Source organism: Ornithodoros turicata, chromosome 9 (genome assembly GCF_037126465.1).
Source record: "Ornithodoros turicata isolate Travis chromosome 9, ASM3712646v1, whole genome shotgun sequence".
Taxonomy (NCBI): Eukaryota; Metazoa; Arthropoda; class Arachnida; order Ixodida; family Argasidae; genus Ornithodoros; species Ornithodoros turicata.
In genome coordinates, this window is record NC_088209.1 from 3,682,363 (window position 1) to 3,743,310 (window position 60,948).

The 60,948-nt window shown below is 46.0% G+C and overlaps 2 protein-coding genes and 3 long non-coding RNA genes across 5 annotated transcripts; all 5 read left to right on the forward strand.

Annotated features, from left to right (window-relative positions):
• Positions 1–36,166: 36,166 nt before the first annotated feature.
• LOC135368053 (uncharacterized) lies at positions 36,167–36,645 on the forward strand. Its single transcript, XR_010414648.1, has 3 exons — positions 36,167–36,243; positions 36,364–36,489; positions 36,607–36,645. It is a non-coding gene; the product is annotated as an uncharacterized LOC135368053 (long non-coding RNA).
• Positions 36,646–36,897: 252 nt separating this feature from the next.
• On the forward strand, positions 36,898–38,951 carry LOC135369142 (uncharacterized). Its single transcript, XM_064602802.1, has 8 exons — positions 36,898–36,972; positions 37,094–37,219; positions 37,340–37,462; positions 37,585–37,709; positions 38,079–38,204; positions 38,327–38,452; positions 38,575–38,700; positions 38,822–38,951. The coding sequence occupies exons 1-8, from the start codon at positions 36,898–36,900 to the stop codon at positions 38,949–38,951; spliced, it is 957 nt and encodes a 318-aa protein (XP_064458872.1).
• Positions 38,952–39,071: 120 nt separating this feature from the next.
• LOC135369206 (uncharacterized) lies at positions 39,072–39,680 on the forward strand. The gene is made up of 3 exons (XR_010414972.1): positions 39,072–39,194; positions 39,316–39,441; positions 39,559–39,680. It is a non-coding gene; the product is annotated as an uncharacterized LOC135369206 (long non-coding RNA).
• Positions 39,681–40,359: 679 nt separating this feature from the next.
• On the forward strand, positions 40,360–41,705 carry LOC135369143 (uncharacterized). Its single transcript, XM_064602804.1, has 5 exons — positions 40,360–40,436; positions 40,556–40,681; positions 40,801–40,926; positions 41,296–41,421; positions 41,543–41,705. The coding sequence occupies exons 1-5, from the start codon at positions 40,360–40,362 to the stop codon at positions 41,703–41,705; spliced, it is 618 nt and encodes a 205-aa protein (XP_064458874.1).
• A 603-nt stretch (positions 41,706–42,308) lies between these two features.
• On the forward strand, positions 42,309–42,897 carry LOC135369207 (uncharacterized). Its single transcript, XR_010414973.1, has 3 exons — positions 42,309–42,407; positions 42,529–42,654; positions 42,776–42,897. It is a non-coding gene; the product is annotated as an uncharacterized LOC135369207 (long non-coding RNA).
• The last annotated feature ends 18,051 nt before the right edge of the window (positions 42,898–60,948 follow it).

Here is a 60,948-nt window from a genome sequence, read left to right on the forward strand (position 1 = left end):
ACGCATCACGTAGGGGACGGTATTTCATAAGTGTGAAGAACGCTCACGAAACAATTCCAAGAGCCATGTATAATATCCAAATGACAAACATACTGCGCTAAGCAGTAAGCAGCCGGAAGCAGGGACTGTCACCTTTAGATTTGAAATCACGTTAACAGTAAATGGGTAAGAGCAGGGGGGCCGACAATGGCAGGAGTAGAGACCAAACAAGTGGGATCGAGGTTCCTCCTGGTTTTCCTTCTATATTGTTCGATCCTCTTTCATGTGTTGTAGAGCTATGAATTCCACTTTGTGCTAAAAAGGGAAGAATAAGCTTCTGTTAAACATAAGAGTCCTGCTCGATCACGAAATCCAACATGGTGAGAAATCCCAGGTGATACGTAGCGGGTGTCAAACACCCTCTCTTGGATCATTGGAGTCTGTATGTTACTGTTTTCCGTCCAGTAAAGAGACCTTGTCATTGTTCTGCGTGAATCGCGATGGTGCATTCTGTATTTATGCTTAAAATAACATGGGGACAGTACGGAATTAAATGTACTGCATGCGACACGGTTGTATGGTGAGCTAGAAGGCTAGCTCACCATAACGGTTGTCTGAAATCTGTGAGCGCGTGTCGGGCTGGTGTAGCGAACCGAGGTCGTCAGTTAGTACGGCCTTCGCCTCACTTCCGTGACTAGTAGGGCACCCTAGCGGTGACAACGCTGTGACAACGCCACCAGACGGGAGAGATGGTCTGGTAATGTCCTCCTGAACAGAGCGCACGAGGAAAAGCTTGCAGACGACGCGACATTATCAGACAATCTCTCCCGTCTGGTGGCGTTGTCACAGCGTTGTCACCGCTAGGGTGCCCTACTAATCACGGAAGTGAGGCGAAGGCGGTACTAACTGCCGACCTCGCTTCGCTACAGCAGCCTGACACGCGCTCGCAGATTTCAGATCCAACAGTGTCGCATACAGTACGTAAAATAAATGTTCGACTTCATATTTATTTATTTATTTGCAGCACGGCAAAATGTACTCTTCGATAAAGTCGGTATCAAACACCAAAACACACTAAGTAATTTGACGTCTTCCGTTAGTCGTAAACTGTAATACCACATAGCGGTCGATCTGTGGCGCATTACTATTTGCCACGTGAAGGCTCCTTAATCTGGAAAATAAACGTGAAAGACAAAAGAAGACGTTTCAGTGGGTCTTCTCGAGCATTTTGTCGTTTGAGTATGGTTAGCATAGTTTGATATAAAAGGGATATAGTTTGATATATACAAAGGGAAGATATTGAATTCGCCGCCTAACGAATTGTACTACTCCCATAAAGATTCCCTAAATTAATGAGCCCCACCCACCCGCAAAAATGAAAAGATAAAAATAGAAAACATCCCCCCTCCCGGTCAAGGAATTGTATGTGCACATACGTAGCTGTATCCCCCGGAAGTGAAATGAAATTGCGAGAAATTTTATCATCTTTTCCTAACAAAATATTCCGTTGAACAGGATATTAACGTTAGGGCGATCATTCATAAGCACATATATGCCTGATATCGTCAGCTAGGGTTACACAGTACACGCTGACTTATTTTCGACACAGCTGCCAGGCAGTTTCCGCTATCTACAAAATATGATATATCAGTCGAGCACACGTAAATGTAAAAGACAAAATAATAAGATATGAGCAACTGATTGCAGAGAAGATAACTAAAACTAGACCGTTCGTTAGAAAAATTAGAAAATAGCTATAAGGACATGCCAGGGGGACCTTTCAAAGAGCGGTCGACGTTCCGACAGTGATACTGTCTGCATATCTTACTTATGGTTCTGCAGATTTAGATTTATTAACAGTTCAGCAGTATTATCATCAGAGTGTTTTCCCCACTGATCTCTATAGTATATAGGCTGGATCGCGCATAGGGTGCTCCACAGCGTGATCACCGGCCGCCATATTGGTGGGCACAAAGCATTCTGTCGTCTGCATTTAGTTCAAGCGGGGTTGCCCGTATCTTTAAAATGTACTTTAAACTAAAGCGCATGCCATGCCAATTTAAACCGCAATAAATACTCCAAATCAAATCGCTTCCAATTGTTTCCTATGGGAGCAGCCGGCGCCAGTGGGCCCTCCAACATGGCGGCCCGAATGCACGCCTCTCCCCACGAGCCCCTCTCCCATGCGGGATCCAGCCTTTATACATAGAGATCAGTGGTTTTCCCTATGATATCGATAATGATGATATTGATTGATCCTTGTTCAATAAACAGCTTAACATTCCTCTTAACAATATTTACAACTGTGAAGAAGGTGCAGGTGCCCATACCATTTGCCGCACGCGAGTCGTTTAGATGTCTTTGCGCTGCTCGCAATACGGTTGTGTGAAATTAGCGTCCCGCTGTTTATCCTATCATAAAGGTCCAGGTGTTGCAAGACCATTCCTTTTGAGTAGTAAACATGTGCACCATATGATCTACCGTTACGTACAACATTGATACAACATTTAGGAGGGCAACCAAGGAAGCATGGGCTGCGGATCCAATGATCGGCGATTTCAGACAACCGTATCGCGAGCAGTATATATTGCATGGCCTTATTCGGAACTTCAAGGTCTTGTATGTAAATAGAAGTAGACCTTATTTCTTTGTGACAACAAATAATTTACCAGCAGCCTCCGAAATAATTGAAACCTTAAGTGTTTACGTTTCACGTTTTGTTTTCACCGGTTTCTTTTTGTTTCTTCTTTTGACGATAGCAAATCTGTGACGGATGCCCTCGGTGACGAGTGCCCTCATTGGCCCGCACATCGCAGTTCACGTAATTTAGCTGACGGCGGAACCAGAAGACGGGCGACCCCGATGCCCCTAGCTTGATCCAAGTGTACGAACTCTGCCCTGATTCAAAAGGGATAAGGCGAGCCTGATCCTGATCCTAAAACCGCTAGATCCCTGGCACTCATGCTCGGGTGGCAACTGTCACGTGATCCAGCTGGGGAGCCGACCTAGCAATTTCCGAGCACTGGGCCGTGTTGCCATAACATGGCCACCCAAATTCGCCATAAATAGGACAGTCGAAACATTATTTCCCTGTATTTCTTCTAAGCGCCGCTAGGGTGGCTCTCTTCCCGATTCGGCGGTCGAAGTCGCGTTCCAGTTAAGTCTGCTTCGAGCTGTGCTTCCTGCAACTCATCAGAGAGGGTCACGTGATCCTAGCCGTCACGTGGGTCCCTGGGTGCTGCTCATTCGGTGTTCGAAATGGTCTGTAACGTGATGTATGCGGTCCGCTGACTTCTACCGCTTCTTTTGTTCCCGTGCTTAATAATTCTCCTTAGAGATCTAGCATCTAGAGAGCTAGATGTAACAGATATGACTGATATAAAAACGAGAGCTGATGCACGGAATATATATTGAGGAAGCCTGAGCTTGGGTGGGTAGAAATGACACGACACTCGGTGTCTACAAATGAGATCGCGTTCAAGAAGTGATCTGAACAGAGAGATATTTCGAAAATTATATTCGCATGCACGTTGCTCACTGTAGAAGCACTATTTTCGGAAGCTCATGGAGGTCCGCGTCATGAGGCACGGAAAAAGAACATGGTGGGAATGGTATGTCCTGTGGCTGGAACATGTAGCGGGAAGGCGGAAAACACGCAAATCTCAAGCGCCTTCTGAGGAGTTTGACAGTTCAGACGATATGTTGGTTTCATGCATTCATACTGCTTGCATGCTTTTTCTAGGGATTGCTTCAGACGGTTAATAGAGCGTTTTCTGAACGTCTGAACTGTGTTAACAGAAAGCATGAAATAAAAGTAAAGGAGGAGGTCCTTTTTGTAACCTTTTTCGGGACCTGTGCCGTGGGCGCTTTGTTACTATTTGTTTTCCACTATGATGACCTACACAGTGCCTGGACTCCAGTCACTCATATGGAAGACATCTCTCTATTCGGATCGGATCACTTCTTGAACGCGATCGACATCAATAATACCTTTCCTTGGCAAACTTCATTTCTGAGTCAGTTGCAGGAAGTACATTGGATTTCCGCACACCCAAGAACAGCTCACCCTTCCTCCTCTCCCTGACAAACGGGGAAGCGTGTCCTTTCAAGTATCCCGCTTTCGGTGGTTCTAGGCGTTCGGATGAAAAGAGCATTTGGGGGATATGGGACACTGCCACCCGCGGGCCCAGATCAACCGAAAGCCCAGAGCCTCCAAACATTTTTTCGGATGAAACGAGCTTTTGGCTGATTTGGGATGTCGGTGGAAATGGGCATTTGGGGGATATGAGGCCTAACCATGGATCACTGTCTTATCTTCCGACGTAGATAAAGTAGCACAAGTGACCGTACCATACAGATTTATGCACCAATATGTGGCCTATCAGGCCTTTCATCACCCCCATCGCTCCGTTTTTTTATTGTATTATTTTGTGAAACCAGAATAGGGCTTCCGCAAACGGCGGGCCACAGCCGAGAGTTGGAACGATAGCGCTGATCTCACGCATATCATAATCGAAATACTTGCACCTGATGTCCAGAAATAAGATAAGAGGGAGATACGAAACGTAAGGAATAGAAGCCTACATGTGACCAGTTTTGGAGGCTGTGTTTGTGCAACAGATTTTCCGCACTTCCGTTGCAGAGAGACATTAAAGGCCTGTTCCGACATACGGCGCTTTGCTCCACAGCGCTACACCACAGCACTGCAAAACAGCGCTGTATTTCCACTGTGGGGTTGGCACTTGTAGCGCTTGTCCCAGCGCTGTACTTTGTGATCTCACGTGATCGATAAAAAAAGGCAGCCGCGTTCTCATTAGTTCAGGAAGCCTATCGCTGGGAGACAGCGATGGGAAAGTTCACCGAAGCTCAACGTCGCCAAGTGCTGTTTTCCATCGAGTCGCAGTCGGGAGAGGAGGGAAAAACAGCGCTGTTTTCCAGTGCACTGGAGCAAAGCGCTATATGTCGGAACGGGCCTTAACAGGCGGCCTTGTTCGCTCCTGAGGATTTAGATTGCGGACATGAGTATATATGCGTATTACGATCACAGTTCGATCACGCATTTAAATTACAATCGTGGCTCAGAGGGTAACAGTCAACCCCCCCCCCCCAGAACAGTAAAAACTAACAAAATGATACAGAACTATATCGGTTATACATATTGGACGTCTTTCTGGACAATAGAAAAAAAAAGTGGAGCCCGCCGACTCACTGCCTTTACAAATCTGACGGCCGCCATCACGTCCACGTCCATCTGCGCTTTGGACCCCAAATGGAATCTCCGAAATAGCATTCCATCCAGAAATCTGTATTCAAAAACTTCGGACGTGAAGGTCGCGACACTAAAGAAGAAATGCACAGCCCTTCCCTATTAACCAAATAAACTACAGGCGGTTCTGTATTCATTATAGATTGCGTCTATGAGAGTATGCAGATCAAGCACCTTTTAAGTTTTTGTCACATAATTCTGTTCGTTTTGTTCTTTATTGTAATCCTCGTGTTTCGTCCCACAAATGAATATAATGTGATTTATATCCTATCAGAAATGTTTCTCTTGCAGTTTTGAGGATGGTTGAGAGGATATCTCAGGTCCTTCTGAGAATCGAAGCCCACAGAATCGTATATTGCTCACACGTTTTTTTCAGGACATTTAATGTGTCAATGTACACTTGTGCAGTACAGTTTCAATACAACAACAACGACTAATAAATCGTGACTATGACCTGGGGTGATTCACCACTGAAGAGCACAATTTCAATACGAATTCAATACAGTGTATAACACGAATTGAATATACCAACTGAATAAGTCAAATTTATGAGCAATATAAGCGCTGCCTATCAAGCAAGCACGATCCTAGCTATTGTCGTACCCCTGAGGCTGCGACAATAGCTAGGATCACACTTTCAAAGTCTAAGCAAATTTTGTGCATTTATGTAATTCAAAAAATCGCATTACTCAATCTGCTAAGCAAACAGGAGATACAGTTATGAATCCATTGAAGTCACTGAAAGTCCGGAGCAGAGCGGAAATTTATTTATTGATTGATTTATAGCGATTTAGGACTCAAGTTGTGATAGAACACATATTCATCTTGAGAGGCAAGTAACGAGTACAGGAGTGGGATTACGGCTGTCTTGATGCAGGGGCAATGAGTATTTTTATAGAGGAACAGAATGGTGAGAAAATGAAATTTGATGGAACCGAGCCCATTTATTTATTTTCCTTTCCTTTATAACCTTTCCTATCTGCCAGCCTTTTTTTTTTTCGTCATAAACTCCCCCCCCCCTCCCATTTATTTCTGCATGCAAGCTACAACAAAGCGACTAAATTCATAATGCCCCTCGGCTGGTCAAATTAAAAGCGCAACGAACGCCACTAAACCGTCTGCTCGCGTGTGTATTCACACCAAGGCTTCCAAACCATGCCACTAGGAAACTTCTGGCCCGCTTATCTGTGGCAAGTGGTGGGCGTAACCTGTTATCTTTGGACACAAGACGGGAATATTTAGACAACGTTGTAGCCCACAGCTATCGTTTCAGGCCCTGACTGTAACCACTTTTGCATCATGCTCACAAAAGGACCTTTAATGATCATCCAATACAGAGCACATAGAAGATTTCATGCTAACGCATTCTCAACGTGCAATGGTAATTAAGCGGTCCCCTATTTTTTTTCCAACTCTCCATTGACTAGAGGAACAAGACGTAGACTTGTTCACAACTTAAGCTGTATAGAAGCATTGCGAAAGATCACAAACGCGTTAAATAAGCTACGGCACCCCTAGTCTTCACGCAGGCTTCGAGGCACCCTGCTATTACTTTCAATTCCGTTATCATTGGGGAGGGCCCGGGCCTTCAATGATGTTACTGGGCAAGCTGTCGCCATCTTTTCTGCATGTTTCCGCATGCAGGGTCAAGACCTATAATATTTTTATTTATTTTTTTCACATAACAAACATTGTTTATTAGAGTGACTAAATAAGATACGCCACTTAGCGTCCCTATTCTATGTTGTAACAAAAAGGAATGTTTACCGTAAAATCATAAATTACAGTTAAGATACAAATTCGATCATTGTATCAGGGTCATTGAACATTTTGTCGTTCCGGAAAGTCGCCGGACCGAATTTCGTCTCACATCTGTAGAGCGATACAAAAATAATGTAACCGTTGTGGTTTATCAAAAAGAAACGCGGGATGCGTAATACATTTTGTGTAGATATATTTTGAAGTAACAGACAACTGACGCCACGCGCATTTCATAGTTCCTTGAAATTCATGACGACGCAGCGACGATGTGACGCTAAACCGGCAGAAAAACTGCCGTGAGCGATAAACTTCATTTTTTATGAGCAATAAATGAGCAAGGGGGTTTTGTTTTTAAATATTATAATGATTTCCACCTAACATAAAAAGCCGTTATAGACGAATGGTCTCTGCATTCACCTGTAACGATTGTCCATACCACCACTCCCACGACTTGTGCGTTGGAACCTAAGTAGAACCTCGGAGATAGTCTTAACCATCTCCAATCACAGTCATCATTTGGACCTAGGGAACGGGCAACAAGGGCAAAAGCGCACAATGACAGGAAAGAAATAAGCAGAAGACACTTCACTACTCCTAATGGACTGCGTCTACGGGAACACGTCGCGAGTTCCTGAAAGACATAAAGCCTGCCCGCACAATGTCATCAATGTCATAGTGTTTCGTCACTAGTTCGCTATAATGTAGAGAAGAATATGTACACGTAACAACAACTTTATTTTGAGAGGAAGAGTGGGGTGTGTACACACATGTAAATTACCCCTCTCTCCCAAGAATGTCCGGAAAAAAAGGGAAAATCCACACAAAGTGCAGAGCAGGCTTCACCTCACGCGGGTACTTTGGAACCTAAATGGAACCTCGAAGATGGCGCTAATCATTCACAAATTTCATATCATAATCATCCTTGGTGCTTAAAGAAGATGCATTTAGAGAACAAATGCACAGCGACATCAAACTACCGGCATTTTGTACTTCTTATGCATTGCGTCTATGGGAGTGTGCAGGTGAAGCACGCTTTAAGTTTTTGTCACAGAAAGTTGGGAACGGTGAGCGGCCTCTTGCTGATGCGGGCAAGCTCACCACGTCCGCCTTTGGGGGCAGTAGAGTGAACATTCCATAAGAATGTGCTGGGCGGTCGCCACGACACCGCAGGTGGAACAGAGGCCCGTGTCACAGCATCGGATCATACACTTGAATTGCGGGGTGAAAGAAATATTGAGCCGGAGTCTACGCAGGAGGGAGGTAAAACGGCGTAGGAGACGGGCAGGGAAAGAGAACGACAGATTTTGGTCTACCGAATGCATTAGAGATCGAGCCGTGATGTCCCGGCGCCATTGCTGCGGAGCCAGGGGTTGAAACCATGCAGTTAGTAAGGGCCTTCTGTCGCCTCTCGAGAGCACAATGGGAACGGCTGTCGGGGACTCGTGGGCAGCCGTTGCTGTTCTCTCAGCATTCTCATTGCCTCCTAGATCGCAGTGACATAGAATCCACTGCAGGGATATATGATGACCTTCATCATGCAGATGCCGAACTTGGTGGAGAATGTCTACCACGATGGGGGCTAGATACCCACGAAGCCCCATGGTTGCTACACATTGCAGAGCAGCCCGCGAATCGGTGTATACCACCCAGGCACGCGGAGGAAGTTGGAAGAAGAAAGGAATCTGCTGTAGAAACAGCAGAATGGCATACAGCTCCACCGATGTAGATGACGTACGATGTGACAGACGATATCCACGTGCGACTGCGTTTGATGGGACAACGAAAGCACACGACGAACCATTCCGTGTGGAAGGTCTATCAGTGAAGACGGCAGTGTGGTCACGATATTTAAGGTGCATCATGTCCGCTGCCAACTGCTGAAGAACTAAAGGTGGCACTTGATCCTTTGGAACCTTGAGGCCAGGGACAGATAGGGAGAGTGATGGGAGCGAAAGCGACCACGGATGGGTCGTGGGAACTGTTGGGTGGGTTATGAACGGAGGAAGCTTGGGCCTCACTTTCATTAGGCACTTCAAGACAGCACTTTGGCTTCGCCGATAAATTTTTGCTAGAAGGGTATGATGACGGTGGTGCGTTCTGAGGCGCGGGTAATAGCGAACGGTTTCCATCTGCGGTAGGATTTCTATCGGTAGCTCACGGGCTTCGGCTATCACCATTCGAGTTTCCGCGGCTCTCGGCACACCAAGACATACCCTCAGGCTTCGCGCAAGTATACACCAAAGTCGTTGTTCTTCAGTCTGGGAGACGCCATGCAGGACAGGGAGGCTGTACACAAGTGTGCCACGAACTAAAGCGTGACGGAGGGCCAGAAGGGACTTCTCATCCATTCCTCACTTCGCTCCGGCAAAGTGACGGATGACAGATATCCACCGGTGGGTCTTGGTGTCTAAGTGGTCGACATGCTTCTTCCAGGACAGGCTGGAGTCCAGGAAGACGCCCAGAAATCTGTGGTGCTTAACTTGTCTGAGCGGCTGATTACCAACGCAAAGCTGACACTGGCGCATATCCTTCTTAGTAAAGGCTAGCGCAGCTGTTTTTTCAGCCGAGATATCCATGCCCACTTCAGTGAGATACCACCAAATCCTATCCAGCGAAAGCTGAAGACGACGGCGTATGGCTGGCCTTGATTTCCCAATTATTCAAATACAAATGTCATCGGCATAAATGAAAATTTTAACTGTTCGGCCAACGCAGGACTGTAGGCCTGCCATTACCAGATTGAAGAGAAATGGGCTTAAGACACTCCCGGCATCAGCCCGTCAGAAGTCACGCCCGAAAACGAATTGGAACTGTCCAATAAAATAAATGGGATGCTCGTCGTGCCCTCCGTTAAAAAGAAGCTTAAAGTCCGGGATAAAGTGAGGGCCCTACTGCACAGAAAAGGTTTTCAAGAGAGCTCTGAAGGGAATTGGTCGCATTAGATTTTCACCGTCTCCCGCCTGAGAGACACCTCCCCTCCCACCGTGCACCTGGAAGATTACCTGGGTAAGGAAGTGGACGAATCTTTCTACCCGGAGGAGGTACTCGTCGTAACCCGCGACGCCAACCAGCCTTGGCCAGTAACGAAAGTGCTGAGAAAGAAGAAAGTGAACGGTCGGCGCTTCTCCTTGGTTCGCTGGTTCACAAGAGCAGCATTCAGGGACGTACCCCCTCTGAAACCCGGCTTGACCTGATAGCAGAGGACTACGCAAGGAAGCTAAGTTTACAGGGTGGTGCGTGAGTACGTGAGGAGGAACAGATCTGGGCAGGAAGAGGAGGACATATCTGAGGCGAACAATTCCCTTTTCGCACCCCGACCTGATAACAACACCGATAACACGCCCGGGAGCATTCGCGTGAGATAAAGAATAAGACGTGATGTATAACTGTGGGAACGAGCATGAGACTTATCGGGAGATTGCCGGATGAAATTGGCAGGTTGGCGCCTGTGATAGCCTTCTGGACGACAAATTGACTAAATGCGAGTTCTAAAGGGCGAAACGCATTGGACGTTTTCTCAGCGTCAAAACGTCGCGCGTACGCCATGGCCTTGCACACGCGGCGAAGAAACGGCAGCGAGGCGACCACCCGAAACGCATGGGACGTGTACGGAGCGAGTGACGCGCGCCACTGTTGCTATATTCGTCGACTACAAATATCTGTTAGAACGTGCAGATGCTCTTCTTTCCTGTGGTTCCTGCGTTCCTTCATTCCAGATACCATTAAAATGTTCACGTAAATTTAGTGTGATGGATAATGCCCCCCAAAATTATGCGAGCTGCTCATACGCCACCTTGTCTGCCGCACGACGGCCATGGTTCTGTCTACTTCTCGGAAAACGCGCCCAGACGCGCGCGATTATCTGTAGTCGACAGATTCCGGCGTACGCCCTCCGCGCGCGTTGAAACACTGGTTTTTACGAGGTCACACGCACGCCGAGCGCGCGCGCGTACTGAAAACGTCGGAAAAACGCTTCATGCGTTTAGCCCTTAAGAGTGCAGCAAGGACAGCAGCTACGGTCCGCAGACGATACAGAGACTACGTAATTTTATGATGATACCGTCACCATCAAGTTGGTATGGTTGGTATGGTTGGGCGACGATTTGGCAAAATGTCTGAAGTATATAGATTGGGCTGGTTGCTGTAAATCCACAAGCGACCAAAAAACAAACACGAAACAACAACAGAGCGACTTGTGTGTGATCTTGTCTCCTGTTTGTTCTTTGGTCCCTTGAAAATGAACGATTTGACCAAACGCTACTTCGCAGGCCCTAGCAAGGGAAACAGGTATGGGCCGCGGACTCATAGCTATTAAGCATGGATATACAGACTACGTAATTAAGTGATGACATCTTCGATATCACGTTTATATCCAGAGTTATTACTAAATGAAATGGAAGATATGGACAATTTGGCGTCTGCGAGTGCTGTGGCGATGCAAGTGGTGACGTCTGCGAGTGGCAATTATTTGATCAAACGCGACTTCTTTGGACCAGAGATTTTCGAGCAGAACTAAATACCAGATATGGAGATAACGCTAAACAAGTGCTACCCGCCCTCGAGTACATTATTTATTTCTCGCTTAAGATGAAGCAATGCTTAGATCAGGGCAATCAGGGCTCTCACACACGCGGGCCGCATGTGCATGGCTTGCAGTCACCTATTCTGTGTCCCGAGGGCTCTTGGCCACTAAATAGAATAAAGCTGCCCCCCCCCCCCCCCCACACACACACACACCAATAATGAAGAATTCGGAATGAAACCAGGTTTTCAGGCATGTTTTTACCCTTGATCGATGTAGTGCTGCTTCTGTCGACGTTAGGAAGTACATTCACATTCGAGCCGTTCCTGTGACTCATGAACCTCAACAAGTAGTTATAGCGATCTGGTCTGAACGAGCATTTTGATAAACTACACTGTAAGTAATATGATAATTGAGAAGAAATAGTGGAGACAAGTGCAGAGAATGACATCATCTTACTTATTACACTAAGTTTATGGGCTCACAGCATAGCAGCAGCCTCTCCGGATATCATGCGCGAAAAACTATATACGGAGCGTAGAGAGGCGCAGAGAAAAAAAAAAGAAGAAAAATAGATGGAGTAGTTATGTACAAGGGCCATTGTGTGAACATTTTTAATTATCTCTCTTTTCCTGATTTTTTTTTCTTTTTCACGTTGAAAATGCAAGCAAAATCAACAATACAGTGTGTAAACCGACAATTTCAGTGCTCCTGAGCGTTGGGATAATCGTTCGTGAAGAACTATGTACGAAGAACTTGCAACGCCTTTCAAATTTTCAATGTCTCATTTGGAAAAGAAGCTAATTTGTTTCTGTTGGTGTGTCAAGTCAAGTTCTTAATTGACGAATTGTAGATGCGAATGCCTAACAACTATACCGCTCAGCTGTTTACGCTAAGGTACTTTGCTATAATTGCAGTCCTTTCCAGGGTCATTACCCCCACCCCCAAGGAGGTGTACACTCCCCCTGAATTTTTCCAACTACTCCCCTGTAATTCATGAGATTTCCCGATACAGCTTGGCCACCAATGCATATACCCATAGATATGTATCCATATAGATATACCACCCTATGGTTCGCTCCACTCGAAATCACGCAGACATCTTATCACGCCGGGTACCGCAGCTTGGCTTCTATGCGCATTGATGATAGTGCCAGCCGCAACAACAATGACAAAGAAGAAATTGTCGTTCCTCTTCGCTGCTGATACGAGTTGCGCAACGGACTAAAAGCTGATACCTTCTGTTTGAATTCAGCATGAGAGAGCCGCGACGATATGGCAAGGAAAAAACTTGCCAAGATACGGGGCACAAAAGTGAATTTGCACGGCAAATCGCCGGCTGTCAGAACATTTACACGGCAACAGACACCTACGAGCACTGGTGCTAAAGTCTGAGGACATCATAGATGAAAATACATATCCGTTACGAAGCCGTTTGAATTTCACTGTTCATGGTAATCAACCAATTTTTCTCGAAGTGCAGCACGCGTAAAGAAGTCCATGATTCGCTTACACGTCGACGTGCAACAAATGACCCACAGTGCCCTTCTCAAACATTGCATCACTTGCCAACTTCTTTGAGAAAAGTAAAAAGTAACCTTTCTGCAACCCCGATGATGGCAGGGGCAACCAAGGAATACACCACAAAGAGTCACTGGTGTATTCTGCATAGCGAAGCCATTATCAACGACTTATACTAGGCCCTTGTACTGGGATTTTAACAGTGATGACAGCAAAATTTGGAAAAGGCGCCGGCAGAGCCCTCTAAAACGGGCAAAACCCTTTGTATCATAGTGCCAAAGGCATATTCGAGACGGCTTATGCTATTGCCCTTCCCACTGGGATTGTAACGGAGGCAACCGCAAAATCCCTAAAAGACCGCAGCAGAGCCCTTTAGAACGGACGAAACCTCTTTAATCATGGTTCCAAACAGATACTATCAACGGCTTATGATGCTCTTCTACAGGGATCGCAACAGAAGCGACCACAAAATTCGGAAAAGGCAGCAGCATAGTCCTTTAAAAACGTACGAAACCCCTTGTATCATGGTACCAAAGGCATATTCATGACGGCTTATACTATGCATTTCCACCGGAATTGCGCAAGAGAGGACCGCAAAATTTGGATACGGCGGCAGCAAGGCCTTTTAAAACGGGCGATACTCCCTGTATCATGGAGTGAAAGAAAGAAAGTTATCAGTGGCTTGGTGCAATGCTATTCTGCTGGAGTTATAACACAGGCGATCGCCAAATTCGGAAAACGTGGCAGCAGAGCCCTCTTAAACGAGCAAAACCCCTTGTGTCATGCTGCCAAAGACATATTATCAACAACTTATACTATGTCATTCTACCGAGTTCATAACACAGGCGACCGCAAATATCGGAAAAGGATCCAGCATAGCCCTTCAGAACGGGCGAGACCCCTTGTATCATGCTGCCGATGACATGTCATCAATGGCTTGTGCTGTACCCTTCTACTGGGATTGTAAAAGAGACTACCGCGAAATACGGAAAATGCGGCAGGAGAGCCCTATATAACGGTCTATACCCATTGTATCATAGTTCCAAAGTCATATAAGAATACGCAAACGCTTATGCTATTGCCATTCTACTGGAATTATAACTGATGCGGCCGCACACTCCATAAAAGGCTACGGCAGAGCCCTTTAAAACGGACAAAAACCCCTTTAATCATGGTGGTAGACATTTTACACACATATAAAGACGTCGCGGCTTATGTTATGCTCCTCTCCTGTGATTGCATCGGAAACCACCGCAAAATTTGGAAAAGGCGGCAGCAAGGCCCTTTACAATGACTCAAATGATATGTATCATGGTCCCAAAAAGATACTATGAACGGCTTGTACTGGGATTGTAACAGAGGCTACCGCAACGTTCGGCAGCAGATCGAGCCCTTTAAAACGTGAGAAGCCCCTTTAATCCTGGTGCCAGGGCGTACATGGAGAAGTCGCGTCTGAAGAAACTGCTTCCAAAACGACACTCGCAAAGCAAAAAGCGTCCTAAGCTGTTTTGTAGTATGTATATGTGAAAGTAAGATCACGGGGTTTGAACTCCGTATCTTGTTCCCCTGTTGCACCCTGAGAGGGCGCGTTTTACAAAATCGCTTCCAAAATGCCACTCGAAATGGCCAAATGGCCTATTTCATCAACTTCGGGGGTTAATATATTTTGATTTAACAATAATATTAAAGATGTCCAATGATGATTTTCTAACGTGTATATCTGAAACTAAGATCATGGGGTTTGAACCCCGTACCTTGTTCCCCTGTTGCACCATGACAGGTCGAGTTTGACAAAATCGCTTCCAAAACGGCACTCGAAATGGCCACATGGCCAATTTCATCAACTTCGGGACTTAATATCATTTGATATAACAATAATATTAAAGATGTCCTACGCTGATTCTGTAGTATGTATATGTGAAAGTTAGATCACGGGGTTTGAACGCCGAATCTTGTTCTCCTGTTGCACCCTGAGAGGTCGCGTTTGACAAAATCGCTTCCAAACCGGCACTCGAAATGGCCAAATGGCCAATTTAGTCAACTTCGGGGCTTAATATCATGTGATATAAAAATAGTATTTAATATGTCCTAAGTTAATTTTGTAGTATGTATATGTGAAGGTCAGATCACGGGGTTTGAACCCCGTACTTTGTTCCCCTGTTGCACGCTGAGAGGTCGCGTTTGACAAAACGGCATCCAAAACGCTTCCAAAACGGCATCGAAATGGCCAAGTGGTCAATTTCATCACTTTCGGGGCTGAATATCATTGGATATAACAATAATATTACAGATGTCCTAAGCTGATTTTGTAGTATGTATACGTGAAAGTAGGATCACGGGTTTGAACCTTTTAGGTTGAAAGTATGTATGGCTTCCAAACCGAATGGCTTTCGTAATTTTCGCTTCAGTTGTTGTTCGTAATATTTTTATGTATATGTTATGTATATGCATATTGATATAACAATGTATATTCCAATGTATATTGGAAAAGGCGACAGCAGGGCCCTTTACAATGACTCAAATGATATGTATCATGGTGCCAAAAAGATACTATGAACGGCTTGTACTGGGATTGTAACAGAGGCTACCGCAACGTTCGCCTACCAGAATTGCGCAATTGGCGAATTGCAAGAACAGTTCTTAATTGACGAATTAAGTCAATTCCGGTAGACCAAATCCAAAATACACAAGCGACCAAAGAACAAACACGAAACAACAATCTTTCAACAACAATAGCAGCATTCAGGGACACCCCCTCTGAAACCCGGCTTGACCTGATAGCAGAGGACTACGCAAGGAAGCTAAGCTTACAGGGTGGTGCGTGAGTATATCATTGATTTACTTGATGGCCAGGTGGCCATCAAGTAAATCAATTGACCGCGATGAAGTGGTCAATTTCATCACTTTCGGGGCTTAATATCATTGGATATAACAATTATATTAAATATGTCCTAAGCTGATTTTGTAGTGTGTATATGTGAAAGTAGGATCAATGGGTTTGAACCCCGTATCTTGTTCCCCTGTTGCACCCTGAGAGGTCGGGTTTGACAAAATGGCTTCCACCCGGCACTCGAAATGGCCAAATGTCTAATTTCGTCAACTTCGGGGCTTAATATTATAAGATATAAAAATAATATTAAAGATGTCCTAAACTTTTTTGTAATATGTATATGTGAAAGTAAGATCACGGTGTTTAAACCCCGTACGTTGTTCTCCTGTTGCACCCTGAAAGGTCGCGTTTGACAAAATCACTTCCAAAACGGCACTCGAAATGTACAGTTTCATCAAGTTGTATAGTTTAATATAAAGGCGATATAAAATACAAAACGGTATCATTTGTATATTACTCACTCAAAATAAAGTTGTGTGTTCCGTCAGCCACTTTGAGTTCTGGATAAAATGACCGTTCTCGTTTCGAACTCCTTCAGACCGGCCGTACAGTCTCAGCGAATGCGTACTACGATAATACTGGGACTTGGAACCTGTCTGAGTCGCAACTTTGAAGGCCCTGGGTGCATCAGGATTAACACTCACACATCGTGCCGTGGCTGGTATGTGGCCTGGAGGACGTACTGAACGAAAATAGGCGATGACATTTCCAGAATTTGACTGCCTTTGTCGAAAAAATCGTAGTCTAAACATGGCCGATGTGCAAAAATCGACGAAATCCCTATAGGCGCAATGCATTAAAATTCATTTGGCCAGGATGCTCTAGGCTTATATTCTGCTGGCACCTTTCATGTCTCCAGGGGTCCTTTACATGGTGTTCTTGTCTATTAGACGATGGCATCTTAAACATTCTATTCTGTTTTGCTGTTAATTGGCATAAACGCTGTCTCCCATTGAATTCACATCCTGTAAGGCCGCTTCCCGCATAGCGGCTGAGTATAGTGACGGAGTGCGACGGCGGGGGGGGGGGGGGGTGACCGCGAATTTAGGGATTGGTTACCACAAAGAACACGACAGTTCGGTTCCGAGCAGCGACGTGGTCAAGATTGGGAAATGACGTCAGACATCTACGTCCACCTCCTCTCGAACGCCGGCATTGATAAGTTTCCTTCGAATAAGCTCAATGCCTTCACGGTAGTTTCCGATACTCCGCTTCAGCTCTCGAGTCGCTATAAAATCGGCCTGATGGATCTCAGCATAAGCAAAGAGTTTTTAAATATCGGATACGAAAAGCAAGATGCGAAAATCGAGGTTTCTTTCGAGGACACGGTCGAAGCCGGGCGAACATTTCGCGTCAACTCGGATCTCGAGAGGGATTTGGGAAAAGCCCTTTCGGAACTTAACGTTTCTTTCGTGTACAATAAATAGCGATACCACTTTGTCTTACCCGAAGACGTGAAAGCCGTGGAATTGGACCCTCGGCTCGCGCAGGCGCTCGACTCGTTACTGGCAACACGCGAATGAGGTCGTGCGGTGAAGCCTCTCAAAATGAGCGAACGCGAAGCCACCTCCGTCTTGTTGAAGCACGCTGTACCATTGCTTTCGGCGACGTCACTTTGAATTCGGAAACCACGTCCTTCGTAACACACTCAACAAGTATTTCCAATCACACAAGCTGGAAGCAACGCTAGAATTCGCGCATAACGTCTACTGTCTGAAAACGACAAAAGAGTTGAACATTCCAGAATCCTTTTTAAAGCTGCTACAGTTCACACCCGCCGTTCCTTCTTGCCGAGGGGCAAGAAGGAACTTTGCGCACCTCTCTCCTTGTAACACGTCAATTTTCCTTCGTGATCAAGACGAAAATCCCTCGATCATTGCAAGTACATTTGCCTCCCGGCTATTATGCTACACCCCAAGCACTCCTGGATGCGGTTAACCAACGCGTTGGTGAACGCGTGCACTTCAGCTTCGATCGAGCCGAACAGAAATGTAAAATTCGGCTTTCCGAGGGCACCACCACATTAAGACTTTCCGAGTACCTGGCTGTGCTTTTGGGGTTCGAATCGCGTACGCTGTTCACGGGCGAGGAGGATGCCACGAGCGCAGTCGAGGTACTCCTGGAATGACCAGAGTAGCTTGATGGGCTTGTTGGTACATGACTCGGAGAACAAGGAGCAGTCGAAACAAGGACGAAGATACAAGAAGACCACACACAAGAAGACAAGGGGAGCCTCTGTTTCTATGTCTTCTTGTGTCTTCGTCCTTGTTTCGACTGCTCCTTGTTGTCCGAGTACTCCTGGAACGCCCATTTCATAACATAATCGTCTACAGGAATATCCTGGAACCCACTTACGTGGGGAGCGGGAAAACCCAATATTAAAAATAATACCCTTTTATTACGAGAAAGACAAGCACATCGTTACCTATACGTTAGATAACATCCAGTATTTTAACCTGTCTCAATTCGAAATTCCCTCAGTGACGATTGTTCTCGCAGACGAACGGGAAGACGTTTACCGTTCCGATCTAAAGGTAGAACCAGTCTAACGTTGCATTTCAAATATGTACCGTAATTCTTCAAAAATAATATCCGTGTATACGGGTACCCTTTTCCAACGAGGTGTTGGTGTGTTGAGCAACATATCCAAATTTATTGTACCCATCTGGCAACAAATAAACCCTATCACCAAGAAAACGTTGAAGCGCATGGCGCGGAATTTGGCCGACGGCGAAGGAATATCGCGCGCAGTAAAAAAAGACGGCCATTGCGACTGGGAGAGACGTGTTGGATTTCATGCAGGGCTCCGGGAAGAACAATGGGAAGCTACGCCGCAAAAGACAAGAGAAAGCGCCCCCTGTCGAAGCACCTGCAGACATCTTTGGTTCTTTTTGAGCGAGAGGGTCACATATCCACTACGCTCCCGTCATGACGTCAACGAAAGTTTCCGTTCAAAAATTCCGTTCAGGTTCTGTTCAATACGGAGTGGAAGATACTTCGTATCAACTTTTTTATCCGGTCAACGGATAAATAATTCCGTGATCGAATTTTGTATGCAAAATTTACAAAGGGCACACTTGGATCTCTACGGTAGCTTCGTGTCTCTGACCGCACGCATTGTTCGCGACGACGGGGAAGAAATGGACGAGAAGGATGTCGGCACTGATCTCTATGTATAAAGGCTGGATCGCGCATGGGAGAGGGGCTCGTGGGAGAGAGGCGTGCATTCGGGCCGCCATGTTGGGAGGCCCTAAAGCGCTGTGTGTGCCCATAGAAAACAATGGGAGGCAAAGGAGATTGTGAGCATTTATTGCGCTGCAGGCGTTGATCGTTGTTTGTCATCACACACTTTTGTAAGGTGCCAGTATGCGGATGTATCCTAACAGTGTTTTCACGGGTGTCCTGCCGTTCGATTCTTAGGTGCGTTATGTTTTGCATTCCGAAACTAGACCGTCACTGCAGTGCAGCGCTGGGGACTGTACTACAGCACGTTTCCCAGCCAATATTTCAATGAGAAACGATGTGAGGTTAACAACCACCATGTATATAATATCCCGTGCTGCGTTCTGGACAAAATTGTCCATAACGAACGGTCCAGGAAAGATATACTCGCAGACAGAAAGATCGTTCTGTAAAATCACAGCCGTTGTTTTAGCCGTGTATGCGTTTAGTATGATTTATATCAAGCATCGCCGCAGAAAGAGTCTTTTAGTGACAACAGCGGTGCCTTGCCTCACAAATATGGACACACCGAAGCAGCCCAAATAATTACTTCACGCAATTAGATCACGCAAGGTAGTGACGCAAGCTTAATCAATTAAGTTAATTAGAAAGTGGTAACACCTCCTTGAGACACAGGATTTATCTATTTTTGAAGTACAGCCCTTTTATGTGTGTTTGTTTCTTCCTTCATTTGTTCAGATTATTTGCAGGCGCGGTTGTGCCAAACTGAATGTCCTTCTCGAGTACTCACATGCTTTTGCTGAATACAACTGCAGCTTGAGCAAAGCTGCTTAGGGACGGGGGCCTGCTATCCAGTGCTGACTGTGTCATGCTTGTTATGTGGAGCACGTTCGAAAAAATGCAGCAGCACATCTGAAACTCCATTCAGTATCATCGTCATCTAAAAGGGAGCGTCGTAGCACCGTTGAGAGACCAGACACGCTTTCTGAAGATCTTCTATGGCACCTTCCGCAGTTTGCACAATTTTGTTCAGCCTCGAAGTCTCTCATAGGAAACACTTTGCATTAACTGTGACTCCCATGTTACATTTTGATGTGCAAGGGCCCTGTTGCACTACACACGTATGGTCTGCAAATTGCAACAGGACGATTTGGAGCTTGAAACAGTTGTGATTTTGTCATTTTGGCCCTCGTGTACCCGTCTGTGAAACGTAAACAAAAAAGTCTAACACGATATGCTTTGTAAAGAAGATGTCTGATGATGAGTAAAGAGAGTTGGACATTTTTCAAGTTGGACATTTATTTCTTGCACTTATTGCGTTTCAGGATACAATGAACGTGCAGGGAGGTCGCAAAAAGACTACATTTATTGTTTTGTGACATTCCTACAATGACAATATATATTTTAGGTATGACAATGGACAGGTACACTCTCTAAATTTGTAGCACTCAATTTTAGGTTGGAATGAGCAATGAATAGCAACTTCCCTCCTGATATTTTCTATATCTGCTGAATTTTAAATTTAATGTGATCAAATATGTCATAATATAATAATATATATAAGAATAATAATATATAAGAATATAATATGTGATAAATGAATGTGTTCAACAGTAGATGTAAACACACATCAGTAGCCAGAGAAGTGCATTCTCAAGAATTTTCTACTTATAGCATATATGTTCATGCCCTATTAACTGAAACAATTATCCCAGTTCCCTGACAAGTTTTAATTTCTGAGAGTGTACTGTAGAGGCGGCATAGATCTACAGCAGTTAATACAAGGTATTATATACTGTGAACAGGAGCAGCATTCAGGGACACCCCCTCTGAAACCCGGCTTGACCTGATAGCAGAGGACTACGCAAGGAAGCTTAGTTTACAGGATGGTGCGTGAGTACGTGAGGAGGAACAGATCTGGGCAGGAGAGGAGGACATATCTGAGGCGAACACTTCCCTTTTTCGCGCCCCGACCTGATAACAACACCGATAACACGCCCGGGAGCATTCGCGTAAGATAAGATAAGCGGTGATGTATAACTGTGGGAACGAGCATGAGACTTTCCAGATAATCGGGAGATTACCGCATGAAATTGGCAGGTTGGCGCCTGTGATAGCCTTCTGGACGACAAATTGACTAAATGCGAGTTCTAAGAGTGCAGCAAGGACAGCAGCTACGCTCCGCAGACGATACACAGACTACGTCATTTTTATGATGATACCGTCAGTATCAAATTGGTATACAAGAGATATTACGAGCTAAAATAGAGGAAACTGACAAATTGGCGCCAGGGAGTGCCACTTCGGCGACGATTTGCCAAAATGTCTGAAGTATTAGATTGGGCTGGTTGGTGTAAATCCACAAGCGACCAAAGAACAAACAACGAAACAACAACAGAGCGACTTGTGTGTGATCTTGTCTCCTGTTTGTTCTTTGGTCGCTTGAAAATGAATGATTTAAACCAAACGCTACTTCGCAGGCTCTAGCAAGGGAAACAGGTATGGGCCGCGGACTCGTAGCTAATAAGGATGGATATACAGACTACCGTAATTAAGCGATGGCATCTTCGCTATCACGTTTATATCCAGGGTTATTACTAAATGAAATGGAAGATATGGACAATTTTGGCGTCTGCGAGTGCTGTGGCGATGCGAGTGGTGGCGTCTCCGAGTGGAAATTATTTGATCAAACGCGACCTCGTTGGACCAGATATTTTGGAGCAGAACGAAATACCAGATTTGGAGATACGCTAACCAAGTGCTACGCGCCCTCGAGCAGATTATTTATTTCTCGCTTAAGATGAAGCGATGCTTAGACCAGGGCAATCAGGGCGCTCACACACGCGGGCCGCATGTGCATGGCTTGCAGTCAGCTATTCTGTGTCCCGAGGGCTCTTGACCACTAAATAGATTAAAGCTGCCCCCCCCCCCACACACACACACACGCACACACCAATAGTGAAGAATTCGGAATGAAACCAGGTTTCCAGGTATTGTTTTTACCCTTGCTCGATGTAGTGCTGCTCTGTCGACGTTAGGAAGTACATTCACATTCGAGCAGTTCTTGTGACTCATGAACCTCAACAAGTAGTTATAGCGATTTGGTCTGAACGTGCATTTTGATAAACTAAACTACACTGTAAGTAATATGATAATTGAGAAGTAATAGTGGGAGGACAAGTGCAGAGAATGACATCATCTTAATTATTACACTAAGTTATGGGCTTACAGCATAGCAGCAGCCTCTCCGGATATCATGCCCCCGAAAAAACTATATACGGAGGACAGAGAGGCACAGAGAAAAAAAATAAACAATAAATTGATGGAGTAGTTTTGTACGAGGGTCATTGTATGAAAAGTTTTAATTGTTTCTCTTTCCTGTTTTTTTTTTCTTTTTCACGTTGAAAATGCAAGCAAAATCAACAATACAGTGTGTAAACCGACAAATTTCAGTGATCCTGAACGTTGGGATAATCGTTCGTGAAGAACTATGTACGAAGAACTTGCAACGCCTTTCAAATTTTCAATGTCTCATTTGGAAAAGAAGGTCATTTGTTTTTGTTGGTCTGTCAAGTGAAGTTTTTCATTGACGAAGTGTATATGCGAATGCCTAATAACTATACCGCTCAGCTGTTTACGCCAAGGCACTTTGCTATAATTGCGATCCTTTCCAGGGTCATACCCGCACCCCGCACAGGGAGGTGTACACTCCCCCTGAATTTTTCGAACCACTCCCCTGTAATTCATGAGATTCCCGATACAGCTTGGCCACCAATGCATCTACCCATAGATATGTATCCATATAGATATCCACCCATATGGTTCGCTCACTCGAAATCTCGCAGACATCTTCTGACGCCGGGTACCCCATCTTAGCTTCTATGCGCATTGATGATAGTGCCAGCCGCACACAACAATGACAAAGAAGAAATTGTCGTTTCCTCTTCGCTGCTTGAACGAGTTGCGCAACGGACTAAAAGCAGATACCCTTCGTTTGAATTCAGCATGAGAGAGCCGCCACGATATGGCAAGGAAAAAACTTGCCAAGCTACGGGGCACCAAAGTTAACTTGCACGACAAATCGCCGGCAGTCCGAACAATTTACACGGCAACAGACACCTACGATCACTGGTGCTAAAGTCTGAGGAAAAGACATTCATAGATGAAAATACATATCCGTTACGAAGCCGTTTGAATTTCGCTGTTCATGGTCATCAACCAATTTTTCTCGAAGTGCAGCACGCATAAAGAAGTCCATGATTCGCTTACACGTCGACCTGCAAGAAATGACCCACACTATCCTCTGAAGTCATTGCATCACTTTCCAACTTCTTTGAGAAAAGTAAAAAGTAACCTTTCTGCAACCCCGAGGATGGCAGGAGCAACCAAGAATACACCACAAAGAGTCACTGGCGTATTCTGCATAGCGAAGCCATTATCAACGACTTATACTAGGCCCTTGTAATGAGATTTTAATCAGTGGTGACCCGTAAAAAACGCGGCGGCAGAGTCCTGTAAAACGGGCAAAACACTTTGTAGCCAAAGGATATTCGAGACGGCTTATGCTATTGCCCTTCCCACTAGGACTGTAACGGAGGCGACCGCAAAATCCGTAAAAGACCGCAGCAGAGCCTTTAGAAAAGGGCGAAACTTCTTTAATCATGGTTCCAAAACAGATATTATCAACGGCTTATGATGCTGTTCTACAGGGATCGCAACAGAAGCGACCACAAAATTCGGAAAAGGCAGCAGCAGAGTCCTTTAAAACGTACGAAACCCCTTGTATCATGGTACCAAAGGCATATTCATGACGGCTTATGCTATGCCTTTCTACCGGAATTGCGCAAGACGGGACCGCAAAATTTCGATACGGCGGCAGCAAGGCCTTTTAAAACGGGCGATACTCCTGTATCATGGAGCGAAAGAAACGAAAGTTATCAGTGGCCTTGTGCAATGCTATTCTGCTGGAGTTATAACACAGACGATCGCCAAATTCGGAAAAACGTGGCAAGAGCCCTCTGAAACGAGCAAAACCCCTGCGTCATGCTGCCAAAGACATATTATCAACAACTTATATTATGTCATTCTACCGAGATCATAACACAGGCGACCGCAAATATATGAAAAGGATGCAGCATAGCCCCTTCAGAAACGGGCGAGACCCCTTGTATCATGCTGCGATGACATGTCATCAATGACTTGTGCTATGCCCTTCTACTGGGATTGTAATAGAGACTACGCAAAATACGGAAAATGCTGGATTGAGCCCTTTAAAACATGCGAAGCCCATTTAATCCTGGTGCCATTGCGTACATGGAGAGGTCGCGTTTGAATTGCTTCCAAAACGACACTCGCAAAGCAAAAAGCGTCCTACGCTGATTTTGTAGTATGCATACATGAAAGTAAGATCACGGGGTTTGAACCCCGTATCTTGCTCCCCTGTTGCACCCTGAAAGGTCGCGTTTGACAAAATCACTTCCAAAACGGCACTCGAAATGATCAAGTGGCGAATTTCGTCAACTTCCGGGCTTAATATCATTCGATATAAAAATAATATTAAAGATGTCCTAAGCTAATTTTGTAATATGTATATGTGAAAGTAAGATCACGGGGTTTGAACCCGTACCTTCTTCCCTGTTGCACCCTGAGAGGTCGCGTTTGACAAAATCCCTTCCAAAACTGCACTCGAAATGGCCAAGTGGCGAATTTCGTCAACTTCCGGGCTTAATATCATTCCGTATAAAAATAATATTAAAGATGTCCTACGTTAATTTTGTAATATGTATATGTGAAAGTAAGATCACGGGGTTTGAACCCGTACCCCTTTAAACATGCGACAAACCCCTTTAAAACATGCGAAGCCCGTTTAATCCTGGTGCCATTGCGTACATGGAGAGGTCGCGTTTGAATTGCTTCCAAAACGACACTCGCCAAGCAAAAAGCGTCCTACGCTGATTTTGTAGTATGCATACGTGAAAGTAAGATCACGGGGTTTTAACCCCGTATCTTGCTCCCCTGTTGCACCCTGAAAGGTCGCGTTTGACAAAATCACTTCCAAAACGGCACTCGAAATGGACAGTTTTATCAAGTTGTATAGTTCAATATAAAAGCGATGTAAAATACAAAACGGTGTCATTTGTATATTACTCACTCAAAATAAAGTTGTCTGTTCTGTCAGCCCCTTCGAGTTCTGGAAAAAATGACCGTTCTCGTTTCGAGCTCCTTCAGACCGGCCGTACAGTCTCAGCGCATGCGTATTACGATAATACTGGGACTTAGTCCGTCGAGCGCCTAGGAGAGGAACCCTGTCTGAGTCGCAACTTTGAAGGCCCTTGGGTGCATCAGGATTAACACTCACACATCGTGCCGTGGTTGGTATGTGGCCTGGAGGACGAACTGAACGAAAATAGGCGATGACATTTCCAGAATTTCACTGCCTTTGTCGAAAAATCGTAGTCTAAACATGAGCGATGTGCAAAGATCGACGGAATCCCCATAGGCGCAACGCATTAAAATTCATATGGCCAGGGTGCAGTAGGTTTATATTCTGGTGGCGCCTTTCATGTCTCCAGGGGTTCTTTACATGGTGTTCTTCTCTATTAGACGATGACATCTTAAAAATTTTATTCTGTTTTGCTGTTCATTGGCATAAACGCTGTCTCCCATTGAATTCACATCCTGTAAGGCCGCTTCCCGCATAGCGGCTGAGTATAGTGACGGAGTGCGCAGGCGTGGGGGTGACCGCGAATTTTGGGATTGCATGCTACTCGTTGCAAAACCAAGCCTTTTCGTCATTTAGGTTTTTCTGGTTGGAATTGTCTATTCTTGCGGTATCAGCGCTGGCTGGATGGATCAAAACCAGTCCCGTCATGCACAATATCTCCCGACTTCTCCACCGGCTGTGATAACTACATTGTACACCAGGTGAGCAACAAGTACGACGTCGACCTTCGAGGTCTTAAAAGACCGTCCACACCAATTTGTCTTCACTGGACTCGGCGAAACCATGCTACTCGTCGCAAAACCAAGCTTCTTCGTCATTCAGGTTTTTCTGGTTGGAACCGTCACACTTGCGGTATCAGCGCTGGTCTGGATGGATCAAAACCAGTCCTGTTATTCACAATATCTCCCGAATCTCCACCGGCTGTGATAACTACATTGTACACCAGGGAAGCAACAAGTACGACGTCGACCTTCGAGGCCTTAAAAGACCAGCAACACCAACTTGTCTTCAGTGGACTCGGCGAAACCAGGCTACTCGTTGCAAAACCAAGCCTTTTCGTCATTCAGGTTTTTCTGGTTGGAACCGTCTATTCTTGCGGTATCAGCGCTGGTCTGGATGGATCAAAACCAGTCCCGTCATGCACAATATCTCCCGACTTCTCCACCGGCTGTGATAACTACATTGTACACCAGGTGAGCAACAAGTACGACGTCGACCTTCGAGGTCTTAAAAGACCAGCCACACCAATTTCTCTTCAGTGGGCTCGGCGAAACCATGCTACTCGTTCCAAAACCAAGCCTTTTCGTCATTCAGGTTTTTCTGGTTGGAACCGTCTATTCTTGCGGTATCAGCGCTGGTCTGGATGGATCAAAACCAGTCCCGTCATGCACAATATCTCCCGACTTCTCCACCGGCTGTGATAACTACATTGTACACCAGGTGAGCAACAAGTACGACGTCGACCTTCGAGGTCTTAAAAGACCGTCCACACCAATTTGTCTTCACTGGACTCGGCGAAACCATGCTACTCGTCGCAAAACCAAGCTTCTTCGTCATTAAAGTTTTTCTGGTTGGAACCGTCTACACTTGCGGTATCAGCGCTGGTCTGGATGGATCAAAACCAGTCCTGTTATTCACAATATCTCCCGAATCTCCACCGGCTGTGATAACTACATTGCAAGAGCAGCATTCAGGGACACCCCCTCTGAAACCCGGCTTGACCTGATAGCAGAGGACTACGCAAGGAAGCTATGTTTACAGGGTGGAGCGTGAGTACGTGAGGAGGAACAGATCTGGGCAGGGAGAGGAGGACATATCTGAGGCGAACAATTCCCTTTTCGCGCCCCCGACCTGATAACAACACCGATAACACGCCCGGGAGCATTCGCATAAGATAAAGAATAAGACGTGATGTATAACTGTGGGAACGAGCATGAGACTTCCAGATATCGGAGATTGCCGGATGAAATTGGCAGGTTGGCGCCTGTGATAGCCTTCTGACGACAAATTCACTAAATGCGAGTTCTAAGAGTGCAGCAAGGACACCAGCTACGGTCCGCAGACGATACACAGACTACGTAATTTATGATGATACCATCAGTATCAAATTGGTATCAAGAGTTATTACGAGCTAAAATAGAGGAAACTGACAAATTGGTGCCAGTGGAGTGCCTCTTGGGCGACGATTTGGCAAAATGTCTGAAGTATATAGATTGGGCTGGTTGGTGTAAATACACAAGCGACCAAAGAACAAATACGAAACAACAACAGAGCGACTTGTGTCTGATCTTGTCTCCTGTTTGTTCTTTGGTCGCTTGAAAATGAATGATTTGACCAAACGCTACTTCGCGGGCTCTGGCAAGGGAATCAGGTATGGGCCGCGGACTCATAGCTATTAAGCATGGATACACAGACTACGTAATTAAGTGATGACATCTTCGATATCCCGTTTATATCCAGGATTATTACTAAATGAAATGGAAGATACGGACAGTTTGGCGTCTGCGAGTGCTGTGGCGATGCGAGTGGCAATAGTTTGATCAAACGCGACTTCTTTGGACCAGATATTTTGGAGCAGAACTAAATACCATATTTGGAGATAACGCTAAACAAGTGCTACGCGCCCTCAGTACATTATTTATTTCTCGCTCAAGATGAAGTAATGCTAGATCAGGGCAATCAGGGCTCTCACACACGCGGGCCGCATGTGCAGTCAGCTATTCTGTGTCCCGAGGGCTCTTGACCACTAAATAGAATAAAGCCCCCCCCCCCCCCCCCCCCCCACACACACACACACTAGCACACCAATAATGAGAAGTGGGAATGAAACCAGGTTTTCAGCATTGTTTTTTACCCTTGCTCGACGTAGTGTTGCTACTGTCGACGTTAGGAAGGACATTCACATTCGAGCAGTTCTTGTTACTCATGAACCTCAGCTAGTAGTTATAGCGATTAGCGATCTGGTCTGAACGTGCATTTTGATAAGCTACACTGTAAGTAATATAATAATTGAGAAGTTATAGTGGAGACAAGTGCAGAGAATGACTCTTCTTAATAATTACACTAAGTTATGGGCTTACAGAATAGCAGCAGCCTCTCCGGATATCATGCGCGAAAAACTGTAATACTGAGCAACCGGCAGGCGCAGTGAAAAAAAAGAAAAAAAAAGTTGGTTTGAGTTATGTTCGAGGGTCATTGTGTGAATATTTTTAATTATTTCTCTTTCCCTGATTTCCTTTTTCTTTTTTCACGTTGAAAATGCAAGCAAAATCAGCAATACAGTGTGTAAACCGACAATTCAGTGCTCCTGGACGTTGGGATATCGTTCAGTGAAGAAATATGTACGAAGAACTTTGCCAACGCCTTTCAAATTTTCAATGTCTAATTTGGAAAAGAAGCTCATTTGTCTCTGCTGGTGTGTCAAGTGAAGTTTCTCATTGACGAATTGTATATGCGAATGCCTAATAACTATACCGCTCAGCTGTTTACGCTAAGGTACTTTGCTATATTGCGGTCCTTTCCAGGGTGATTACCACCACCCCCCAGGGAGGTGTACTCTCCCCCTGAATTTTTCCAACCACTCCCCTGTAATTCGTGAGATTTCCCGATACACCTTGGCCACCAATGCATATACGCATAGATATGTATCCATATAGATATACCACCCTATGGTTCTCTCCACTCGAAATCACGCAGACATCTTATCACGCCGGGTACCGCATCTTGGCTTCTATGCGCATTGATGGTAGTGCCAGCCGCAACAACAATGACAAAGAAGAAATTGTCGTTCCTCTTCGCTGCTGATACGAGTTGCGCAACGGACCAAAGGCTGATACCTTCCGTTTGAATTCAGCGTGACAGAGTCGCGACGGCAAGGAAAAAAAACTTGCCAAGATACGGGGCACAAAAGTGAACTTGCCACAGCAAATCGCCGGCCAGTCCGAACATTTACACGGCAACAGACACCTACGAGCACTGGTGCTAAAGTCTGAGGATAAGACATCATAGAGGAAAATACCTATCCGTTACAACAACAACAACAAATAGATCATGACTATGGCCTGGGGTGGTTCACCAGCTTGAGAACATATCCGTTACGAAGCCGTTTGAATTTCACTGTTCATGGTATTCAACCAATTTTTCTCGAAGTGCAGCACGCATAAACAAGTCCATAGTATGCTTACACCTCGACCTGCAAGAAATGACCCACAGTGACCCTAGGAAGTCTGCCCAGGACGCACATTTCCCCAGGGCGTCAGTCGTGATGTTGCCAATATACGTGAGGCCGACAACGGCAAGCCCTTTCACCATCAACCACCACCACCACAGTATCCTTCTGAAACATTGCATCACTTGCCAACTTCTTTGAGAAAAGTAAAAAGTAACCTTTCTGCAACCCCGATGATGGCAGGGGCACCCATGGAATACACCACAAAGAGTCACTGGTGTATTCTGCATAGCGAAGCCATTATCAACGACTTATACTAGGCCCTTGTACTGGGATTTTGACAGTGGTGACCGCAAAATTTGGAAGAGGCGCCGGCAGAGCCCTCTAAAACGGGCAAAACCCTTTGTATCATGGTGTCAAAGGCATATTCGAGACGGCTTATGCTATTGCCCTTCCCACTGGGATTGTAACGGAGGCGACCGCAAAATCCGTAAAAGACCGCAGCAGAGCCCTTTAGAACGGGCAAAACCTCTTTAATCATGGTTCCAAACAGATATTATCAACGGCTTATGATGCTCTTCTACAGGGATCGCAACAGAAGCGACCACCAAATGCGGAAAAGGCAGCAACAGAGTCCTTTAAAACGTACGAAACCCCTTGTATCATGGTACCAAAGGCATATTAATGACGGCTTACGCTGTGCCTTTCTACCGGAATTGCGCAAGAGGAGACCGCATAATTTGGATACGGCAGCAGCAAGGCCTTAAAAAACGGGCGAAACTCCCTGTATCATGGAGCGAAAGAAAGAAAGTTACCAGTGTCTTGTGCAATCCTATTCTGCTGGAGTTATAACACAGGCGATCGCCAAATTCGGCAAACGTGGCAGCAGAGGCCTCTTAAACGAGCAAAACCCCTTGTGTCATGCTGTCACAGTCATATTATCAACAACTTATACTATGTCATTCTACCGAGATCATAACACAGGCGACCGCAAATATCGGGAAAAGGATGCAGCATAGCCCTTCAGAACGGGCGAGACTTCTTGTATCATGCTGCCGATGACATGTCATCAATGGCTTGTGCAATGCCGTTCTACTGGGATTGTAACAGAGACTACCGCAAAATACAGAAAATGCGGCAGCAGAGCCCTTTAAAACGGTCGATACCCCTTGTATCATAGTTCCAAAGTCATATAAGTATACGCAACGGGTTATGCATGCTATTGCCGTTCTACTGGAATTATAACGGATGCGGCCGCAAACTCCATAAAAGGCTACAGCAGAGCCCTTTAAAACGGACAAAAAACCCTTTAATCATGGTGGCCGACATTTTACACACCTATAAAGACGCGACGGCTTATGTTATGCCCCTCTCCTGTGATTGCATCGGAAACCACCGCAAAATTTGGAAAAGGCGGCAGCAGGGCCCTTTACAATGACTCAAATGACTTGTATCATTGTGCCAAAAAGATACTATGAACGGCTTGTACTGGGATTGTAACAGAGGATACCGCAACGCTCAGCAGCAGATCGAGCCCTTTAAAACGTGCGAAGCCCCTTTAATCCTGGTGCCAGGCCGTACATGGAGAGGTCGCGTTTGAAGAAACTGCTTCCGAAACGACACTCCCTAAGCAAAAAGCGTCCTAAGCTGATTTTGTAGTATGTATATGAGAAAGTAAGATCACGGGGTTTGAACCCCGTATCTTGTTCCCCTGTTGCACCCTGAGAGGGCGCGTTTTAAAAATCGCTTCCAAAATGGCACTCGAAATGGCCAAATGGCCTATTTCATCAACTTCGGGGCTTAATTTTTATATAAAAATATTAAAGATGTCCAAAGCTGATTTTCTAATGTGTATATCTGAAACTAAGATCATGGGTTTGAACCACGTACCTTGTTCCCTGTTGCACCTGAGAGGTCGGTTTGACAAAATCGCTTCCAAACGGCCTCGAAATGGCCATTGGCCAATTTCGTCAACTTCGGGCTTAATATATTTGATATAAAATAATATTAAAGATGTCCTAAGCTAATTTTGTAATATGTATATGTGAAAGTAAGATCACGGGGTTTGAACCCCGTATCTTGTTCCCCTGTTGCACCCTGAGAGGTCGCGTTTGACAAAATCGCTTCCAAAACGGCACTCGAAATGGCCAAGTGGCCAATTTCGTCAACTTGAGCTTAATATCATTTGATATAAATAATATTAAAGATGTCCTAAGCTAATTTGTATATGTATATGTGAAAGTAAGATCACGGGGTTTGAACCCCGTATCTTGTTCCCCTGTTGCACCCTGAGAGGTCGGGTTTCACAAAATGGCTTCCAAACCGGCACTCGAAATGGCCAAATGGCCAATTTCGTCAACTTCGGGGCTTAATATCATTTGATATAAAAATATTAAATATGTCCTAAGCTGATTTTGTAGTATGTATATGTGAACATAAGATCACGGGGTTTGAACCCCGTATCTTGTTCCCCTGTTGCACCCTGAGAGGTCGGGTTTGACAAAATCGCTTCCAAAACGGCACTCGAAATGGCCAAGTGGCAATTTCGTCAACTTCGGGGCTTATATTATTTGATATAAATAATATTAGAGATGTCCTAAGCTAATTTTGTAATATGTATATGTGAAAGTAAGATCACGGGGTTTGAACCCCGTATCTTGTTCCCCTGTTGCACCCTGAGAGGTCGCGTTTGACAAAATCGCTTCCTAAACGGCACTCGAAATGGCCAAGTGGCCAATTTCGTCAACTTGAGACTTAATATCATTTGATATAAAAATAATACTAAAGATGTCCAAGCTAATTTGTAATATGTATATGTGAAAGTAAGATCACGGGGTTTGAACCCCGTATCTTGTTCCCCTGTTGCACCCTGAGAGGTCGGGTTTGACAAAATGGCTTCCAAACGGCACTCGAAATGGCCAAATGGCCAATTTCGTCAACTTCGGGGCTTAATATCATTTGATATAAAAATAATATTAAAGATGTCCTAAGCTGATTTTGTAATACGTATATGTGAAAGTAAGATCACGGGGTTTGAACCCCGTATCTTGTTCCCCTGTTGCACCCTGAGAGGTCGGGTTTGACAAAATCGCTTCCAAAACGGCACTCGAAATGGCCAAGTGGCCAATTTCGTCAACTTCGGGCTTAATTCATTTGAATAAAAATAATATTAAGATGTCCTAAGCTGATTTTGTAGTATGTATATGTGAAAGTAAGATCACGGGGTTTGAACCCCGTATCTTGTTCCCCTGTTGCACCCTGAGAGGTCGGGTTTGACAAAATCGCTTCCAAAACGGCACTCGAAATGGCCAAAGTGGCAATTTCGTCAACTTCGGGGCTTAATATCATTTGATATAAAAATATTAAAATGTCCTAAGCTAATTTGTAATATGTATATGTGAAAGTAAGATCACGGGTTTGAACCCCGTACTTGTTCCCCTGTTGCACCCTGAGAGGTCGGGTTTGACAAAATCGCTTCCAAACGGCACTCGAAATGGCCAAGTGGCAATTTCGTCAACTTCGGGGCTTATATCATTTGATATAATAATATTAGATGTCCTAAGCTATTGTAATATGTATATGTGAAAGTAAGATCACGGGGTTGAAACCCGTATCTTCCCTGTTGCACCCTGAGAGGTCGCGTTTGACAAAATCGCTTCCAAACGGCCAAATGGCGAATTTCATCATCCTAAGCTGATTATATAATGTAGTGTATATGTGTATGTATATGTGAAAGTACGATCACGGGGTTTGAGCCCCGTACCTTGTTCTCCTGTTGCACCCTGAAAGGTCGCGTTTGACAAAATCACTTCCAAAACGGCACTCGAAATGGACAGTTTTATCAAGTTGTATAGTTTAATATAAAAGCGATATAAAATACAAGACGGTATCATTTGTATATTACTCACTGAAAATAAAGTTGTCTGTTCTGTCAGCCACTTCGAGTTCTGGAAAAAATGACAGTTCTCGTTTCGAATCCTTCAGACCGGCCGTACAGTCTCAGCGCATGCGTATTACGATAATACTGGGACTTAGTCCGTCGAGCGCCTAGGAGGGGAACCCTGTCTGAGTCGCAACTTTGAAGGCCCTGGGTGCATCAGGATTAACACTTACACATCGTGCCGTGGTTGGTATGTCGCCTGGAGGACGTACTGAACGAAAATAGGTGATGACATTTGCAGAATTTGACTGCTTTGTCGAAAAATCGTAGTCTAAACATGGGCGATGTGCAAAAATCGACGGAATCCCCATAGGCGCAATGCATTAAAATTCATTTGGCCAGGGTGCACTAGGCTTATATCCTGCTGGTGACTTTCATGCCTCCAGGGGTTCTTTACATGGTGTTCTTCTCTATTAGGCGATGACATCTTAAAAATTTATTCTGTTTTGCTGTTAATTGGCATAAACGCTGTCTCCCATTGAATTAACATCCTGTAAGGCAGCTTCCCGCATAGCGGCTGAGTATAGTGACGGAGTGCGCCGGCGGGGGGTGACCGCGAATTTTGGGATTGGTACACCAGGTGGAGCAACAAGTATGACGTCGACCTTCGAGGTCTTAAAAGACCAGCCACCCAATTTCCCTTCAGTGGGGTCGGCGAAAACGATGCTTACTCGTTGGCAAAACCAAACCTTTTCGTCATTCAGGTTTTTCTGGTTGGAACTGTGTATTCTTGCGGTATCAGCGCTGGTCTGGATGGATCAAAACCAGTCCCGTCATGCACAATATCTCCCGACTTCTCCACCGGCTGTGATAACTAACATTGTACACCAGGTGAGCAAACAAGTACGACGTCGACCTTCGAGGTCTTAAAAGGCCAGCCACACCAATTGTGTCTTCAGTGGACTCGGCGAAACATGCTACTCGTTGCAAAACCAACCTTTTTCGTCATTCAGGTTTTTCTGGTTGGAACCGTCTATTCTTGCGGTATCACGGTGGTCTGGATGGATCAAAACCAGTCCCGTCATGCACAATATCTCCCGACTTCTCCACCGGCTGTGAACTACATTGTACACCAGGTGAGCAACAAGTACGACGTCGACCTTCGAGGTCTTAAAAGACCAGCCACACCAATTTCTCTTCAGTGGGGTCGGCGAAACGATGCTACTCGTTGCAAAACCAAACCTTTTCGATTCAGGTTTTTTCTGGTTGGAACCGTCTATTCTTGCGGTATCAGCGGTGGTCTGGATGGATCAAAACCAGTCCCGTCATGCACAATATCTCCCGACTTCTCCACCGGCTGTGATAACTACATTGTACACCAGGTGAGCAAACAAGTACGACGTCGACCTTCGAGGTCTTAAAAGACCAGCCACACCAATTTCTCTTCAGGGGGTCGGCGAAACGATGCTCTCGTTGCAAAACCAAACCTTTTCGTCATTCAGGTTTTTCTGGTTGGAACCGTCTATTCGCGGTATCAGCGCTGGTCTGGATGGATCAAAACCAGTCCCGTCATGCACAATATCTCCCGACTTTCCACCGGCTGTGATAACTACATTGTACACCAGGTGAGCAACAAGTACGACGTCTACCTTCGAGGTCTTAAAAGGCACAGCCCACACCAATTTGTGTCTTCAGTGGACTCGGCGAAACCATGCTACTCGTTGCAAAACCAAGCCTTTTCGTCATTCAGGTTTTTCTGGTTGGAACCGTGTATTCTTGCGGTATCAGCGCTGGTCTGGATGGATCAAAACCAGTCCCGTCATGCACAATATCTCCGACTTCTCCACCGGCTGTGATAACTACATTGTACACCAGGTGAGCAACAAGTACGACGTCTACCTTCGAGGTCTTAAAAGACCAGCCACACCAATTTCTCTTCAGTGGGTCGGCGAAACGATGCTACTCGTTGCAAAACCAAACCTTTTCGTCATTCAGGTTTTTCTGGTTGGAACCGTGTATTCTTGCGGTATCAGCGTGGTCTGGATGGATCAAAACCAGTCCCGTCATGCACAATATCTCCCGACTTCTCCACGGCTGTGATAACTACATTGTACACCAGGTGAGCAACAAGTACGACGTCTACCTTCGAGGTCTTAAAAGACCAGCCACACCAATTTTTCTTCAGTGGGGTCGGCGAAACGATGCTACTCGTTGCAAAACCAAACCTTTTCGTCATTCAGGTTTTTCTGGTTGGAACCGTGTATTCTTGCGGTATCAGCGCTGGTCTGGATGGATCAAAACCAGTCCCGTCATGCACAATATCTCCCGACTTCTCCACCGGCTGTGATAACTACATGTACACCAGTGAGCAACAAGTGACGTCTACCTTCGAGGTCTTAAAAGACCAGCCACACAATTTCTTCAGTGGGGTCGGCGAAACGATGCTCTCGTTGCAAACACAACCTTTTCGTCATTCAGGTTTTTCTGGTTGGAACCGTGTATTCTTGCGGTATCAGCGCGTGGTCTGGATGGATCAAAACCAGTCCCGTCATGCACAATATCTCCCGACTTCTCCACCGGCTGTGATAATACATTGTACACCAGGTGAGCAACAAGTACGACGTCTACCTTCGAGGTCTTAAAAGACCAGCCACACCAATTTTTCTCAGTGGGGTCGGCGAAACGATGCTACTCGTTGCAAAACCAAACCTTTTCGTCATTCAGGTTTTTCTGGTTGGAAACCGTCTATTCTGCGGTATCAGCGGTGGTCTGGATGGATCAAAACCAGTCCCGTCATGCACAATATCTCCCGACTTCTCCACCGGCTGTGATAACTACATTGTACACCAGGTGAGCAACAAGTATGACGTCGACCTTCGAGGTCTTAAAGACCAGCCACACCAATTTCTCTTCAGTGGGGTCGGCGAAACGATGCTACTCGTTGCAAAACCAAACCTTTTCGTCATTCAGGTTTTTCTGGTTGGAACCGTCTATTCTTGCGGTATCAGCGGTGGTCTGGATGGATCAAAACCAGTCCCGTCATGCACAATATCTCCCGACTTCTCCACCGGCTGTGATAACTACATCGTACACCAGGTGAGCAACAGTATGACGTCGACCTTCGAGGTCTTAAAGACCAGCCAACCAATTTCCCTTCAGTGGGGTCGGCGAAACGATGCTACTCGTTGAAAACCAAACCTTTTCGTCATTCAGGTTTTTCTGGTTGGAACTGTGTATTCTTGCGGTATCAGCTGGTCTGGATGGATCAAAACCAGTCCCGTCATGCACAATATCTCCCGACTTCTCCACCGGCTGTAACTACATTGTACACCAGTGAGCAACAAGTACGACGTCGACCTTCGAGGTCTTAAAAGGCCAGCCACACCAATTTGTGTCTTCAGTGGATCGGCGAAACCATGCTACTCGTTGCAAAACCAAGCCTTTTCGTCATTCAGGTTTTTCTGGTTGGAACCGTCTATTCTTGCGGTATCAGCGGTGGTCTGGATGGATCAAAACCAGTCCGTCATGCACAATCTCTCCGACTTCTCCACCGGCTGTGATAACTACATTGTACACCAGGTGAGCAACAAGTACGACGTCGACCTTCGAGGTCTTAAAAGACCAGCCACACCAATTTCTCTTCAGTGGGTCGGCGAAACGATGCTACTCGTTGCAAAACCAAAACCTTTTCGTCATTCAGGTTTTTCTGGTTGGAACCGTCTATTCTTGCGGTATCAGCGGTGGTCTGGATGGGATCAAAACCATCCCGTCATGCACAATATCTCCCGACTTCTCCACCGGCTGTGATAACTACATTGTACACCAGGTGAGCAACAAGTATCGACGTCGACCTCGAGTCTTAAAAGACCAGCCACACCAATTTCTCTTCAGTGGGTCGGCGAAACGATGCTACTCGTTGCAAAACCCAAACCTTTTCGTCATTCAGGTTTTTCTGGTTGGAACCGTATTCTTGCGGTATCAGCGCTGGTCTGGATGGATCAAAACCAGTCCGTCATGCACAATATCTCCCGACTTCTCCACCGGCTGTGATAACTACATTGTACACCAGGTGAGCAACAAGTACGACGTCTACCTTCGAGGTCTTAAAAGGACCAGCCACACCAATTTGTGTCTTCAGGGACTCGGCGAAACCATGCTACTCGTTGCAAACCAAGCCTTTTCGTCATTCAGGTTTTTCTGGTTGGAACCGTGTATTCTTGCGGTATCAGCGTGGTCTGGATGGATCAAAACCAGTCCCGTCATGCACAATATCTCCCGACTTCTCCACCGGCTGTGATAACTACATTGTACACCAGGTGAGCAACAAGTACGACGTCTACCTTCGAGGTCTTAAAAGACCAGCCACACCAATTTGTGTCTTCAGTGGACTCGGCGAAACATGCTACTCGTTGCAAAACCAAGCCTTTTCGTCATTCAGGTTTTTTCTGGTTGGAACCGTCTATTCTTGCGGTATCAGCGGTGGTCTGGATGGATCAAAACCAGTCCCGTCATGCACAATAGCTCCCGACTTCCCTCCACCGGCTGTGATAACTACATGTACACCAGGTGAGCAACAAGTACGACGTCGACCTTCGAGTCTTAAAAGACCAGCCACACCAATTTCTCTTCATGGGGTCGGCGAAACGATGCTACTCGTTGCAAAACCAAACCTTTTCGTCATTCAGGTTTTTCTGGTTGGAACCGTCTATTCTTGCGGTATCAGCGGTGGTCTGGATGGATCAAAACCAGTCCCGTCATGCACAATATCTCCCGACTTCTCCACCGGCTGTGATAACTACATTGTACACCAGGTGAGGCAACAAGTACGACGTCGACCTTCGAGGTCTTAAAAGACCAGCCACACCAATTTCTCTTCAGTGGGGTCGGCGAAACGATGCTACTCGTTGCAAAACCAAACCTTTTCGTCATTCAGGTTTTTCTGGTTGGAACCGTGTATTCTTGCGGTATCAGCGCTGGTCTGGATGGATCAAAACCAGTCCCGTCATGCACAATATCTCCCGACTTCTCCACCGGCTGTGATAACTACATTGTACACCAGGTGAGCAACAAGTACGACGTCTACCTTCGAGGTCTTAAAAGACCAGCCACACCAATTTCTCTTCAGTGGGGTCGGCGAAAACGATGCTACTCGTTGCAAAACCAAACCTTTTCGTCATTCAGGTTTTTCTGGTTGGAACCGTGTATTCTTGCGGTATCAGCGCTGGTCTGGATGGATCAAAACCAGTCCCGTCATGCACAATATCTCCCGACTTCTCCACCGGCTGTGATAACTACATTGTACACCAGGTGAGCAACAAGTACGACGTCTACCTTCGAGGTCTTAAAAGACCAGCCACACCAATTTCTCTTCAGTGGGGTCGGCGAAACGATGCTACTCGTTGCAAAACCAAACCTTTTCGTCATTCAGGTTTTTCTGGTTGGAACCGTGTATTCTTGCGGTATCAGCGCTGGTCTGGATGGATCAAAACCAGTCCCGTCATGCACAATATCTCCCGACTTCTCCACCGGCTGTGATAACACATTGTTACACCAGGTGAGCAACAAGTACGACGTCTACCTTCGAGGTCTTAAAAGACCAGCCACACCAATTTCTCTTCAGTGGGGTCGGCGAAACGATGCTACTCGTTGCAAAACCAAACCTTTTCGTCATTCAGGTTTTTCTGGTTGGAACCGTGTATTCTTGCGGTATCAGCGCTGGTCTGGATGGATCAAAACCAGTCCCGTCATGCACAATATCTCCCGACTTCTCCACCGGCTGTGATAACTACATTGTACACCAGGTGAGCAACAAGTACGACGTCTACCTTCGAGGTCTTAAAAGACCAGCCACACCAATTTCTCTTCAGTGGGGTCGGTGAAACGATGCTACTCGTTGCAAAACGAAACCTTTTCGTCATTCAGGTTTTTCTGGTTGGAACCGTGTATTCTTGCGGTATCAGCGCTGGTCTGGATGGATCAAAACCAGTCCCGTCATGCACAATATCTCCCGACTTCTCCACCGGCTGTGATAACTACATTGTACACCAGGTGAGCAACAAGTACGACGTCGACCTTCGAGGTCTTAAAAGACCAGCCACACCAATTTCTCTTCAGGGGTCGGCGAACGATGCTACTCGTTGCAAACCAAACCTTTTCGTCATTCAGGTTTTTCTGGTTGGAACCGTGTATTCTTGCGGTATCAGCGCTGGTCTGGATGGATCAAAACCAGTCCCGTCATGCACAATATCTCCCGACTTCTCCACCGGCTGTGATAACTACATTGTACACCAGGTGAGCAACAAGTACGACGTCTACCTTCGAGGTCTTAAAAGACCAGCCACACCAATTTCTCTTCAGTGGGGTCGGCGAAACGATGCTACTCGTTGCAAAACCAAAACCTTATTCGTCATTCAGGTTTTTCTGGTTGGAACTCGTGTATTCTTGCGGTATCAGCGCTGGTCGGGATGGATCAAAACCAGTCCGTCATGCACAATATCTCCCGACGTTCTCCACCGGCTGTGATAACTCATTGTACACCATGTGAGCAACAAGTACGGACGTCTACCTTCGAGGTCTTAAAAGACCCAGCCACACCAATTTCTCTTCAGTGGGGGTCGGCGGAAACGATGCGCTACTCGTTGCAAAACCAACCTTTTCGTCTTTCAGGTTTTTCTGGTTGGAACCGTGTTTCTTGCGGTATCAGGGCGCTGGTCTGGTATGGATCAAAACCAGTCCCGTCATGCACAATAGCTCCCGACTTCTCCACCGGCTGTGATAACTACATTGTACACCAGGTGAGCAACAAGTACGGACGTCTACCTTCGAGGTCTTAAAAGACCAGCCACACCAATTTCTCTTCAGTGGGGTCGGTCGAAACGATGCTACTCGTTGCAAAACGAAACCTTTTCGTCATTCAGGTTTTTCTGGTTGGAACCGTGTATTCTTGCGGTCTCAGCGCTGGTCTGGATGGATCAAAACCAGTCCCGTCATGCACAATATCTCCCGACTTCTCCACCGGCTGTGATAACTACATTGTACACCAGGTGAGCAAAAGTACGACGTCGACCTTCGAGGTCTTAAAAGACCAGCCACACCAATTTCTCTTCAGTGGGTCGGCGAAACGATGCTACTCGTTGCAAAACCAAACCTTTTCGTCATTCAGGTTTTTCTGGTTGGAACCGTGTATTCTTGCGGTATCAGCGCTGGTCTGGATGGATCAAAACCAGTCCCGTCATGCACAATATCTCCCGACTTCTCCACCGGCTGTGATAACTACATTGTACACCAGGTGAGCAACAAGTACGACGTCGACCTTCGAGGTCTTAAAAGACCAGCCACACCAATTTCTCTGCAGTGGGTCGGCGAAACGATGCTACTCGTTGCAAAACCAAACCTTTCGTCATTCAGGTTTTTCTGGTTGGAACCGTGTATTCTTGCGGTATCAGCGCTGGTCTGGATGGATCAAAACCAGTCCCGTCATGCACAATATCTCCCGACTTCTCCACCGGCTGTGATAACTACATTGTATACCAGGTGAGCGACAAGTACGACGTCGACCTTCGAGGTCTTAAAAGACCAGCCACACCAATTTCTCTTCAGTGGGGTCGGCGAAACGATGCTACTCGTTGCAAAACCAAACCTTTTCGGTCATTCAGGTTTTTCTGGTTGGAACCGTGTATTCTTGCGGTATCATCGCTGGTCTGGATGGATCAAAACCAGTCCCGTCATGCACAATATCTCCCGACTTCTCCACCGGCTGTGATAACTACATTGTACACCAGGTGAGCAACAAGTACGACGTCGACCTTCGAGGTCTTAAAAGACCAGCCACACCAATTTCTCTTCAGTGGGTTCGGCGAAACCATGCTACTCCTTGCAAAACCAAGCCTTTTCGTCATTCAGGTTTCTCTGGTTGGAACCGTCTATTCTTGCGGTATCATCGCTGGTCTGGATGGATCAAAACCAGTCCCGTCATGCACAATATCTCCCGACTTCTCCACCGGCTGTGATAACTACATTGTATACCAGGTGAGCGACAAGTACGACGTCGACCTTCGAGGTCTTAAAAGACCAGCCACACCAATTTCTCTTCAGTGGGTTCGGCGAAACCATGCTACTCCTTGCAAAACCAAGCCTTTTCGTCATTCAGGTTTCTCTGGTTGGAACCGTCTATTCTTGCGGTATCATCGCTGGTCTGGATGGATCAAAACCAGTCCCGTCATGCACAATATCTCCCGACTTCTCCACCGGCTGTGATAACTCATTGTATACCAGGTGAGCGACAAGTACGACGTCGACCTTCGAGGTCTTAAAAGACCAGCCACACCAATTTCTCTTCAGTGGGTTCGGCGAAACCATGCTACTCCTTGCAAAACCAAGCCTTTTCGTCATTCAGGTTTCTCTGGTTGGAACCGTCTATTCTTGCGGTATCATCGCTGGTCTGGATGGATCAAAACCAGTCCCGTCATGCACAATATCTCCCGACTTCTCCACCGGCTGTGATAACTACATTGTATACCAGGTGAGCGACAAGTACGACGTCGACCTTCGAGGTCTTAAAAGACCAGCCACACCAATTTCTCTTCAGTGGGTTCGGCGAAACCATGCTACTCGTTGCAAAACCAAGCCTTTTCGTCATTCAGGTTTCTCTGGTTGGAACCGTCTATTCTTGCGGTATCATCGCTGGTCTGGATGGATCAAAACCAGTCCCGTCATGCACAATATCTCCCGACTTCTCCACCGGCTGTGATAACTACATTGTATACCAGGTGAGCGACAAGTACGACGTCGACCTTCGAGGTCTTAAAAGACCAGCCACACCAATTTCTCTTCAGTGGGTTCGGCGAAACCATGCTACTCCTTGCAAAACCAAGCCTTTTCGTCATTCAGGTTCTCTGGTTGGAACCGTCTATTCTTGCGGTATCATCGCTGGTCTGGATGGATCAAAACCAGTCCCGTCATGCACAATATCTCCCGACTTCTCCACCGGCTGTGATAACTACATTGTATACCAGGTGAGCGACAAGTACGACGTCGACCTTCGAGGTCTTAAAAGACCAGCCACACCAATTTCTCTTCAGTGGGTTCGGCGAAACCATGCTACTCGTTGCAAAACCAAGCCTTTTCGTCATTCAGGTTTCTCTGGTTGGAACCGTCTATTCTTGCGGTATCATCGCTGGTCTGGATGGATCAAAACCAGTCCCGTCATGCACAATATCTCCCGACTTCTCCACCGGCTGTGATAACTACATTGTATACCAGGTGAGCGACAAGTACGACGTCGACCTTCGAGGTCTTAAAAGACCAGCCACACCAATTTCTCTTCAGTGGGTTCGGCGAAACCATGCTACTCCTTGCAAAACCAAGCCTTTTCGTCATTCAGGTTTCTCTGGTTGGAACCGTCTATTCTTGCGGTATCATCGCTGGTCTGGATGGATCAAAACCAGTCCCGTCATGCACAATATCTCCCGACTTCTCCACCGGCTGTGATAACTACATTGTATACAAGGTGAGCAACAAGTACGACGTCGACCTTCGAGGTCTTAAAAGACCAGCCACGCCAATTTCTCTTCAGTGGGCTGGGCGAAACCATGCTACTCGTTGCAAAACGAAGCCTTTTCGCCATTCAGGTTTTTCTGGTTGGAACCGTCTACTCTTGCCTCAACTTCACCCATGTGTCCATCAATAGTTCTGAAGGCCAGAAGCGTTAGCGCAGTGTCATGACGCATGTCGTTCGACACAACGGCGTCGCATCGAGAACCGGACAAATGGTTCACTCACGTGAATACTCAAGTGAATATTGTTATTTGGTCTTTTTTCTACTGGTAACCCTGTATTGCAGAAGAAAGAACGACCGTCCAATTTTCCGCATAATCAAAGTGGAAGACAACCCTTTGAGTATCTGAGAATGTCTTCTCACTACGCATCACATTCCGCTGAATGCTGCACACGTAGTCGAGAGTTACGTAGTGGGCTAGCCACTTTCTCAGAAGATGGATACATTTATCAATGTTCAGGCCTAACTTCTTAAGTGGGCTTGATTCCCATATGACGACCTGGACCTCCTTGTCATCGGCGCACATCTCCAAAGATTCCGTCGTCAATGCACTCTCACCTGGACACAATGTGCACCTACACAGTTTGCACTCTCTTGTTTTCGTTGGCAACAAGCACAATGATTTGAGGTCCTCAAGCGTAAAGCACTTGTCCGAGACAAGACTGAATTCATTCAGGCATAAGTCGCAGCTGGAACACTAGATGCAAACGCACTCTTCTCTGTAGGGGATCATTGAGACATGTGACAGCGAAGGGAATAGAACAGGCTCAGTTTGACTTCGGGATGCGCCTCCCGAAACTTGTGGTATGTCTCCCGAATTTTTCGCGCCGCGCTTTGCCACTAAGTTGTCGACATCTGCTCCCGAATTTTCACGTCTCGAGGCATTGGACTCTGAATTGTACAGGCCAGTTCATCGTTGAGGCTCGAGGGCCAACTTTACATTCTCGGGGTCGGTGACACCCCTGCCAGAGTATTGATCAGGCGTTGCCCATGCTCCGCCGTTTTCCCGGAGCCTTTGAGACTTCTTAATCATGTAGGTTGTAGCTTCGGGAATGGCTTGATGTATTTCAGCCTGGGTGAATGACATGGGGACTAATGTCAAGAGTAGACATCTTTCCTGCATGGTGTTGCTTTCAACATACTCCTTCCTGAAGATTTCACGCAATTCGTCGCGCTGTCTCTTTTCCACAGTTTCTTCCTCCACAGGAAAGTCCACACCGTAGGTGGTACTCAACCGGCGACGAGATGACTTTGACACGGGGGGTGCAATTTATTTCTGCTATGCGGCTGTTGTCAACTCTCCTCAGTGCCGTCTTCACGAATTATCTTGTCCAAACTTTGCACGATTTCATTCGGATCCCAAAATTCTGAGTCTTCGGAGCTTGGATATGAAGGATGTTGTCAGCTTGAGGTTCCAGAGTCACGGAGCTGCAATCGAAATGCAGTTCACACATATTTCATCCGTATCATCAACACGATCTGCTTGAGACGCAGACGAAAAGAGTCTTTAACAAAGTCGCTCCAATCAAAATCCAAATCCAAAGTCAGTGACACAGCCCTGAAGTTCTTATTCCACAGTGTCAGGGACGGATTTAAGGGTCTGTCATGAGGGGAATGGGGGGCGGTCCTAAGGAAATTTCCTGCTTTGCGGCACAGCACCATCCAGGAGATAGCGTTTTTACATAGGGAACACAGCCGTATGGGGGGCGCTCACCCCGCCCCGTTTAAATCCGGCCCTGCACAGTGTCTTCTTGTGGCGCCACTGTAATCTGGGCAGAACAACCGCTTCTTGTTGTAGAGACCAGTTGCCATTGACGTTCTAGAAGTGTATGCTATGCCGGCAGCCAAAAGAATTAAATACGTAACTGCGAATACAAGGCTGCAAAACACCTAGTGTGGAGAGCAATGAGCGTGAAGAGCTGGAGTTACTAAAACCGTTTGACTCCCTGTTCCCACGAAAACACCGTGGTTTCTTCGGTGAAGGACATCATTATGAAATGGACAGTTGATAAATAAAGAACCTCCCGTGCACCAGCAACCCGTGAGGGCCAAACGGAATTAGGTGTTTCAGTGTGTCGGCAATAGTCGTGCCCTTGGTATTTCTACTTTTCAATGCTGCGGCACTGCGCTTATTTCGAACCAGAAAGTAAAGTAGCCGATAAGGCTTCCCAGACTTGCTTACATAGAGCAACGAGCTCGGAAACAAATGGACGCCGCAAAGCGCATGTGAGACTTCCTGTTCTGACGTACAGCTTCACCTTGAAGTGGATTATCTCCAAGGGTCCAAGTGATTATCCCTATGGGGAGAGGTGGGTGGGCTACAGAATGCACTTTTGTTTATGTTACAGTCATAATAGTGGAGGTTCGTCTTGGTTTGGTAAGCCTCTAATGACGTAGCCTTGAGCAAAAGGTAAACGGGTAAAAAACGCTATTCTCTGACTCATAGAATCCAAAAGCGACCAAGGCGCGGGAAAGAAATTTGCGAGCCCTGAAGAAATAAAATAAGCAGAAATTTTATTGTATAATGTCAAAGAGCGGTGTCCAAGGCAGGTCTCCACAAAATATACATATACACAAAATTGAAGATGGCCTTTTAGAGGAGAAAAACGGTCCCGAAAACAGCGATTTTTTGGCACCCCTTCGCGATTGCGGCGTCGCTGTAGACGGATGCCTGAAGCATGAGGCATGATAACGCACTATATACTAAGCGAAAGAGTAAGAAAAAGCTCTTTCACATCATATAAGTTCCGTCGCATTCGGAAATCGTGGACAACGTAAGAAATTGGCAAAGTTCCGCAACGAACGTCCTCAGAGGCGTTTTCGGGTTTTTTCTTGTAATTTTTTTCGGGCATTGCCACCGAAATTAATCGTCTTAAGAAAATCTTGACCACCCATTCTGTCAGTGAAAAAAAAAAAAATGCTTTCAGAATAGAGTAGCCTTCGGAAGATCCTGCGCCAAATTTGGAAAAGCTGGAACTGCCCAAATCGCGCACATTTACTTGGAGCCGCGCAGATCGAGAACGAAATATCGCAGAGACCCGCGACCAGGCTTGTTTTGCTTCTTTTTGGATTAGGAATAACATTTATTGTTTCCTGAACAAAATAAAAATGTCATCGGAGCCCCTTGGTCGATTATACAGGGTGTCTTTTTTTCGGCGATACAGATTTTTCATTAAAAAAACTATAAGTGTTATAGACATGCTGTTTTCACTTCTATCATCTCTGGGCCGGCGGGCGTTCTTGGCCATATGTTACTCAACCGTCAAATCACTAATTACCTAAAAATCGTTAATTACATTTTTAATTATAAAAGCTACGAAGTTATCCCAATGAGAACATCTGTTCCTTTCAGTGACCTGATATCGTAGCCGTTTTCAGAAGAAAAATCCGTTCGGTACATCGTCCGCAAAAAAATTCGTGAAGGAATACATTTTTTCTTCTCTTTATTTTCTTCATTGCGCATTTTGCGAGGCGCGTCTTTCCTTAACCCCCAACATGAGATGGTGAAGGAGCCTCTGCGTCGAAGATGAGCTTTAACTTGCGAGAAGAACACAAAAACACATGTATCAGGCGACGCTATCAGAACTGCCCATATCTTGGGCTGCATTTTCTGTTAATCTCTTTCTAGGACGCAGGAGGCGACAGTGTGCTCTTTCCCCCTCTCACGTTGTGGGTGAAGGAAAGACGGGTCTTCGAAGATGTGCATTGAACAAAATAAAGAAAAAATGGTGTTCCTTCACGATTTTTTTGCGGACGATCTACCGAACGGATTTTTGTTCTGAAAACGGCTATGATATCAGGTCACCGAAAGGGACATATGTTCATATGGAACATGTTCAATATGGAATCAATGTGGAATATGTTCAAATGGATCATCAGCAACATATGTTGGGACAACTTCGTATCTTTTATAATTAAAAAGTTAATTAACGATTTTCAGGTAATTAGTCATTTGACGGTCGAGCAACATTTGGCCAAGAACGTCCGCCGGCCCAGAGATGACAGAAGTAAAAACAGCATGTCTATAGCCTTAACGTTTTTAATGACAATTCTGTATTGCCTAAAAACACACACACACACAAATAGAGATACGATGATGAGATGCCTAAAAAAAAAGACACCCTGTATATGAAAACACACAGGAGATGACAGAATGGGGCTCGCGAAAGAGACACTCCTCTGGTGAAACCATTTTTGAATGTTTCGAAAACCAATAATATTTTCGGCCAGGAAGACATGAAACAAAGTGTTTTTCCAGGAAGCCTGCCGAAGTGTATCCTAATACATTTGCATGTATTTGCTACTCTAACTTAATTACCTTAATTTTTAACACTATCTTTATTACAATTTTTACAACGGCAGCCTGATGTTACATACATATATGCGCATATCCATACGGTATGTAGGATGTCGTTTTATTCCTCAGCTACGACCTATTGGCTCTGCAAAGCAAGATGACGCCTGAGTTGAGTTACAGTGCATTGCAGACATTCCGAAGGATCATCAGCGGGAGGTTGTTGTGCAGGGCATCTCGACGTTCAATATAGGCGTGTTGCATGGGTACGTGTATCCAATACGTGTATTTCCCATTTTGCCGTTTTTAAACGGTCTTGACATGAGTATGTAACGCATTTTACAATTGGGAGAAAAGTAATGAGTAACGTAACGTGATTATATTTTGACTAGCTAGCGCCTAACCGCGTTACTGCGGGAACATCGAAAGTTGGAGCTGGGGACCACACAATCCGGAAAAATCCCCCAATTTGTTTTATTCCACGAAGAATACGGATCTGTATTTTTCTTTCCCACGGGTATTTTTTTCAACGACGAAAGCGACAGGAAAATAGCCCTTTGAACAAGTGACCAAGGCATCGGCTGTTTGGATTTGTACTGTGTGAGGTCACGTCACGTCAAAGCGAAACGAGACAAGCTTAGAAATGAAAATTTTCAACACCAACTACTTCCGCGTTGTGATAAATCCTACCTGTAAGTTCTGTTCATGTGATCGTTGTTTCTGTCTAGCATTGCTTGTACTGAATTTCGGAATGCCCTTATGGGACTCTCCCCGGTAGATATTGTAAGGAATCCCCATGACGTAATGCAAAAGTAATGGCAGAAGTAAAGGCGTTAGTAACGCGTTACCTACTATCGCAGCAGTAACTAATAATGTTACTTTTTGAAAAAGTAGGGAGTAACTGTAGTGCACTACAAAATAAAAGTAACTTCCCCACCTGTGCAGCATTGAGACTCGAATGCTGGGTGGCTCCTAATAATTACGTGACGTTGTCTAATGTGGCTCCTTTTTTATATAATAAACATATCCCCAATGTTGCTCTACGTATCTTTGATTAGTCATTTATATACTCAATGCAGCTAGGACGCAAACTAAAAGCTGAAGTCGAGAGGTCTTTTCCAGCATTTCAAGTCCAAATTCCATCTTCACCCGGAACATCAACATTCAAAACTCGCGCGCTAAGGTCACACGACAGTCTTCCGTGGAGCGACGTCAGCGAACCACGTGACCCATTACGTAGTGTGAGGAGGCTTTCACGATAACATTGGACTCCAGCGGAGTTTCTCCTAGAACGTCAGTGCATTTCCTCGACAACACAGTGTCGAGGAAATGCTCGAGGAATAGACGGGGAAATGAGTGGTGCTCCACCAGCCATTTCCGTAGTCTCTTCATCCACCGCCCCCGTTACCCCCCACCTTGGCTGACTTTCAAGCTCTCCGTTATGAGGTAGCGCGACTCACTAGCATGGTCTCCACCTCGCTTCGCCTTAGCCATCGTCCCCGAAACCCCAGGCCCCGCAGCCCTCGCCGCGTCGGTGGTCGCCGCAGTCCTTCACCACTGTTTCCCAGATGTCCTAGATGGATCAATCCCCCTCTCTGTTGTCCTCTTTGATCCCGCCTTCCCCGAACTCCCTCGCAGGTACACAACGTGACAGGCAATGTAGCTTCCTTTCTTTCCTTCTCACCATTTACACGTCAAATATATTCATGTACCGTATGTTGTACTATTACACCTGAAAAAACATGTAGTCTGCACACTAAATTTCAAAACACCCTTTTTGGTGTAATTCGGTGGTATCATAACTGACTCCCACTGTGTAGATCAGGGTAACCAAATCTTGCAAATAGTTATTTTAGCCAGGTAATTATCACGTTGGGTTCGTCGTCTTGACGATCACAGCTTCCGGCCATCTTGAATGATTAGTCCACCAAAACCAAAACATATTCTGCTGATGGCAAAGGTCCGCAAATATCAAGCGCTAACTCTTCCCAAGGTCTGGCAGGTAGCGGAGTCGACTTTACAGGCTGTGGTTGATTTTCCGTTATTACAAGTTGACAAGATGGGCACTGTCTTATCAGTTCTTCCACATGTTTGTCCATGTTTGGCCACCACACTTTGGTTCTCAGCAACTGTTTTGTCTTAACAATGCCATGGTGTGTCTCATGAACCATGTCCAACACTCCTGCATGGAGTTCACTGGGAATTGCAATTCGTGTTCATTTAAGGAGCAATCCATCTTTCTCAGATAACTCAGGCTCCACTCTTTTGTAGACACTGTCTTCATTGCTTGGTTCCCATCTTCCTTTCCGTATCTTGTCCAGTACTCTCTGCAGAACAGGATCTTCTTTATTTTTTAAGAAAAAAAATCAATCAATCATCTCTTTTCGTGGCTTTCCGAAGTTCATCTTCGCTCAGTGCTTTTGGAGTTGCTTCTTTGATCAAAAAGTTTACGTAGTCTTCAGCCGCAGTCATTTGTTTCTCACTTGTCCGTTGCATAAGTCTTGATAACAGATCCGCAATGTTCGTCTTGCCTGGCCGGTATATCACCTTGTACGTAAATGGCATCATTCTTAACAGCCACCTCTCAATCCGAGCTGAAGGTTTCGACCTTGGTCCGTAAATTATGTCTAAAGCTTTGTGGTCAGTTATGAGTTCAAACTCCACGCCGTGCAGGTAGAGTCTACATCTTTCTACAGCCCATGCAACTGTTAATGCTTCTTTCTCTCTTTGAGAATATTTCTTTTCTATGTCCGTCAACGCTCTGCTCAGAGAGACGACTGGTCTGAACATCTCTCCTCGTCTTGCTTGCAGTAGAACTGCTCCTACTCTAGTGTTACTGGCATCCATCACGAGCCTTGCCCGAGCATTTTTGTCGTAGAAAGCCAAAACAGTGTTGTCGGTCAGACAGTTCTTAAGTTCCGCAAAATCTTCATCATGCTCCGTTGTCCATTCCCACCTGACTTCTTTCTTGATGAGTTCTCTCAACCTTGTAGTTTTGTAGTTTTGTAGCCAAATGTGGTATGTATCTAGCACAAAAGTTGATCAATCCAAGGAAGATTCTCAACTCCGAAGCATTACTGGGTGTCCTTGCGTCACGTATGGCTTTAATCTTCTCAGTGCTTGGACTGATGCCGTTGCCAGAAATGGTATGTCCCATAAAATTAAGTTTACTCAGCCCAAAATGGCATTTGCTTCTGTTAAGCGTTAGACGTTGCTCTCGAAACCTGCGAAGCACTCTATCCATTCTATCATCATGTTCTTCTTGGGTTCTCTCGTACACAATTGTGTTGGCCGCGATGTTACGCACGCCTTCACATCCTTGCAGCACATCTTGAATAATCTTCTGAAATACTTCTGGTGCACAAGAAACACAGTAGATGAGCCTCTTGAATCTAAAATATCCCACATCTGTCGAACATGTTATATCCCGTGATGCTTCGTCCACTCAATCTGGTGCTATCCTTCTCTGTGATCTAATTCAGACAGTACTTTTGCTTCACCAATTTCCTCTAAGACGTCATCCACAGTCGGAATGGAGTACCTTTCCCTTTTACAGCTTGATTCGGGATTCTCATGTCCACGCATAGTCTTATTTTGCCATTCGCTTTGGGCACCACCACAACGGGAGATGACCACGTGGTCGGTCCATTGACTGGCTCAATTACGTCTTCGTTCAACAACCTTTGTAACTCATCTTCCACTTTCTTTCTCAGCTGGAAGGGGATTCTACGACGTGGCTGTGCTCAATGATTGTTTGCTTTCCTAGCAAGGATACCGACTTGCCCTTCATCACACGGAAATTAGCTTGTACTCGCCTGTCTCCTTTTGTAACTGGCGCTGTAAACTTTCCGATCAGCGGTAAAGGCTGTTCCATTCCGTAGGGAAACACCTTGGCACTTGTCTCGGTCAGGTAGAGACCATGTCTCTGAAGTATGTTCCATTGCGCTTCATTGATAATGTTCAGCGAAGCTCCCGTATCCACAACCGCTGGAATGTCAACATCGTATAGCTTCACCATGGCTGTATCATGGCAGTCTTTCGCTGTCACTGAATAGTTGGTACTCGTCGTCCGAATGTTCCGTTGTTGGTTCGTTCCATTCCATCTCTCCTTGAACGTTGTCGGTCTTGAACCTTGGTCGGTTTCTTCCGACGTTCGTACGACAGACAAGTGCAAACTGTCCCTTCAAACCACACTTGCTGCATGTTTTTCCTTGCGTTCGCTGACATGAATCTCCTAAATGTCCTTGTCCACACCTGGTACACATTTTCGGTTCTTGATGACCTTTTATGTTGAAACGTGGCATTCCTTGTGTATACCTCTTCTGCGTCTGTCGATGTTCGATTTTAGGCCTAGACTTCCTGGCGACCAAACTTACTTCTTGCCGTTGGAATCCGTTGTTTTCTTCCATCACAGTAGCTTGTTTATCGCTTTTGTTCCAGCAGTTTTGCCAGTTGTACTGCTCGTTCCAATGTGAGTTTTTCTTCTTGAAGTAGTCGGCGTCTTAAGTTCTTGTTTCGGCAGCCATGCACAAGTTTATCTCTTCTTACATTCGATTTCTCATTCCCGAACTCACACTTGTCTGCAGCCAACTTAAGGCTTTGCATGAGTTGATCCACCGTTTCTTCTTGTTGCTGCTGAATCTTGTGGAACAAATAGCGTTCATATGGAACGTTCTTCTTGTCTCCGAAGTGTGCGTTAAGCGCATCCAAAGCTGTTTTGTACGTTGTTCCCTCATCCGTCAGTGTACACTTCTTGGACTTTCTCTCCAGCCAGATGAAGAAGCAAAGCTCTCTTTCGCTTGTCGGGAATTTTCGGTTGTGCATCGATGAAGAACTGCCATCGTTGTTTCCATTAAGCGCCCACTTGGATTCGGGCCATCGGGGTCCAAATTATCCAGGTTTCCAAAACATATTGGCACCTCGATGTTTGTAGATCCTGTATTAGTCATTTCGTCGCCGCTCGTCGGCAAATTTGTAGTGTCGTTTCATTGATGTCCTGGATTGAAACCCCCGTTGATGACTGATACACTTCTTGACGCTACGGTGTCATTTTGTCAAATATCCTTTATTCAACACCCACCAGGCGGCATCCCGCCAATCACTCTGCACCACTCACACAGGTGACGCCACAAACACTACACAGCAAGACAAGACAAAATACACCGACAACACTTGCCAAACAGTACGATAGAGCGAGCCGCTCGGACAAGTTACTCGATTCGATGGGCACGGCGCAGCCGTTGCTGGCCATGTCACGTCGAGACTGGGAGGTACCCCGGTTCGAATCCCGGTGCCGGCTGCGCTGTCTGGGGTTTTTCCTGGGTTTCCCCCAGACACATTCAGACATATGTCGGCACAGTTCCCTTAGAAGTCGGCCCAGGACGCACATTCCCCCAGGTCGTCAGTCGTGACGTTGCCCACCTATGTAAGGCCGACAACAGCGAGCCCTTTCATCACCACCACCTCCGTTCGAGACCCGGAACTGTAATCCTTGCAGTGTCATACTAAACTCATATATGGTCACATGACTTGAGTTCAACAAACGACCTGCCCAAAGAACACGAAAACTATAACTATCTCCAACCGCCATAACTGGAGAACACAGAGTAAACAGCACACTGTTGCCAGACCTGTCGTAGCGACACATTAGCACCTTCATGGCCTCTACACCTTTTTTACACCAATTCTCGAATTACGCCCTGCAGAGCGGGACATATTACACCAATTTCACACCAAAAACACGGTGTATTGTTTTCCTGCGGGGTGTAATAAAGGAGTAGAGCAATTGATACACTCCAAATACATCCCAATTACACCTAAAAAGGGATTTTATTTTTTAGAGCATGCTACATGAAAGCCCATCCGTGGTTCTCTAATGTATTGCCTCTACCCGGATGCTGACATCTGCATTCCGCCTAAGGCGTGAAAAGATTTCATAGCCGCTGTTTGTACAATCAGATATGCTGATTATGCAATAATCCTTACCTTAATGTTGTCCAAAAGCTGCTGACTTTCATTCACATCTCGGTGAACAGCGACCATGACGTTTTCGTATCCGCCATCTTTTTGGTCTATTTTGATTATATGAATGCACAGTGACTCCTTAGAGAAAACGATTGCAATAAGGACAGTAGCGAGTGCTGTCATGCTCCTCCAAAAAACAAAGTCCAGAAATTGTCAGTCCCCGGATTGGGACAGGTAGAAAGGTAGAAGGTGGTTTGGTGTATATCAACACCATTTCGAAAAGTTACACCCCTTCGAAAAGGTGTATTCCTTACGTCAAAAGTAGTGTATTTCAACGGTATCATAACTGGCTCCCTTTTTGGTGTAATCTTACACCCAATGGAATCCGTAAACCCTTCTGGAAAGGGTGTAAATGGGGTACATATGGGGTACGTCGTTTGTTACGTATACCTCTTGACTTTGCCTAAAGACAACCTACCGTTACAAGGCGACGCGCACTGTTCTCTGATCTAATCGGTGCATTCCACTTAAGGTTTAAACATACTCTGAAAATACCCGCTTCAAAGGCACCTCGATCAACAAGACAAGACAAAATACACCGACAACACTTACGAAACAGTACGATAGAGCGAGCCGCTCGGAAAAGTTACTCGATTCGATGGGCACGGCGCAGCCGTTGCTGGCCATGTCACGTCCAGACTTGGAGATACCCGGGTTCGAATCCCGGTGCAGGCTGTGCTGTCTGCAGTTTTTCCTGGGTTTCCCCCAGACGCATGCAGACATACGTCGGCGCAGTTCCCTTAGAAGTCGGCCCAGGACGCACATTCCCCCAGGGCGTCAGTCGTGACGTTGCCCACCTATGTGAGGCCGACAACGACGAGCCCTTTCATCACCACCACCTCCGTTCGAGACCAGGAACTGTAATCCTTGCAGTGTTATACTAAACTCGTATATGGTCAAATGACTTGAGTTCAACAAACAACCTGCCCAAAGAACACGAAAACTACCACAACTATCTCCAACCGCCATAACTGGAGAACACAGGGTAAGCAACACACTGTTGCCAGACCTGTCGTAGCGATACATTAGAACCTTGATGGCCTCTATGCCTTTTTTACACCAGTTCTCGAAATTACACCCTGCAGAGCGGGACATATACATATTACACCGATTTCACACAAAAAGCACGGTGTATTCTTTTCCTTCGGGGTGTAATAAAGGAGTAGAGCAATTGATACACCCCAAATACACCCCAATTACACCTAAAAAGGAATTTTAGTTTTTAGAGTGTGCTACATGAAAGCCCATCCGTGGTTCCCTAATATATTGCCTCTACCCGGATGCTGGCATCTCTATTCCGCCTAAGGCGTGAAAAAATTTCATAGCTACTGTTTGTACAATCAGATATGCTGATTATGAAATAATCCTTACCTTAATGTTGTCCAAAAGCGGCTGACTTTCATTCACATCTCGGTGCAGTGCGACCATTATGTTTTCGTATCCGCCATCTTTTTGGTCTATTTTGATTACATGAATGCACAGTGACTCCGAGAGCACGAGTGTAATAAGGACAGCAGCGAGTGCTGTCATGCTGCTCCAAAAAACAAAGTCGATAAATTGTCAGTCCCTCGATTGGGAAAGGTAGAAAGGTAGAAGGTGGTTTGGTGTATATCAACACCTTTTGGAAAAGTTACACCCCTCCGAATAGGTGTATTCCTTACGTCAAAAGGGTGTATTTCAACGGTATCATAACTGACTCCCTTTTTGGTGTAATCTTACACCCAATGGAATCCGTAAACCCTTCTGCAAAGGGTGTAAATGGGGTACGCATGGGGTACGGCGTTTGTTACGTATACCTCTTGACTTTGCGTAACGACAACCTACCGTTACAACGCGACGCGCACTGTTCCCTGATCTAATCGGTGCATTCCACTTAAGGCTCAAACATAGTCTGAAAATACCCGCTTCAAAGGCACCTCAATCAACAAGACAAGACAAAATACACCGACAACACTTACCAAACAGTACGATAGAGCGAGCCGCTCGGACAAATTACTCGATTCGATGGGCACGGCGCAGCCGTTGCTGGCCATGTCACGTCCAGACTTGGAGGTACCCGGGTTCGAATCCCGGTGCAGGCTGTGCTGTCTGCGGTTTTTCCTGGGTTTCCCCCAGACGCATGCAGACATACGTCGGCGCAGTTCCCTTAGAAGTCGGCCCAGGACGCACATTCCCCCAGGGCGTCAGTCATGACGTTGCCCACCTATGTGAGTCCGACAACGGCGAGCCATTTCATCACCACCACCTCCGTTCGAGACCCGGAACTGTAATCCTTGCAGTGTCATACTAAACTCATATATGGTCAAATGACTTGAGTTCACCAAACGACCTGCCCAAAGAACACGAAAACTACCACAACTATCTCCAACCGCCATAACTGGAGAACACAGAGTAAATAGCACAGTGTTGCCAGGCCTGTTGTTGCGAAACATTAGAACCTTCATGGCCTCTACACCTTTTTTACGTCAATTCTCGAAATTACACCCTGCAGAGCAGGGTATATACATATTACATCGACTTCACACAAAAAGCATGGTGTATTCTTTCCTTCGGGGTGTAATAAAGGAGTAGAGCAATAGATACACCCCAAATACACCCCAATTACACCTAAAAAGGAATTTTAGTTTTTAGAGTGTGCTACATGAAATCCCATCCGTGGTTCTCTAATGTATTGCCTCTACCCGGATGCTGACATCTGTATTCAGCCTAAGGCGTGAAAAAATTTCATAGCTGCTGTTTGTACAATCAGATATGCTGATTATGAAATAATCCTTACCTTAATGTTGTCCAAAAGCGGCTGACTTTCATTCACATCTCGGTGCACTGCGACCATTATGTTTTCGTATCCGCCATCTTTTTGGTCTATTTTGATTACATGAATGCACAGTGACTCCGAGAGCACGAGTGCAATAAGGACAGCAGCGAGTGCTGTCATGCTCCTCCGAAAAACAAAGTCGATAAATTGTCAGTCCCTCGATTGGGAAAGGTAGAAGGTGGTTTGGTGTATATCAACACCTTTTGGAAAAGTTACACCCCTCCGAAAAGGTGTATTCCTTACGTCAAAAGTGGTGTATTTCAACGGTATCATAACTGACTCTCTTTTTGGTGCAATCTTACACCCAATGGAATCCGTAAACCCTTCTGGGAAGGGTGTAAATGGGGTACGTATGGGGTACGTCGTTTGTTACGTATACCTCTTGACTTTGCCTACCGACAACCTACCGTTACAACGCGACGCACACTGTTCTCTGATCTAATCGGTGCATTCCACTTAAGGTTCAAACATAGTGTCAAAATACCCGCTTCAAAGGCACCTCGATCAACAAGACAAGACAAAATACACCGACAACACTTACCAAACAGCACGATACAGCGAGCCGCTCGGAGAAGTTACTCGATTCGATGGGCACGGCGCAGCCGTTGCTGGCCATGTCACGACGAGACTGGGAGGTACCCGGGTTCGAATGCCGGTGCAGGTTATGCTGTCTGGGGTTTTTCCTGGGTTTCCCCAAGACGCATGCAGACATACGTCGGCACAGTTCCCTTAGAAGTCGGCCCAGGACGCACATTCCCCCAGGGCGTCAGTCGTGACGTTGCCCACCTATGTGAGGTCGGCAACGGCAAGCCCTTTCATCACCACCACCCCCGTTCGAGACCCGGAACTGTAATCCTTGTAGTGTCATACTAAACTCATATATGGTCAAATGACTTGAGTTCAACAAGCGACCTGCCCAAAGAACACGAAAACTACCACAACTATCTCCAATCGCCATAACTGGAGAAGACAGAGTAAACGGCACAGTGTTGCCAGACCTGTCGTAGCGAAACATTAGAACCTTCATGGCCTCTACACCTTTTTTACGCCAATTCTCGAAATTACACCCTGCAGAGCGGGGTATATACCCAAGCAGCACACAATATTGGACCCATATTGGCTGGTCATTGGCGATACGGGACCCGTTTCGCCAAGATTTTCCCCATATTGGCTGAAAATGGGCAATATGGGCCCCATATTGCCCAGTTTCAGCCAATATGGGGAAAATCCTGGCAATATGGGCCCCATATTGCCCACTTTGAGCCAAAATTGGGAAAATCTTGGGAATATGGGCCCCATATTGCACGCGTACACCCCATATTGACTGAACAGGGTACGTAGCCGTGTTGCACAAATGCCCAAGCAGCACGGCAAGATTGAACGTTGAAGCGTGTGAAATACCCTATTCACTACATCGTTGCATTCAACAACTTCCCGCAGATGATACACATTGTTCGAAACAGTCAACGTACTTGGCATTCCCAACGTAAAGTTCGCTAGAGTTCGACACCTCAACATTCCACGTCTTGAAAGTCGCCGCCATCTTCCTTCGCGATGCCAATGCCAATCGGTCGAGCCGACTGTGAGTAAGCGAGTTGTTTGAGCGTAATCACGCGTCCTACAACTAATGCGCATGCGCGACAGCCCGAACGGACGTTTCATAGGGCTAAAATGTCGCTGGGTGCTGTAATGGTAACGAAATTGCGGCAGGTCAAGTAAAAAACACAATGTTTGATAAGAAGGGATGGCTATTCTGTAAAGTCAGGTGATTTCAAGTTGCTGCAAGCAGTGTAAATTGCTCTGGCGTGTGTCCGTCACCGCCACGAAAGTGTTTCGCTGCTTTGTATTCTCGGAGCGGGTGTGGAAACTGTTAGTCCACAGAATATTGCGATCCCAATGAAGGCTTCTGAGGGATCTTAGGTATTGGTAGTTCTGTGGGACTGCTTGTGATCTTCAGCGCGGGCGTAGCACCTGTTCTTCGTTTTTTTGTGTGTTTGGGCAATGCCGTGTTTCTTTCCTTTTTTTTCGTTCTTTTTTTTTTTCAGTGATGTGAACGTGGATCAATTAGATCCGCAGAAATAAAAAAGCAAAAATCATACAAAAGTAGTGAATATTATACAGCATAATGCTTTATTATTACACGGGCTCTCCGTAGGTGTTATCACAGAAATATTGGCGAAAAATGGGCTTGCCAATATGGGCTGCCCATATTGGTCCAATATGGAGCCTGGTTGCACTCCCCATATTGGTCCAATATTGGCAGCCCATATTGGGCCAATATTGGCAATCTTGGCAGCCCATATGGGTCCAATATTGGACCAATATTGGCGTGCTGCTTGGGTACATATTACATCGACCTCACACAAAAAGCACGGTGTATTCTTTCCTTCGGGGTGTAATAAAGGGAGTAGAGCAATAGATACACCCCAAATACACCCCAATTACACCTAAAAAAGAATTTTAGTTTTTAGAGTGTGCTACATGAAACCCCATCCGTGGTTCCCTAATGTATTGCCTCTAACCGGATGCTGACATCTGTATTCAGCCTAAGGCTTGAAAAAAATTCATAGCTGCTGTTTGTACAATCAGATATGCTGATTATGAAATAATCCTTACCTTAATGTTGTCCAAAAGCTGCTGACTTTCATTCACATCTCGGTGCACTGCGACCATTATGTTTTCGTGTCCGCCATCTTTTGGTCTACTTTGATTACATGAATGCACAGATTACATGAATCCTTAGAGGGCACGAATGCAATAAGGACAGAAGCGAGTGCTGTCATGCTCCTCGAAAAAAAACAAAGTCGAGAAATTGTCAGTCCCTGGATTGGGAAAGGTAGAAACATCTGTAGCGATTCCGGTGCCATCACCATGCAGCGCCATCGCTATCCTCTTGTGCCGACCCGTTGCCGGCGCTATCTCCGCTGGAATAAAATCACTTCTTGAGTATCACACAACATGAAGGTTGTCCCGCCTGTTTCCTTCATTTGGTGACCCGAACGTGAGCTCGATGGAATCTCAGCCAACACCTCCGACCATCCCTCCCGTGCAGGACGTTCCATCACACGGTGATGGGGCTCATCAACCTGCACTGCACGCAATCATCGTAAAGATTCCCTCGTTTTGACCCCGGTGACCCAATCCTCTGGTTCGCCAACATTGAGGTGCAGTTCGCACACCGCGGTATTACTGCTCAGTTGACGAAATTCTATCACGTCGTTGGAGCGCTCGGTTTAAACGAGGCTGCTGAAGTGCGGGACATCATCACCGTTCCCCCCACGTAGAGCCCATACGACGCCTTCAAAACTGCCTTGACCCGTCGTACCACAGCTTCTGAACAAGAGCGCCTCCGCCAGCTGCTCACTGCCGAAGACCTCGGCGACAGGAGACCCTTCCAGCTCCTCCGTCGCATGCAGCAACTCTTGGACGATAGTGCTTCAGCTGTGGACGAGTCGATTTTGCGCGAGCTGTTCTTACAGCGACTCCCGAACACCGTGCGCATGATCCTCACGACGTCCTCCACTGTGTCCGACACGTCCGACACACCTGAAAGCCTTGGCGGAGATGGCGCAGAAGATCATGGATATTGCTCCACCAGCCATATCCGTAGTCTCTTCATCCACCGCCCCCGTTACCCCCACCTTGGCTGACTTTCAAGCTCTCCGTGATGAGGTAGCGTGACTCACTACCATGGTCTCCTCTGCGCCCGCAGTCTACCGACTCCACAGAGTGTTGGTATCACCAAAACTTCGACGACAACGCCCGCAACTGTCAGCCTCGTTGTTCCCACTCGGGAAACGGGAGCGCCAGCAACAGACGGCGACAAGTCTCGCTGACGCAGTTGCCAGACGTCCACGTATTTTCGTCAATACTTCAATGCTCCTGGTGTCGACTTTACTAGCAATAACGTAACAGCGCATAGCTCCTGCTCAGTCCGTTTCTGCCATTCACTTCTTGACTTTGCTCACTTTCATCAGCTCATGCAACTGAATAATGTCCCTAACAAGGACGGTACACGCTGGACTTATGTTTTTCAAACTTCAGTGCCTCTGTCGAGCGCGCGCTCTCGCCTATCGTTCCTATTGATGGTTATCACCCCCCTCTGTCCATTGTACTCCCACACGTACGGGCCCATGTCACGCGTCCTCAGTTCTCGAGGTTGGCTCTCAATAGAGGTGACTATGTCGGCATCTATCATCATCTTGATTCCTGTGATTTCTCGTCTGTACTTAGCTGTTCTGACCCCAACGACGCCGTATCTCGCTTTACCGAAATTTTTGTTGACAGCATTACTAAGTATGTTCCGCAGTATACACCTCGTCGTTCAAAGTATCCACACTGGTTTTCCCCTGAATCGCGTCGCTATCTCATTAAGAAAAAGTATTTTCACAGGAGGTATAAAAAACATGGGAACGCGGCTGACTACGAAGAATTTGTTATTTTTCGCGCACGTTTCAAAAAAGCCGTTGTGCACGACCGCAGGTTGCACTTGAGCACCGTCGAAGCGAATGTAAATGATAATCCTCGTAACTTCTGGAAGTGGCACAAACTTCAGAAACGCGGTCCGGTCATGTAGCCTTCTCTCAGTGACGGTCACGCCTTGTATTCTGACCCTCCAACCGTTGCAAAGATGTTTGCTGCGCAGTTTAGTTCGGTGTACGACGGTACCAGTAATACTACTGCTTCCGCTGATTTCAAGACCGTACCGTACACTGATGATTTGCCTACATTTGTTATCACTGAGAGTGATGTAAGCGACGCGATCCGCAGGTTGAAACCCACAACAACACCTGGCCCTGATGGAATTCCAGCTATTTTTCTGAAAGCCTCTGATATTGTTACACCTGTACTATCGTTTATTTATAA

What these genes read in the sequence shown, in the direction of transcription:
- LOC135369142 (XM_064602802.1), top strand. Translation starts at nt 36,898, where the DNA reads ATGGATCAAAACCAGTCCGTCATGCACAATCTCTCCGACTTCTCCACC. An exon ending in ATAACTACATTGTACACCAG is followed by an intron (nt 37,463 to 37,584) that starts GTGAGCAACAAG and finishes TTCGTCATTCAG; the next exon opens with GTTTTTCTGGTTGGAACCGT. An exon ending in ATAACTACATTGTACACCAG is followed by an intron (nt 37,710 to 38,078) that starts GTGAGCAACAAG and finishes TTCGTCATTCAG; the next exon opens with GTTTTTCTGGTTGGAACCGT.
- LOC135369143 (XM_064602804.1), top strand. Translation starts at nt 40,360, where the DNA reads ATGGATCAAAACCAGTCCCGTCATGCACAATATCTCCCGACTTCTCCA. An exon ending in ATAACTACATTGTACACCAG is followed by an intron (nt 40,682 to 40,800) that starts GTGAGCAACAAG and finishes TTCGTCATTCAG; the next exon opens with GTTTTTCTGGTTGGAACCGT. An exon ending in ATAACTACATTGTATACCAG is followed by an intron (nt 40,927 to 41,295) that starts GTGAGCGACAAG and finishes TTCGTCATTCAG; the next exon opens with GTTTCTCTGGTTGGAACCGT.